Source organism: Lygodium microphyllum, chromosome 24, assembly GCF_053477565.2.
Source record: "Lygodium microphyllum isolate KBCC chromosome 24, Lygodium_microphyllum_v1.1.10, whole genome shotgun sequence".
NCBI lineage: Eukaryota > Viridiplantae > Streptophyta > Polypodiopsida > Schizaeales > Lygodiaceae > Lygodium > Lygodium microphyllum.
Genome location: NC_141158.1, coordinates 43,539,181 through 43,611,269, shown reverse-complemented (window position 1 = coordinate 43,611,269; position 72,089 = coordinate 43,539,181).

Below are 72,089 nucleotides of genomic sequence, written 5' to 3'. Positions count from 1 at the left end.
ATGAAGTAGCATAGATGCTTTGTATTCCTTAGTTAGAAGTTGTTTTGATAGTGTTTTGACCTTGATTAGGTATACAACCAAGGCATGAAAGGCTTGGAACGTACCAAGGAGTCAATACAAAATACAAAATCAAACAAGGTTTCAAAACTCAGAGATTCAACTAGTAGTAGAGAAGTTTGCTAAAGGAGAGACAATTGAAGCAATCATCACTTGGATTAAGAATCTATACAACCAGATAGCTGGCATTGGGATACTAGAGACTAGTGAGGAGCTAGCTCACAGGTATCTTTGTATTTGTCCACCAAAGTTTGATGGATTGGTAACTGCCTCAAATACTCAGGTGAGAGAGACTATAAGCTTTGATGTTTGAGGAATTTTTTGTACTACTGATAGAGGAGGAGTTGAGGCTTAAAGCCCGAGAAGGTAGCAGTAGTAGCAAAGATGCTGGATTCTACACCAATGTGAAAGGCAAAGGTTATTCCTCTACCAATGGTGACTAAAAAAAGAAGGGTGGAAAGAACAAGTTTCAACTTGATTGAGGATGGGATAGTTGAGTTGGTCTACCAACAGAGAAGAATGGATCAAATATCTTCACTAAATCTCTTATGAAGGATCTCCTTCGAATTCATCTCTAGAGACTCGGCATTGGGCCAAGGATGTAGTTCACCTATTGTAGACATTGAGGGGAGATGTTAGATATGCTCAATGTCCCACCCTCGTAAGCTACCATAAATGATACATGGTACTCTAAGTTTTAAGGCCTCCATTATGAGGATAAGCCATGTGTGAGCATGGTGATTGGGTCCTAACTTGTATGTCAAATGAGATCTATGTGATTGGATGGCAAAAAGGTGACTTTTGTGGATCTAACTTTTGATTTAGTAGATATAGTATTTATACTGGTAGTCACTCAAGGAACAATACATCGAGGTGCACGTTTGTGCGGGGTTTATTAGGGGCCCCTATTTTGGGGTCTCAGGGATGTGAAAGTAGCCTCCCTAGCTAGGGGGCTTAGGGGGTCTAGTGGCCTCCTTCACGGGGGTATCTGGCCAATTAGGGAAGGTTCATAATATGATGGGACAGGCCGACCAATCTACCCTCTCAGGATATAAAGTAAAACCCCCCTAAAGCCATCATAAAAATCTATATTTCACCTAGTTAGAGTTCTTCCAACATCTATCCTTTAGCTATTCACCTATCATTTGTTTGGATCGCTATCTAAGGTTCACAGTGGAAGCACACGGGTGGACAGAGCTATCTTTGTATCGGTTTGTTTGAAATTAAAGAACTTTCTATTCTTCTCATATTTGCTATGTGTTCTCTACTCGTTGCTTAGATTGTATCCACTGTGCCATGTAATTTCTACATTACACTCTCTGTCAGCATATCATCTATATCCCTAAACTCTGTAGCATCTGCATCCGCAACCTATGTATCATCTTGTTCTTTTGTATCCTACATATAAATAACCCCAATCAAAGTATAATTAGTATTCAAAGTAGCATGGACTTACTCTTCTTACTTTTCTTTTTTTTCCTTCATGTTCTTGTCTTAAATCTACCTCAACAATCTCAGTAGCCTCTTTAGGCGAAACATTAGTGGCTAGCATATGCCCCTCAAGCAGAACATCGTCCTCGATCACTAGATCTTTCATGTTTTCTGCTATTAGAGACAACTCTTTTTGCATTAAATAATCATCACTCAACTCTTTTGATTGCTATAAATTAGCTTTCTGTAACGTGTCCACTAGAATCATCCAGGACACGTCTTAGCAGTCCATCGGGAAGGATGTCTAGAAAACTCCGCCTGGCACTCCCATGGAATGTTACGGGTTTTGCAATCTAGGTCTTCCCGTGTCTGCCACGTAGCGGAAGTATCCTGGCCGTTCCCACTTAGGATCGACCGGAATTTGGGTTTTCCTGTTTGGTTATTAACTAACAGCAACTAGCGTCAGACCCAAGCGAACTATTTTACGCAGAAACGCCAGGTCCGAAGCGGATTCATGCTGCACTTGGTTCAAGGAGAATGGGAAATGAGAGGGATGAAAAACTCAACCTCTCTACCAATAGGCATAGTCCTATTCTGTAAATCGGGTAAGACGTAACTCTAGGTCATTGCTCTCATTATTCGTTTTGATAATGATGATCATCCCGCTGTTCTTCGAGATTTTTGAGAAAAGTTCCCGGCTAACCGGGACCACCCATCCGTAGGACAGACCCATGGTCCATCCTCCGCACTTTCCTCGGTTTGTTTTAGTTATGTAATTATCTAACACATTAATTTGACATATAACAATCAACTTCTTTAATTAACCCTGTTAAGCACTGGTTCCTTCACGTAATCTTATCACGTGACATAGAAAAACAATATCGAACTTCTTTATTATCATTTCATCATTTTATCTTTGAAATACAAGGAGTTCCGCCCGTAGGCTTGTCCATAATCCGCCCGAAGGCTTATCCAGTAATCCGCTAGGGATCACTATTCCAAGCTTCTGCCCGTAGACTAGTATGCGGGCCTCGAGATCCAATCCCGAGTCACGTTAGCCTCTTGTGCAGGACCCGAAAGGCGAGGGATTTACAGCCAGAGCCCCCCCTGGCACCCAAGCGTCCTCCTGCTCCAAGTAGAGCTCAACGGAAAGACCTCTCGCGGCGGGTTCGGTCCACGTTCCCGGCGCGGTCAACAACCTCCTTGGTTAGGGTCAGGCAGGCAGTCGGGGGTAACTGAAGCTGCCTCTCCCTTCAGGCCTTCAACCTGAAGCATTAGATATCATTTCATCCTTTAGTTCTTTGAGCAAACAATGCAAACAGTGCTTTCTAAACTGTTACAAGCACAATCAATTCCAATGGTCATTTATTTGGCCAACTGTCAAGGAGTGAATCCTTCTTTCCGAATGCATCCAGCGTTCGATCCGGGATTAATTGCGACTTGGCAAGATCCCCAAGGGTTTATTTGTTCACTCTTTTGTCCTTGGGTTAGGGCCATACCCTGTTAACCCAACTTAACCAATACCTTAGGTTTTATTAACAGTAAATCCTGGCGACCATGTCGCTTTAATTTATTGATTGATCATTTGCTTTCAAGCAAATACCTAACTTCCCTTTACTTGGCAATCTTTCCCCAAGACAGGTGATGTAACAGGATGACTACTCATTCTCTTGCAAGTTAAACTTGCGCAAGAACTTACCAACCTTATTTCAAGAAATGACAAAACTCTCTTGTGAACAAACAACAAGTCTACACAACGTTGCAACTTATTGCACAAGTGTCGCATCTATTCCATGGGATCGTTTCACCCATTGAATGGCGTTTTCTGGTATCGGAATTATCTTCAGACGAGAAGCAAGGTTTAGGGTGTCTTTTTACCCAACCCATTCCTAATTACACTAGTTCGACAACGTGTGGTCCTAGGGGTTCCAACTCAATTCGAGTTTCATCATTTTGAACGAGTGATCCTTAGGGTAGAAACCCTAGATCGTTTCTTGCAAGCCCGTCCAATTGACTCAACATTTCGTGAATGTGGTTATGATCTTTGGGTTTGAGGGTTTTTACTTGGCAACAAGTGTAAAACTAGGTCGAATCCTTAACGCGCTAAACCCTAGTTAGCACTTGGGATATTTATCATATCAACTGAATCATGCCTATATGAATCCCTTGTGGGTTAGGCGATTTAGACAATTCAATATACTTGTCTTGCGACAAGGATGAACCTTTCCTAGAGATAATAAACTAGATCTAAAGGGAAAAATAGTTGCAACTACCACAATACATGCGATTCATTGCTTCTACGCATCACATAGTTCACAATAACTCTATCTTTCCTTGGTAAAGTAAAAATACATGATAATCTGGATACTAACTTTCCTAGGACCTACTAGGACTTACATCAAATAATCATGCCTACTACCTTGTTATCTACACTTTAGAATCTCATGCTTTGTTAAACCATGCAACCTTTCCTAAATACGGCTCCTGATGAATGAGATTTTTGCATGACGACTATACAACACGCAACTTTCTCCTAGCTACAATGAAGTTAATGAAGTTCATACAAAACTAAAGCTAGTGTTAACGTTTTCCATTTTACATGCCACTTGCAAGTCCATAAGATTAATTTCGTGCTCTTCCATTTCTTTTCGGATAACATCTTATGGATGTTAACTTTTCCTCATGACTCATTACAAGGAAGATGTTGCCTAAAAAATGCAACATACGCTTAATCTTTCCATGTCTAGTCAACGGTGCACTTTAACAATTCCAACCTTATAATGATAGGCAACAAGTGTTCTAGGCTTGTCACTTTGAAAAGCACGACAAGGCAACATACTATTAAGGTCGTAAGATGGATAGACAATTTGCGTTTATCGCATTGAAAATACCAATTTTCCCAATTTCATTTAACTAGGCTAGGTGAATTTGAACATGCACGGGTGCTTCCTAATCCATGAAGTTATCATGCTTAATGCATTACTTTTGTATGGAATCACAATAGTAAAAACCTGGGTTTGCGGGCTCGGGGAGATGTCCACGTGAATGCTAGGAGAAGAACCTCCCACAGGCGCGCCCTGTGACTTCTTGGGAGCCATCGTTGAGGACTCGAGCTCCGCGGATTACCCTCGCTTCTATGCATTCTCCGAACAGCCTCAAGATGTGCGTTCTCCCTCGTACGTCGGTCACACCGAATGCGGATCTTTGAAAATATCGAGGCTTGTGGGATTTGGGCTTACGGGAGGGCTTGTGGGGTTGCTTGTGGGGATGGGGCTTCTATGAGGAAGCTATGGGAATGGAGCTTTACGAACCTCTTTTAAAACCCGAGGTGACCATGTGGAAATAGGGCTTAAGGAAGCTGGGACTTTCCCCTTGGGTCAATCCGTGTGCACAAGGCCTTAAACCTTGCCTTTAGAAGCTTCCAAGAAGCTCTAGGAAGCTTCTGCTTTCCCGAGGAGCCAAGTGGTTAAGAGTAAGGGTTGAGGAGAGGGAAAGTTAGCGTCGAGACAGGGGGGTTTGTGATGTGATGGTGGCAGTTTGATGGCTGGGCGTGGTAGAGGCTGTATTGGTAGCCTCGCGGCGGTTCCTGACAGCAGCGGCGACAGGTCTGGGCGTCCTCACGGCGGCTTCCCAGCATGACATCGTCGTCAATATGGCAGCCTATGCTCTCCCCAGCACGGCGATGGTAGCAGCCATTCGTCCTCTCCCCCCTCTCCCTTCACACCTTAGAGGTGTATTTATAGGACAAGGGGGGGGGGGAGGAGAGCTCCACCATGTGGCCACTGCATGGCTTCCCCCCTCCTCATGCAGCCCACGACTCCACCAAGCCCATCCCCCCACACTCCCTCTCCTCCAGCCGTGCATCGGCTGGGGGAAAGGAATAAATATAAATTTTTTTTTGCTTTAATAATATCCATTTTGCCCCTCCCAAGAGGGTGTTTACGTGTGAATTGCGGACTTGAACCCTCGGGCTTGCTTTGCCAATGCGGAGGTCTCGGTTTCTCGCGTGCAGGTTACAGATTACACTGCCGGTAATTCCACTATGAAAGATAACCTTTGCACGAGGTTTACGCAGTGTGCGGGAAATCAATATTCACGAGTGGGAATATTACACTTTCTTCCCTATTTGGTAAAATAAATTAGTAGACCACTCTTTTCATTGATCTAAATCAGTCTTCAACTCTTTTGGTTGAAAAAAATGAGCTCCTTATAATACATTTGGTTAAAATAACTCAGCCTTCTTCTCTTTTTACTTTATAAAAGAAACCGCCAATTTGTATTACTAAACTAAATCAGCTCTTAATTCTTTTTGCTGAAAGATATTAGCCCTCTCCATGCTATAAGTATGATTGTGAAGCCAGAAAGAATGAGTTTGAGATTGAAAACATGGTCTATGCCTATAGTTTCTATGAAAAGTTCTAAAATTTGAACAAATCCATCTGTATCTATGGTTGAACAACCGGTTATGCCTATTGATCAAACCCAAAAAAGAGATGTAATGGATGAATTTATGAAAAGCTTACGTAGCTTACACATGAATATGATAGATCTTCATTCAAAGGTTGTAAAATTGGATGTGAAAGTGGAAGAGAAGGGGTGGGCAATAGCTATAAGGCTTATTAGAGAAGGGTTTAAGAGAGATGTATATGGTGTGATAACTTGCAGCATAAAAAAGTGAGAATGTATGGCTTACCGTGATATTGTGATATGGCCAAACTAGATGCGGTCAAATCATCAATCCACTGACTAAATAATTATGTAACCAAATATTTCCTCTTGAAGAAGAGCCTTTTTTAAATATATATGGGTGCCCCTTTTATTAGGGCAACATAGAATGAAGAAGCCACGTCAAGTTGAGCTAAGATGTGTGTATAATACATTGGTGGAGACAATGGGCTCCTCTCCCATGCACTCTCCTATCAGATTCTCTAGTAGCCATACCCTTCCTTAGCATGAGCCGCATAGCCACCCCTAACTAGAACCCCATCTCCCATCAATACGATGATGCCAGGAGGCATATTTCACGGTGGATTCCGTGCTACGGTGGATTCCGTGAGGTTTTACGGTGGATTCCGTAAACTTTGCTGACCGGGGCTCATACACAAAGAGGATTCTTTGTGCGAGAAGTTGATGGGGACGCCTATCCTTTTCGGGCGTTTCATTAATTTAGTGTGTACATGGGTGATTCCATAGCGGGTGATTCCGCAAAATGCATATTAAATTAATAAACATTTATGAGTTTAGAGTGCGCACTCGTAATAAATTAAGGTTAGGATTGATTTCTAACCAGTTGATTTATTTATGTAGCTGAAGACTGCTAGGTATTCACTTTTGTCGATTTAATTGTATTATTTTACTAACGATTGTGAATGCTTCAGTTGATGTGTAGAGATAGCAGCAGTGGCGGAGGAAAGCATTGGAGGATAGCGAGTATTCGATTTATCATTTATATTTTGATGGGTGCATATCTTAGGCATGGCGCCTATATTTTGTCGCGCCTATTTATTGAGGCGTTGGATATTTATTTATTATTTTGTATGCGCATGGGCGTACGATTATGTTATTTGTACTTGGACATTGTATTGGGTATGCCTGACTCTTTGGGCACCGCCCATTAGCTTTATTTCTATTTTGTGCTAAAGCAAACTCAAAAGCTAAAAGCTTGCTATTTTGTAATTTTGGCTATTATTTGAGCTTGAAGATGATTAATACATAAAATACATGCTTTGTGGAGCGCTCACACAAGGCATGGGGGGAGATTGAACCCAATTGGTCTCTTGTTCATGTCGTGCATGCTTTTTACCTTGAGCTTTGTGTAAAAAGTAGAGTTCTTTTGTTCTTGGGGACCTTCCGGCATTCACTACGCAAGTGTACAGCATCCGATCTGCATACCAGTGGTATCAAAGCGAAGCTGAGATCAAGAGCTTCCAATCGCTACCCATCTTGTGCGAAGGCGGAGCTCCTGGAACGATCGAGCTCTACGGTCAATCTCATCGCAAACGGTCGATACGGCTGGATTCCTGGCGATCAAGAACCTTTGTTTCCATCCTCAGATCGCAAAGGACCGGCCTGCAGCAGCGGAGGACCATGTGGATATCTCCTACATCAAGTCGTCTTCAAACAGAGATAAGACTCCATAGCTTAAAATCTTAAAAGCTTTAATTCAAAGCTTAAAGAAGCTTTAAAATCTTCATGATTTTTATTTGGCATGTCAGAGTATGATTCTGAAATTTCTGCCGCGCTGAAAAAAACGCCCCCCCCTAAAATCGACGACGTTTGCTGCTCTTTACTCAAGGCTATTACACTAAGTCTCTTAAGCCACAAGTCACATAAAAGCTCCCAAGTTCTTCAAGTCTTCCAAGTCTAAATCCTGCAAGTCTGATAAATCAACCAAGTTCTGCAAGTCTTGGTACTTTGCAAGTCACATAAGTCTGCAACTCTGCAAGTCAGACAAGTCATCTGAAGTCAAAACTGACTTCTCTTCAAAACTCATAGAAGGGCTGTTCCTGCGCAGAAACTCCGAACTGCAAAGTTGTTCATTGGAAGGTACTCTTTGCATATGCAGGTTTGCTGAACCATTTTTAGCACACGCAAAAGGATAAAACGTAGATTTTTCAAAGATTACAAATCCCGCAAAAGCTAAAGACGAAGATTGTGAAAGCCACATACAAAAATATATAAGCCTTGTACACCCGATCTTGAGCTACGCTCATCCCGCTAATTGGATTTTGAGAGTGTGAGGTCTTTTGAAGTTTTGCAGGATAACGGAACCACATATGGATGATTTAATGGCTGAAGGCGATCTACCTGAACCTACGATGGAGCAAAAGCTGGATTTAATTATGATGCAGTTGGATGAAGAACGACGAGCTAGGCAAGCATTGCAAGTTCATTTGGCTAATTTACAAAGATCGACTACCGATAAAGAGGAACTTCAATCTGAAGACCTTATCCGATGTACCATCGACATGACTCTCGAAGCTCAATCCATCCGCAAGAAAACAAAGATAAGTAAAAGAAATTTCAAATTCCGTACTTTCAATGGCACTCGAGAGGTAAACACTATTCTTGCATTCATCAGTCAGTTTGATGACTACTTTCATGAGGAAACATATACAGAAAAAGATAAAATCAAGTGTGTCACTAATCATTTAGTGGATAGAGCATCTCTTTGGTGGACTGTGGTTCGTAAGAGTATAGATTGTCCCACTACCTGGGAGAATTTCAAGAAGAAGTTTATGCAAAATTTCCTTCCTCCACAATTCCATGAAAAAGGCATAAAGCAATGGGACCTTCTTCAGCAACGAGATCGTGAGCCCATTCCTCAATACACCGAATGCTTTTGGAACGCATTACTCCAGTTACACATGCTTGAAGACGTACCTGAAGCGACACACAAGCGCAAGTATATGTCTGGATTACTTGGGCATTACTATGCTGAAGTCAATATGTTCAAGCCTGCAACTCTTGAAGACGCAATTTCATTAGCTCATGACACTGAAGAAAAGCTTCGAGGAAGAGACAAGCGTCCACAGCAATTCCAACTCAAATTTTAGAAGATTTAATCAAGATCGTTTTCCTTCATCTTTCCGTAAAACTTGGGCAAAACCACCTGCTTCACCATCCAATACCAATCACAACCCCAAGCCTATTCCACAGCCAAATCCTAATATTCCTAGACTTCCCGCCATTGTAAACAATGTAACCAAAGCCAAAACCTATAGTATGTTATAAATGCCACCAACCTGGTCATCTAGCAGCAAATTGCCATTCGAAGAAGCCACCTGTCCATATCAACTACCTTGGAGCAATGGAAGATGACGAACATGAAGAAATGCCTGATTTCACGGAAGATGAAGACGACATTACTACTCCTTTGGATACTTTACCAGGTATGCCAACTCTACATTCTTTATTGACAATGAAGTGTTTAGTGCATGGAAAAGAAAAGATTATTTTGCATGATGATGGTAGTACTCATGATTTTATTTCTGCAAAGTTAGTGAAAGAATTGAAGTTACAAACTGTTCCTACGCATTATCGCATTAAAGCAGCATTCTTAGACACTAGGTATAATGGAACACAGGAAGTGCATGATTTAGAAATTCAAATTGGTCAATACACTGAAAGAAGGAATTTTCTAGTTGTACCATTACAGTCCAGTGATATTATTTTGGGTATGCCTTGGCGTCATCAGCATAACCCTGATATAGATTATTCCACGCATTCAATTAATATTTAATTTCAAGGAAAACATATTACATTGTATGGTATGCATGCATCTAATGCTTTTCCACTGCTTTCTCATACTCAAGCTAAACGTGCATTACGCAAAGTAGTAAATCCTATCTCATTTGGGTGAATGAACTGCAAGTTAAAGAAAACCATATGCACCCCAGGCATAAAGAATTTCTTGCACACTTTAAAGACTGTTTTGCAGAAGATCTACCACCTGGTTTACCTCCTTCACGTCCAGAAGACCATAAAATAGATTTGATTCCTGGTACACAACCACCTTGTAAAGCACCATATAGGCATAACCAGATAGAGCAAAAAGAAATTCAAAATCAAGTTGAGGAATTACTAAATAGAGGATTGATTAAACCTAGTAGTTCTCCATTTGGTGCACCTGTTTTGTTAGTAAAGAAGAAAAATAATACCTATCGTATGTGCATTGACTATCATGCTTTAAATAAGATCACAGTAAAGAATAGATATCCAATTCCTAGAGTCGATGACCTTATGGATAAACTGCAAGGTTCTGCCATATTTAGTAAAATAGACCTTAAATCTGGTTATCATCAGGTGAGACTAGATAAGTCTGACATATTCAAGATTGCATTTAGGACACAATTTGGTCATTATGAATTTTTAGTGATGCCTTTCGGATTGACTAATGCACCTGCTACATTTAGTAGAATGATGAACCGTATATTTCTGAAATATCAGCATTGTGTTATTGTATTCTTTGATGATATTTTAGTATTTAGTCAAAATGAGAAAGAACATTATGAACATTTGTCCTTGGTTTTCAAGTTATTAAAAGATAATCAACTGTATGCCAATCCGCAAAAGAGTGAGTTCTTTAAAACAGAAATTGAATATCTAGGTCATATTGTATCATCAGTTGGTATTAAGGTTGACCCTAAGAAAATAGAAGCAATAATGAATTGGCCTATACCTAAAAATGTGCATGAGTTACGATCTTTCCTAAGTCTTGCTAGTTTTTACAGGAAGTTTGTACGTAATTTTTCATTACTTGCTTTGCCTTTGACTAAACTTTTGAAGAAAGGTATTGTTTATCATTGGTCCGATAATCAACAGAAATCCTTTGACTTATTGAAACATGCATTAACCCATGCTCCTGTATTACAACTGCCTGATTTTAATAGACCATTCTTTTTAGTAGTGACTGATGCTAGCGGATCTGGCATAGGAGCCGTAATTATGCAGGACAATCATCCCATAGCCTATTCTAGTTGTAAACTGAAACCCTTCGAACTTAAATATTCCACATATGACAAAGAATTATTAGCTCTAGTACAAGCTCTAAGACAATGGAAACACTACTTAATGGGTTCTGAATTTATGATTAAGACCGATCAACAAAGTATTAGACATTTACTTAGCCAACCTCAAATATCTGACCGACATATCAAATGGACAGCCTTTATTCAGAGTTTTCATCCTATCATTCAATATCAACCCGGTAAAGAAAATGTAGTGGCCGATGCATTAAGTAGAAGACCTGCCATTCTTAATATTTCTATTATATTATTTGATTCTTTAAATCCTATGAAAGATACTTATCATCAGGACATTACTTTTCATGCTGATTGGAATAAATTAGTTAGAAATAACTGGATTCTTATTGATTCACTGTCTTATAATCATGGATTCATGTTTTATGAAAAGAGATTATGTGTTACAGTTCCATTCAGATATTTTGTTTTGAATGAGATTCATTGTCCTCCATATCAAGGTCATAGATGATGCCAGGAGGCATATTTCACGGTGGATTCCATGCCACGGTGGATTCCGTGAGGTTTTACGGTGGATTCCGTAAACTTTGATGACCGAGGCTCATACACAAAGTGGATTCTTTGTGCGAGAAGTTGATGGGGACGCCTATCCTTTTCAGGCATTTCATTAATTTAGTGTGTACATGGGTGATTCCATAGCGGGTGATTCCGCAAAATGCATATTAAATTAATAAACGTTTATGAGTTTAGAGTGCGCACTCGTAATAAATTAAGGTTAGGATTGATTTCTAACCAGTTGATTTATTTATGTAGCTGAAGACTGCTAGGTATTCACTTTTGTCGGTTTAATTGTATTATTTTACTAACGATTGTGAATGCTTCAGTTGATGTGTAGAGATAGCAGCAGTGGTGGAGGAAAGCATTGGAGAATAGCGAGTATTCGATTTATCACTTATGTTCTGATGGGTGCATACCTTAGGCATGGCGCCTATATTTTGTCGCGCCTATTTATTGAGGCATTGGATATTTATTATTATTTTGTATGCGCATGGGCGCATGATTATTTTATTTGTACTTGGACATTGTAATGGGCATGCTAGACTCTTTGGGCACCGTCCATTAGCTTTATTCCTATTTTGTGCTAAAGCAAAATCAAAAGCTAAAAGCTTGCTATTTTGTAATTTGGGCTATTATTTGAGCTTGAAGATGATTAATACATAAAATACATGCTTTGTGGAGCGCTCACACAAAGGCATGGGGGGAGATTGCACCCAATTGGTCTCTTGTTCATGCAGTTCATGCTTTTTACCTTGAATTTCGTGCAAAAAGTAGAGTTCTATTGTTCTTGGGGACCTTTCGGCATTCACTACGCGAGCGTACAGCATCCGATCTGTGCACCAGTGGTATCAGAGCGAAGCTGAGATCAAGAGCTTCCAATCGCTACCCACCTTGTGCGAAGGTGGAGCTCTTAGAACGATCGAGCTCTACGGTCAATCTCATCGCGAACGATCGATACGAGTGGATTCCTGGCAATCAAGAACCTCTGTTTCCATCATCAGACTGCGAAGGACTAGCCTGCAGCAGCGGAGGACCACTTCTACATCCTCACATAGAAGTTGTGGAGTTACAGAGATAAGTTTCAATCTTTATATCTTCCAAGCTTAAAAACTAAAGCTTTATAAGCTTAAAGAAGCTTAAGGCTTCTAAATTTCACCTCGACGTATCAGAATGTGCCGCGAAATTTGCGCCGCCTGAGAAAAAACGGCCTCCCTTCCCCATGATTTGCCGTTTTTAACTGATTAAGCCTAAAGCTTAATCACCTAAGCTCCAATCACATTAGTCCTCTCAATTCTGCAAGACACACATAAGCAATCAAGTTCTGCAAGTCTCTCAAGTCTAAATCCTGCAAGTCAGATAAATCGACTAAGTACTACAAGTCTGAAACTCTGCAAGTCACATAAGTCTGCAACTCTGCAAGTCAGACAAGTCATATGAAGTCAAACCTGACTTCTGTTCAAAACTCATAGAAGGGCTGTTCCTGCGCAGAAACTTCGAACTGCAAAGTTGTTCATTGAAAGGTATTCTTCGCATACGCAGGTTTGCTGAAGCATTTTCAACATAGGAAGAAGGATAAAACACAGATTTTTCAAAGAATACAAATCCCGCAATAGCCAAAGACGAAGATTGTGAAAGCCACACCCAAAAATATATAAGCCTTGTATTCCCAATCTTGAGCTACGCTCATCCCGCTAACTTGATTTTGAGAGTGAGAGAGGTCTTTTGAGTTTTGCAGGATGACGGAACCACATATGGATGATTTAATGGCTGAAGGCGACCTACCTGAACCTACGAGGGAGCAAAAGCTGGACTTAATTATGATGCAATTGGATGAAGAACGACGAGCTAGGCAAGCATTGCAAGTTCAATTGGCTAATTTACAAAGATCGACTACTGACAAAGAGGAACCTCAATCTGAAGACCTTATTCGACGTACCATCGATGCGATTCTCGAAGCTCAAACCATCCGTAAGGAAGCAAAGATAAGTAAAAGAAATTTCAAATTCCGTACTTTCAATGGCACTCGAGAGGGAAAAACTGTTCTTGCATTCATTAGTCAGTTTGATGACTACTTTCATGAGGAAACCTATGCAGAAAAAGATAAAATCAAGTGTGTCACTAATCATTTAGTGGATAGAGCATCTCTTTGGTGTACTGTGGTACGCAAGAGTATACATTGTCCCACTACTTGGGAGAATTTTAAGAAGAAGTTTATGCAGAATTTCCTTCCTCCACAATTTCATGAAAAAGCCATAAAGCAATGGGATCTTCTTCAGCAACGGGATCGTGAGCCTATTCCTCAGTACATAGAACGCTTTTGGAATACATTACTCCAGCTATGCATGCTTGAAGACGTACCTGAAGCGACACACAAGCACAAGTATATGTCTGGACTACTTGGGCATTACTACGCTGAAGTTAATATGTTCAAGCCTGCAACTCTTGAAGACACAATTTCATTAGCTCACAACACTGAAGACAAGCTTCAAGGAAGAGACAGACGTCCACAGCAATTCCAAGCCAATGGTAACTATGGATCTAAGCAATTTAACTTAAATTTTAGAAGATTTCATAAAGGTCGTTTTCTTCATCATCTTTCCGTAAAAATTGGGCAAAACCACCTACTTTACCATCCAATATCAATCAAAACCCCAAGCCTATTCCACAGCCAAATCCTAATGTCCCCAGACTTCTTGCCATTGCAAACAACGTAACCAAAGCCAAGCCTATAGTGTGTTATAAATGCCACCAGCTTGGACACTTAGCAGCAAATTGCCATTCGAAGAAGCCACCTGTCCATATCAACTACCTTAGAGCAATGGAAGAAGACGAACATGAAGAAATGCCTGATTTCACGGAAGATGAGGACGACATTACTACTCCTTCGGATACTTTACCAGGTATGCCAATTCCACATTCTTTATTGACTATGAAATGTTTAGTACATGGAAAGGAAAAGATTATTTTGCATGATGATGGTAGTACTCATGATTTTATTTCTGCAAAGATAGTAAAGGAATTGAAATTACAGAGTGTACCTATGCATTATCGCATTAAAGCAGCATTCTTAGGCACTAGGTATAATGGTACACAGAAAGTGCATGATTTAGAAATTCAAATTGGTCAATACACTGAAAGAAGAATTTTTCACTACAAGATATAGACCTTATAGCGACGTTTAAAGCGACGAAAATACAAACAACAAAATTTGCCCCCGTCGTCACAAAAAGCGTCGTTATTGACGATGCCATAGAATCGTCGCTATATGCGTCGCTATATACGTCGCAAATAGCGACGCATATAGCGACGGTTACAGAGAATTTGCGACGCTGATAGCGACGACAATAGCGACGCGTGCAGTAAATTTGCGACGCAAATAGCGACGGTAACAGAGAAATTTTTTTTTTGTGGCAGGGCAGCAAGCTGCCCTGCCACATATAGCACTGTGTGCTGTATGAGAGCCATACAAAATAGTTTCTGCACTGCTGCTTACAAAGCGTTTGCAAACAAAAAGAATGTATACTGAAATCATAAAACTGATAGATGAAATAAATACATGATATCGCATAAAATGCGATTGGTACAATCATAAAACAATATCACTAATACATAGAAAATGTCTACATAGATCGGGCGACTAAAAACTAAAGGTATGTGAGCTCTAAGGATCCAAGGGCGAGCTACAAATCGTCGTCCCCCGAAAGCTCCTCCCGCTGTAAAGGAGCATCAAACGGATTCTGCAGAAAAAGAAACAACATATCAATCTACCATACAATAATGCATTCAAATATCTCATGGTAACTACGGACAAGAAAGATGAGTGACTTACTGGGCCGCCGCTTCTATACAATCGGTCGATCAATGATCTGAGACCGTGCCTCTCTGCATATCGAGTCTCAAGGCCTTGCGGATCGCGATTTGTAATGGAGTGCTGCAAAGAAAACAAAATGCTAACTGTTAGAAACATGATTGTCAGTACAAAGAATATCTCAAAAAAACAAATAAGCAAAACAAAAGAGAAACTTACAAAGTCCTCCAAATATGTCCTGTGGCCGCCACTCCCAAGATGATGTACCGATCCGGCCTCAATTCGTGCCCTCGCCGCCTCCCGCTGCTGACTCCAACGTCCTGGCGAATTTGTAGCCTCCTCTCTCAGTCGGCGCCAGTCGTCTGCATCTAACCACTCGGGCTTTGGAGCCCCACTCTTGATTGCCTTGCGTGCGTCAGATCGTCTATGTGACATGTATGCACGCATGCAATCCATCATCCAGCCCGTAGAGAATCTATCCACTGCGGCTGGCACCGGGAACTCCTCGTGCAAGGATGCTACTATGTACTCCTTGCTCCCCTCCGGTATGTTCCTCCAATGATCCAGGACGTTGTGTGTTAGAAATGTGGGATCTAGAGCATGACATAACCGGAAGCTATGGAGGATGGAAGGAGAAGTGTAGACTCATGATGGAATGGACACTGTTTGTTACACAAGTGAATTAGGTTCCAAGATTGAGACTTGGACTCATAAACACAATCTTGTGTATGTGGACAATGACATTGACACTTTATTGAAATGAAAAGAGTACTATCATTGCATTAAGAAAGGAAGCAAGTACAATGCTTTATAGGAAAGTAGGAAACTGCAGTAAGCACCATTGTGCATATGGGATAAGTTAGCCTGCATGTCCTTGACCTTGAGGCTCCATACAAAGAGGCTGTTTGAGTGTGATTGCTGATTCTCAACACCCCTCCTCAATCACAACTAGGAAAGGCACAGAGTGTGTAGAGGCTGTAATGAGAACCACCTGCAAAGTGTGGGCATACCACAGACATGGCAAAACACCAGAGGCTGTCGCAGAAAAAGCTAAGTGTGGGTACCATAAACATGGTGGACATCCAGAGGCTGTAACAGGGGCCTCACAAAGTGTAGAGGGACTGTAATGCCAAGTTACATAAGGAGTTTACATAGCTTATGGCAGGAAGCATTAGGGCAAGGAAAAATACAAGGCTATTAAAACAGTCTATCAGAATTATGAGAGTACAAGGACTGATGAGTCTTGTCCTTCCGATCCTGGTGATCTTCATCTTCTTCTTCCTTTGCTTCATTTTCTTCTTCTTCTTTGACTGCGATTAGATAGGCCTTTTGGGATCTCTTTCTTGCGTGGCAGAACTTCTCGGTGTGTCCGGTCCTTTTGCAGAAGTCACAAAAGAGCTGATCTTTCTTGCCTTTGTACCTGTTGCCAACATATAATGCATGCTCATCTCTAGAGGTACTTGGTTCTTCTTTAGTTTTTAGCTTCTTTTCTTCTTCTAACAATGATGCCTGGATATCAACAAGTTCAGGATTTGGCATGTTGATTAAAGTTGTTGATACGTTATTATATTCAGTAGGCAAGCTCTTAAGTAGAACACCGATGCAAACATCTTCATCCATTTTAATGTTTATTCCTGCAAGTTGGGTTAGGAGTCCTTCCATGTAATTGAGATGTGTGGCAAGTGATGTGCTGGACTTCATTTCAAGCCTGAAGAATTCAATCAGGAGACCATACTTTGATGATTTAGATTGTGCACTGAACAGGGTGTCAAGTCTTTTCCATGTATCCTGTGAGGTCTCACAGTTATCCACATGATGGATATAACTGTCGTCTAGCTCCAATTTGATAATGGCCTGGGCTCTGTCATCATTCTTTTGCCAAGTAGTTGCAAGGTCCGTGTCCCGCGGTTTCTTCTCTTTGCCATTTGTGATGGCCCAGAGACCCTTCTTCATCAGGATGAGCTTGATGCGGGTTTGCCAAGTGTGGAATCCGACTCCTTTGAATCGAGCATCTGGCGAGTCTTTGCCCATGTTAGATTTACGGGAACAGTAGCAAATCAACTTCAGACTTTATTAGATTTGAGCAACAGAAGAATTGATTGAGAGACACAAGTGCTAAAAAGCACTAACTTAGTGTCAATGAATACCAAATCTGCAAAAGTCTTTTACTCCAAGTGATCTTCCCCTTCTTGATTTGATGCTGATGCCTTCAGATCTAAGTGACAGTACTTTTACGAACTTCAAAGAGTATTGCTTAGTGATTAAAATCACTGTTGATAACTTCAGTGAGAGAAACAGTGAAAAATGTCAAGATTTTGAAGCTTTTGGCTATGGTGGAATTAGGGTTTCTAAGACAGGGGCCTGGTTTTTTGCTGATTGCAGGAGCTACAGTGGATCATTTTCAAAACTTTTTACATATCTAGGAAGCTTATGTCATGGGCTACCAAAGCCCCATCATGATCATCAACATCGTGGTCAGTATACAGCGGGCAGGTGCCGCGAACAGAATCGGCGCAGATCTGGACAGCGAGGTCGAATTTGAGCAATGCTGGAGCTGTAGATCATCAATGTTGGTGTTTAAAGTGACAGGAAGCTGCGCCCTGAGCCAAGGAATATTTCTTCAGAAGAAATTGTGTTGAAATTCTGCCTGGTTGAAGAGTTATGGAAGCTCCAAGCAAGGTAGGTCCTGTCTGGCTATGGCAGACACAGAACAGAGATTGGGAATTTTCACAATGCTGAGCTCTAGATGGTCCAATGTCCTGGATAGATGTGATACAGGGAAGCTTTATGAGTTGGGGAATACTTTTCCAGAAGGAAGCTCCAAGATATTTGACCTGTGGAGTGAGATATAAGCAGTTCAATCTGACAGGGTGTTGCTGGCTATGGCTGCCATGGAAGCTTCAGTGAGAGTAGAGTTGAGAAAAGAAGTCATACACTGACACTGAGCTGGATGGAGTTTTAGAAGAATCAAGAGAGGCTGGAGAAGCAATGCCATGCCCAACTAGGCTCTGATACCATGTTAGAAATGCGGGATCTAGAGCATGACATAACCGGAAGCTATGGAGGATGGAAGGAGAAGTGTAGACTCATGATGGAATGGACACTGTTTGTTACACAAGTGAATTAGGTTCCAAGATTGAGACTTGGACTCATAAACACAATCTTGTGTATGTGGACAATGACATTGACACTTTACTGAAATGAAAAGAGTACTATCATTGCATTAAGAAAGGAAGCAAGTACAATGCTTTATAGGAAAGTAGGAAACTGCAGTAAGCACCATTGTGCATATGGGATAAGTTAGCCTGCATGTCCTTGACCCTGAGGCTCCATACAAAGAGGCTGTTTGAGTGTGATTGCTGATTCTCAACATTGTGCCGAAAAACTTGTTGGCACAACTCCCTCATGCGAGACATCACCCTCCTCCCCTCATCATTCATGATGATGGCTCCTGACCTGCCATCCACTAGGTATCCATAATCCCTAGGAGTGTGCCTTGTATGGGCCCTCTCCCATCTCCGTCCACGCTCCTGGGCATATCCAGGAGACCCCTGAACATCCGGTGTACCGACGGGGGTACCCTCTCCCGGAGTGCCACTCAAAGGGGTGCCACCAGAGGGGGTGCCACCAAAAGGAGTGCCACCAAAAGGCGTGACATCTGCCGACAGCTGCGCAAAAGCCGGAGTAACTGGAGTGGACGTCCCCACAGGTGTGACAAATCCTGGAGGTGACCGAGCTTCAGCTGAACGACGAGACGGAGACACCGCGTCCGTGTCTCCACAGCAGCACCCCCCTGATCCTCCTGCAGTCGCAGTCCCTCCCTCTGGGCCAAGTCGCGAGCGTCGAGATCGTCTGCTCGAAGCTGAAGCATCTGATCGCGCTGAAGCTGATCTAGCAGAGCGCCCTAACGAAGAACGAGATAGCTCCTGATCTGCAATCTCTCTGAATCTCGCGAGCTGATCTAGAGACATACGTGCCATCATCTCCTGAAACTCCTCATCGCTCATCCCTCGACTCATCCTGAAAATGTCGATACCTGCAGAGATAAAAAATAATGTTAGAATAATCAATTTAAACTATACAAAGCACATTAATATAAATCATTTTTGAAAAATCCCTCTTAAAATGCATATCTTATCTACTTTTATGGAATATCTAAACAACGAATTGAGTAATACAATTCTCCAAGAATGAAGTATTCTATGGTCCCATGTTAATCTCCTAACACAACTCTGCATACACTGGAAGGTCGATAGACATGTCACCACAAAAGAACGAGTCTGCCTCGTTCTCAAAAAATTCTACGACTTCTGTATTTCCATCATTGTTAGCCGATGCGGGCTCGAAGCTTGCGATGGCCTCCACCCCTTGTAATTTCGATCCCTCTATTTGCATATTTTCTTCATCTATGCCTGGAACATCGCTTTGATCGTATACTCTCGCACCTCAAGGAGTTGAAGGTATAACATACCACCATCGAGGTTGTCGGGGATTTGGATAGAAGATTACCTATTCACAAACACTTAGAAACCGTCTTCAAACCATTGTGACATAAACCATGTCGTATTACAATTAGCAAGCAAATGACTAGTTGTACCTATTCACAATGGGCCGGCAACACAAAGGTGTCGCGCAAATCCATCCATTTTTTTTCGGAATCTATTTCGAGAAATCCAGATGGACCTCGTCGAACTGTTGCGCCAGCTCCTCCAAGTACCACTTTGAACCACTGCACGTCGAATATTATCATGGAGAAGCTACGGTAATCCACCGTAATAATACTTTGCAAATTCCCAAAATACTCCATCTCATCCACAACCGTGTTCGGATCCGTTGCTCGTCGCCGGCTCTCTTGCTCAAACCTTGCCATGACACCACAGTCCATTGTGGAGCGCATTTTGTCAATACGCTCCACCCAAAAATGCCGTCCGCACGACCACGCTGTACTATATATTTTGTACTACACATTGAAACACTCAAATTAGATGTAGCAAGCAAATTTAGATACGACACATTCTAAACCCCTCATTACCTTCGCACTACATCCCCTCGAGAACTCCCACTCCTCCATTGAGACCTCTGTCCCTTCGCTGGATGCTGCGGTCAAGGCTCCATGCAACCATCGTGTTGACATAAACCGCGGCATCTCCTCCATGCCTTCGGGATATCGAATCGGTCGATGACGCGTACTGCGTCGGAATTCAGCTCGCGCTTCCTCTCGATCTTGCCTTGCAATCTGGTACTTGGCGAGCCACGTCTCCATGGAGGCATGGTGCAACATACAAAAGCGTTTTCTACATACAATCTCAGATTGAAACTCGCCAAATCGTCGTACGTGTTCTATAGACAATCGGCGTTTTCGTCTAATTGCCAACTTGCATTGAGAGCAAGGACATGGGACACGCTGATTAAGATACGACTCGCGGTCTTGAACAATAGGACCTTCTTCGTTTGCCATCTTATCTACATTATAACAAACGAGGCTTAAATGGATAGCTTTATGGAGATGTACGTCAAGTTGCAAGTTGACCATAAACCTTGCATTGTATATAGTAGTCGAGAGATTTTCCGATGTTATATCTCGGCCTTGTATCATGCTCAACGATTTGTTTGTCCCGGTAGATAATTTTTTGTTATATCTCGGCTTTGAGTATAAGTAATCCATTTTAAAATTAATGCGCGCCATCTATGAAATTTTATAACTATAGTAATAAAATTTATTTCAATCAATTCTACTCATAGTCATAAGACCTGAGAGAAATTATCCTATACTCAATTTAAGGGTTTCTTATTCTATAACAATAATTTTGGGTTCATTTTGATGAAGTACGTGGCCGTATGCAAAGCACATTGCATACCATTATCAATATGTATATTATCTTAAATTTCCTTCCCTTCCCTCTCCCTCTCTTTCTCTCCCTCTCCCTCTCTTCCTCTCTTTCTCTCACCCTCTCCCTCTCCCTCTCATTCTCTTTCTCTCCCTCTCTCATTTCCTCCCTCCCCCTCCCTCTCCCTCTCCCTCCCTCTTTCTCCCTCTCCCTCTCCCTCGCTCCCTCTCCCTCCCCCTCCCTCTTTCTCTCCCTCTCTCATTTCCTTCCCCTCCCCCTCCCTCTCCCTCTCCCTCTCCCTCTCCCTCTCTTTCTCTTTTTCTCCCTCTCCCTCTCTATCTCTCTTTCTCTCTCATTTCCTAAACAAGCAAAAAATAAAGTGATTTAAACATCCTCCAAGCAAAAGGGAGAGGGAGAGATACAATGCACTCTCCCTCTCTTTCTCTTTCTATCCCTCTCTCATTTCCTTCCCCTTCCTCTCCCTCTCACTCTCTTTCTCTCTCGTTTCCTCTCCTAAACAAGCAAAAAATAAAGTGATTCAAACATTAAACAAGCAAAAGGGAGAGGGAGGGAGAGAGAGAATGCACTCTCCCTCCTTCTCCCTCTCTTTCTCTTTCTCTCCCTCTCCTATTTCCTCCCCCTCCCTCTCCCTCTCCCTCTATTTCTCTTTCTCTTTCTTTCTCTTTCTCTTTCTTTCCCTCTCCCTCTCCCTCTCCCTCTCTTTCTCTCTTACTCTCTCGTTTCGTCTCCTAAACAAGCAAACAAGAAAGTAATTTAAACATTAAACAAGCAAAAGGGAGAGAGAGAGAGAGAATGCACTCTCCCTCTCTTTCTCTCCCTCTCCCTATCTTTCTCTCCCTCTCTCTCCCTCTCCCTCTCCTTCTCTTTCATTTCCTCTCCTAAACAAACAAAAGAGAACGATTTAAACCTTCAACAAGTAAAAGAAAGAGAGAGGGAGACTCACCATGAGATATGGCGAGCGTGGGCGGCTTCTCTTTGCAACGAGGGCTCCTCCTCTCCTTCGCGAACAACGACGGTGGCGGTGGCGGTGGCGGCGGTGGCAGCAAGTCTCTTCCTCCTCTTCTCTCACAAAGCCTTGGCTCTCTCCCTCGCTCTCTCCCTCGCTCTCGCTCTCAAAAGGCGAAGAAAAGAAAATGAAAACGGCGCTCTGGTTTCGGCCGCGCTTTTTTTCCCTGCGGCGTCGCAATTGGCGTCGCTATATGTGTCGCTATTTGCGTCGCAAGACGCCGATATCCGCCGTCGCTAATCGGCGACGCTATTGCCCCATTCCCTTGTAGTGTTTCTAGTTGTACCACTACAGTCCAGTGACATTATTTTAGGTATGCCTTGGTGTCATCAGCATAACCCAGATATAGATTATTCCACACATTCAATTAATATTCAATTTCAAGGAAAACATAGTACATTGTATGGTATGCATGCATCTAATGCCTTTCCACTGCTTTCTCATACTCAAGCTAAACGTGCATTACGCAAAAGTAGTAAATCTTATCTTATTTGGGTGAATGAACTGCAAGTTAAAGAAAATCATATGCACCCTAGGCATAAAGAATTTCTTGCACATTTTAAAGACTGTTTTGCCGAAGATCTACCACCTGGTTTACCTCCTTCACGTCCAGAAGACCATTAGATAGAATTGATTCCTGGTACACAACTACCTTGCAAAGCACCATATAGGCATAACCAGATAGAGCAAAAAGAAATTCAAAGTCAAGTTGAGGAATCACTAAATAGAGGATTGATTAGACCTAGTAGTTCTCCATTTGGTGCATATGTTCTATTAGTAAAGAAAAAGAATAATACCTATCATATGTGCATTGACTATCGAGCTTTAAATAAGATCACAGTAAAGAATAGGTATCCAATTCCTAGAGTCGATGACCTTATGGATAAACTGCAAGGTTCTGCCATATTTAGTAAAATAGACCTTAAATCTGGTTATCATCAGGTGAGACTAGATAAGTCTGACATATTCAAGACTGCATTTAGGACATAGTTTGGTCATTATGAATTTTTAGTGATGCCTTTCGGATTGACTAATGCACCTGCTACATTTAGTAGAATGATGAACCGTATATTTTTGAAATATCAGTATTGTGTTATTGTCTTCTTTGATGATATTCTGGTGTTTAGTCAAAATGAGAAAGAACATTATGAGCATTTGTCCTTGGTTTTTCAGTTATTAAAAGATAATCAACTGTATGCAAATCCGAAAAATAGTAAGTTATTTAAAACAGAAATTGAGTATTTAGGTCATATTGTATCATCTGATGGAATTAAAGTTGACCCTAAGAAAATAGATGCAATATTGAATTGGCCTGTACCTAAAAATGTGCATGTGTTACGATCTTTCCTAGGTCTTACTAGTTTCTATAGGACGTTTGTGCGTAATTTTTCATTACTTGCTTTACCATTGACTAAACTTCTGAAGAAAGGTATTGTTTATCATTGGTTGGATAATCAATAGAAATCCTTTGACTTATTGAAACATGCATTAACCCATGCTCTTGCACTACAGTTGCTTGATTTTAATAGACCATTCTTTCTAGTAGTGACTGATGCTAGTGGATCAGGAATAGGAGCCGTACTTATGTAGGATAATCATCCTATAGCCTATTCTAGTTGTAAACTGAAATCCTCTGAACTAAAATATTCCACATATGATAAAGAATTATAAGCTGTTGTACAAGCCTTAAGATAGTGGAAACACTACTTAATGGGTTCAGAATTTATGATTAAGACCGATTAGCAAACTATTAGACATTTACTTAGCCAACCTCAAATATCTGACCGACATATCAAATGGGCATCCTTTATTCAAAGTTTTCATCCTATCATTCAATATCAACCTGGTAAAGAAAATGTAGTGGCCGATGCATTAAGTAGAAGACATACCATTCATAATATTTCTGTTATATCATTTGATTCTTTGATTGCTATGAAAGATACTTATCATTAGGACATTACTTTTCATGCTGATTGGAATAAATTAGTTCAAAATAACTTGATTCCTATTGATTCACTATCTTATAATGATGGATTTATGTTTTAGGAAAAGAGATTATGTGTTACAGTTCCATTCAGATCTTTTGTTTTGAATGAGATTCATTGTCCTCCATATCAAGGTCATAGAGGTATCATATCTACTTTACGTACATTAACTGAAGATTTTTATTGGCCGCATATGGACACTGATGTATCTAACTTTGTTTTCTGAATGTTTGATTTGTCAAAGAGTTAAGAGACATCATGGTAAAGAGTATGGATTACTTATGCCTTTGTCTATTCCGTCAAGACCATGGGAACAAATTTCTATGGATTTTATTACTGGTTTACCTAATACTAAATCTAACCATGATATGATTTGGACAGTAGTAGATAGGTTTAGTAAACAAGCATATTTCATTCCATGTAAAAAAAACTTTAACAACATCACAAGCAGCACAATTGTTTTTGAAAACTGTTTTCACTAACCATGGATTACCAAAAGTTATTATTTCTGATCGTGATTCTAGATTTTGTAACAACTTTTGGATCACTTTGTTTGCTAACCTAGGCACAAAAATTGATTTCTCATCTGCATTTCATCTTGAAACTAATGGACAAATAGAAGCTACTAATAGTACTATACTAGATCTTTTACGTGCTTATACTATTTCTAAACCTCAGACATGGGACACACATTTGCATTTATTACAGTTTGCATATAACAATACACCACACACATCTACAAAGAAAGCACCGTTTGAAGTGATTTATGGTTATAGATTGTCTACACCTGTTGCATCTTTGTCAAATAGAATTCAGAGTGCTGATGATATTGCTAGTATGCACAATACTATTTTTGATGAGGTTAAAGACATGATTGCCAAAGCCCAGCAATCATATACCAAACAAGCCAATAAGAAAAGACAAGCAATGAATTTCAAAGTTGATGACTATGTTTGGTTGAGAATAGAAAAACGTAGACTACAAAGTGTAGATAGACACCCAGTTGTCAAATTAGCCCCTAGATTCGATGGACCATTTAGGATCATTCATAAAATTAATGACAATGCATTCAAGTTAGAATTACCACCTCACTGGAAAATTCACAACACATTTCATATTAGTTTATTACGACTATTTAGAGGCCAATTATCTATACACCCTGTTTATGAAAACCCACCTTTGTTAGAGGAAGAGACTGAAATACTTGAACCTGAAGCTATCATAGATACTGACTTTATGACCACTAGAACTGGCCGAAGATATTCTAGATATCTAGTTAAGTTTAAGAACCATCCTGTAGAAGAAGCACAATGGATGCACGCTAGAGACTTAAACGCTTTCCCCACTCTGTTAGCTCCACATTGAGCTAATAGCAATTGAGGTCAATTGCTATCCCACCCCGAGGGTATGATGCCAAGAGGCATATTTCACGGTGGATTCCGTGCCATGGTGGATTCCGTGCCACGGTGGATTCCGTGAGGTTTTATGGTGGATTCCGTAAACTTTGATGACCGGGGCTCATACACAAAGTGGATTCTTTGTGCGAGAAGTTGATGGGGATGCCTATCCTTTTCGGGCGTTTCATTAATTTAGTGTGTACATGGATGATTCCATAGCGGGTGATTCTGCAAAATGCATATTAAATTAATAAATGTTTATGAGTTTAGAGTGCGCACTCGTAATAAATTAAGGTTAGGATTGATTTCTAACCAGTTGATTTATTTATGTAGCTAAAGACTGCTAGGTATTCACTTTTGTCGGTTTAATTGTATTATTTTACTAACGATTGTGAATGCTTCAGTTGATGTGTAGAGATAGCAGCAGTGGTAGAGGAAAGCATTGGAGGATAGCGAGTATTCGATTTATCACTTATGTTCTAATGGGCGCATACCTTAGGCATGGCGCCTATATTTTGTCGCGCCTATTTATTGAGGCGTTGGATATTTATTATTATTTTGTATGCGCATGGGCGCACGATTATGCTATTTGTAGTTGGACATTGTATTGGGTATGCCAGACTCTTTGGGCACCGTCCATTAGCTTTATTCCTATTTTGTGCTAAAACAAACTCAAAAGCTAAAAGCTTGTTATTTTGTAATTTGGGCTATTGTTTGAGCTTGAAGATGATTAATACATAAAATACATGCTTTGTGGAGCGCTTACACAAAGGCATGGGGGAAGATTGCACCCAATTGGTCTCTTGTTCATGTCGTTCATGCTTTTTACCTTGAATTCTGTGCAAAAGTAGAGTTCTATTGTTCTTGGGGACCTTCCGGCATTCACTACGCGAGCGAACAACATGCGATCTGCGCACCAATAGAGGTATCATATCTACTTTACGTATATTAACTGAAGCTTTTTATTGACCGCATATGGACACTGATGTATCTAACTTTGTTTCTGAATGTTTGATTTGTCAAAGAGTTAAGAGACATCATGGTAAACAGTATGGATTACTTATGCCTTTATCTATTCCGTCGAGACCATGGGAACAAATTTCTATGGATTTTATTACTAGTTTACCTAATACTAAAGCTAACCATGATATGATCTGGACAGTAGTAGATAGGTTTAGTAAACAAGCATATTTCATTCCATGTAAGAAAACTTTAACAGCATCACAGGCAGCACAATTGTTTTTGAAAACTGTTTTTACTAACCATGGATTACCAAAAGTTATTATTTCTGATCGTGATTCTAGATTTTGTAACAACTTTTGGATTACTTTGTTTGCTAACCTAGGAACAAAAATTGATTTCTCATCTGCATTTCATCCTAAAACTAATGGACAAACAGAAGCCACTAACAGTACTATTCTAGATCATTTAGGTGCTTACACTATTTCTATACCACAGACATGGGACACACATTTGCATTTATTACAGTTTGCATATAACAATATAGATCATGTTTAAGTACACTCTAAGCACATATTCAAAATATCTTCTATCACTAAACTTGTGATCTTACGACAATGGAAGACCTCATTGAATGGTGTGAATTCCAAGCCATCACAAATTGTACAGCCTTCACAATAGTGGGTACGCTCCTACACAACATTATATTTAGGCATGGTTGTCCACACTAGCTACTGTCAGAACAATGAAGTCAATTCAAAGGGGAGGTCATACATATTCTCATGCACAGCCTCGGCATAACAAAACTCTTCACCTCACCCTACCACCCCTAGAGGAATGGCTTGACGGAGTGCCTCAATAAAATGATCAAGCGGACCTTGGCTATGTACATTGACCTTTGTATCATACATGGGACCAAATCCTACCATATGTAGCTCATGCATACAATAAAATTTTCCATGCTTCTAGTAAGATAAACCCATTTCAAGCTGTGTATGGGCATGACCCAAAGTTCCCCCTTGACCCACCAATCACCATAAGAAATCAAGCTAGTAAACAAGATGCACGTGACATCTTGTCATACCTCTCATCCAACCTTCCCATCATTCATAGTGTCTTACTAACCAATGTCAAGAATGCAAAAGCACAAAAAAGGGCTAATATGATGGAGGTTGACACTATTGGGAGTATACCGAAGATTCCAATGTTAGCGTGTGTGAATATATTGAAGATTCCAAAAAAAGGGCTAATATGATGGAGGTTGAAACTATTGGGAATATGCATAGTACAAAGCTAAGCATGCTAACGATTGTCATGAAACAGACGTACAATGTTATCATGGTAGTTAATTGAGGTTGGTGAAGGCGAATTTAGACATATACCAAAGATAATTAAATTGATGCAAGGTTAAAAATCAGAGTTGAGTTCATGCGAGATGATACACGGCAAGAGAGACTCATGGGAAACACGTATGTCTCACAATTACGCGACGGTAGCTGATGTAAAGTGTGCAAATAATACGTCGAGCATTGTGCATGCCCCAATTACCATAAGAAGGTGAAGATCCTACAAACTAGCGGCAAAGAGCGCCGCGTTTCTCGTAACAAAACTCAGGTGGAACGTCGCCATGCCATGTTGAGGAAGATTTCACCACGCGTAGAACGGGCAACCCGGGTGACCTGAATGGAAAGGAGGTCGAGGGTCAGCAGACGTCCAACCCGAGAGAGAGAGAGAGAGGGAGAGAGAGAGAGAGAGACTCTTACTCGGGTCATGGGTGGTGATGATCGCCGCGCCTTCGAAGTCGCACTTGCCGCCGCCGGCTTTGGTGGCCTGCCAGTACAAGTTGAACAGGAAGGAGGCGTGAGATGCATAATCAGTGTTGGGGTACGTGCAGGCGCTGGGGGCCTGGAGATGGTCGCAGAAAGCGCCGTAGGTGTAGCATTCTATATCCAGGCCTCGCTCGAGGGTGTTCTGGGGGGCGTGGGGGTTAGCCACACACCAGGTGGGACTCGTTGTTGGAGATGAGTAAGGAGAAGGAGCTGGAGCTGAATTAGCAGCAGCAGGAGAACGACCCGCCAAACACGCGGCCATAATCAGGAAACCAAACGCAGTCCATGCTGAGTACGCCATCTTCGCACTGATTGCAGCGTAATTTGTCCTTCGTGGTCTTATTCACCTTGACGCGCTAGGAATGCACTCGACTGTCAATGCCATCTTTAATGTGATGCGCAGAACTAATTTGTTTTCCCCCTGCAATATGTGACATATTGATTGTCCGACTAGTTAATAAACCGACTGTGAATCCAATACAGGACTTGAGATGTCAGGCTGACGCACCTTCGCATCTCTTTGAAGGGTACAGTCGTCACATGCACGTTAGACATGGTCAGGTCTAATCGGTGTGCACCATGTATGGCTTGTTTATATACATATGTGTCTCACACCAAGCATCGTTTTGTGCCCTTCTTTCAATGCAATGCGACCCAAAATCTACACTATGTTTCCGTTGTCCCTTGAGCATCCCATACCCTCTCTCTCCTATCCGTATCTCTTGCCCCCACTAGTAACACATGACAAGAGAAATCAGGATATCGCATACATACTGCAACAATACAGAGACTTGTTTCAAACAAAATAGATCACCAATATATTAAATCTTCTAATCTCCCATGAAATCAGAATAGGTACAACACAACTAATCAAAATGGCAATGTGCAAGAAAAAACAAAGAGAAAGCTGTCAAGTAGATGCTTGGTCACAAACTATTGGAACAACTAAGGAAAAGATACTATTGGCCACACGAGATCAACAATATCTCAATATATTAGAGAATGTGCAATATGTGAGGCATACAAGGGTCCACCACAAAAGCATGGAAAACCACAACCAATTACAACATCCATTCGATTTGAGCTAGTAGGATAGGACATGATAGGCCCCTTCCTAGAATTATTCAAGGGCAACAAGCACATTGTTATACTCACAAATTACTTGACAAGATGGTGTGAGATAAAAGCTATTTCAAATAGTTCAACTACAACAACATCATACTTCATGTTGCAAAAGGTCATCCTACAGTAGTCATGCCCAAGAAAAATACTATTAGACTAGGGACAACAGTTCAAAAGTGAAGTGATGGCCATCCAATCTCAGAGCATGGGAATTCAACAACTCTATACCTCACCTCGTCCTTAGACAAAACATCCTAGAAAGCCTAAACAAGATAATGAAGAAGATGATAGGAGCATATATAGATTGTTTACACCAAATTTGGGATGAGATACTCCCATTTGTCACATAAGCCTATCAAATATTAATCCAAGCATCCACAAAAATCATCCCATTTAGGGACTTGTATGTTCCGGATCCCATTTTCCCACTTGGGGTAGTAACAATAGAACTGAAGACAAAGCATATAGATGCTCTGGATTGGTACACATATTTGTCCACCAAATAATTGCTCCTTAGATCAACAATACACAGGAACCTACATCAAGCATAGGAAAAGCAAAAAAGACAATATGATCAAAATCATCATCATCATGATTATAGCAAAGGAGACTTAGTAAGTATCTATTTTCCTATAACAAAGAAGGGATTAACTGAATCATTCATTCATCAGTGGCTCAACCCATATTAGATCATAGAAAGGATTAGGACCTACACACATAGAGTCAAACATGACGATAGAGGGACAATCACTATAGCGCATGTCACAATAATGAAACTTTATTTTTGGGTATTCAACTCCAACTTTGAAGCCCAACATCAACACCTGCAATAGTAAGCAAACAGAGAAAGGCTTGCAAGCCAATGACAAGAAATTGAATCAAACACAATAGAAGAAACAACAACTCATGCAAACAACGATAATAGAGGACAAGCCATGGCCTATCAAATAGAGAAAACAAAGCACCAACATCCAACTATGACCATGCCCATCTATGCTAAAAATGAAACCCCATGCCATAGGACAACCTCTCATAATAACAAGCAAAGATCCCTTATCACCTTAGCAAGGATGTGAGAGCACCAACACAAAAGGATAAGCCTTCCACAAATAAAGTTGGACCAACCAAAAAGCATCTTTGACCCAACAAAGTTTGCCCACCAAACACAAGCACAAACTAGTCACACATATATCTCATCCAACAACATGCCAATTAAATCTCCCACACCACTTTCACACTAGTCTACTTTTGCAAAAGGGGGAGGTGTCACAGCCCACTTGCAACAAGGCATGATGACATGGATATTTCTAAGAAAAGAAGTTATAGATAACAATTGGAAAACTGGGGGAATATTCTTGAAAGGAACATGTGGGAAAAGCAAGAGATGAGGAGGATTCATTTTTTGAGGATGAATTCTAGAGCTTGAATTTTGAACTCTATCTCTCTCATTCTTATGCTCTCTTGCACCATTGCATTCATTTATCTATTTCCTTAAATCATCACAACACATTGAAAGCATTCTTTTGAGTTCTTGCTTTCCGTTTTCTTGGACGACTTGCTTTTGTGCAAATCAATCAAGTATACCCTATTCTAAATAGCTTTACAAAAAAATAGTAATATTTTTATCTATTCTAATAAATACATTCAAAATAAATCCATTACACATGTGCACACTCAAAATCCTTGTGCTTATGGGTGCATAGAAAATACAATATCTCTAATAATATGTTTCCATGCTATAAAGCATATAATTTCCATGCATTACAATGTGCACTCCAAATATAACTCCCTTAATAATCTCCTCACCACAACATAAAACACAATAGTATCATTCCCTCTATCTACTAGGAGTAATAGACCAATATCACTTGCACACCTTTGTGCAATAAGTCATAGATCATATTGCAAATAGATAAAACCCATAATAATAATAATAATCTAATATTTCATAATAAATTCTAGTAAAATATCGTGGTCATAACAAACATATCCTCTCTCTTGTTGTCTCTCAATTGCTTCTTTCATTCACATACTCTTCCCATCTCCACACACACACACACACACACACACACATATCATATACTAGACATACATACATACACCGTATGTGGACCTTCCATGCCATTACTTTCTTTATGTGTCTCTTACTTGGTTCTTTTTCCCACACACAATTTATAGTCAATGATTGAATCTTGATCTTTTGAATTCATATATATGTTCCTTACATAATAATACTCCTACATTTGAATCTATCGAGAGTGATCAAACACCCAGTTTTCTAATACTTTTTCTTAGATTCACATGCTTAATCACAACTAGGATGCATAATCTTTCCTATTTCTTTTTTGTATAAATAAATACTTTTCCTTCCCCCATCGCATACATACACATATAGAAAACTTATCAAGTTCTATTGCACCATGGATATTGGACCAACTTGTTAGGGGTCAAAATTTGGAAAATATTTTACCAACTTTGTCTAGCAATTTTGGTAATTGGCAAGTTCTTTTTGCTAGAAACAATATTACTTAGCTAATTCTTAAGCCATGATTCAAGTCAATTTTATAGAATTAAATATTTCCTATGATTGCGCTAACAATGTCAATAATACTTACACCTTGGATTCCTCAATATAAGAGATTAGAATGCACTTATGAAGCTTACTTGCAAGGTATGTTGACTCTTCCTATTTCAGGTGTTTGATAGGTTGAGTTCTTTTTATGTAGCTTAATAGATGGAGGCTAGCACTTACTAAACCATCTTAATACTCTCCATAGACAATTGATTTAGAGGAAGATGCCTCAAAGTTTGATTGTATAATGTCCAAGAATAATTTATTATTTTCAAGCAAGAGGCATTTCCAAATTAGCCATATTCTCGATTGCAAGTAAACCCTATCTTTCCCCTCATTAAATGCATACATATAAGACAACCCTGCAAGTCTGGTATTGAGAGCTGTAGAGCTAGATGGGGAACTTCTGCATCATAGATAACTCCATATTCTGCTTCTTGCAAGCTCTTAAAATGATAATGAAAGTTCTAGCAGTACAATATCTAATGAGTAAAGGATGTTGAGCATTGTTATCTCCTACTTCATGTTCAAGGTCTAATTCCTCAGTATCAAACACTTAGGTTCTCCTATTTAATTTGTTCTATACTCAAGAGTTAATGTTGTGATCCTATTGTGGTTGTACTGGTTGTGCTTTATCTTTAGAATCTTTATGAAATGTTTCTCAATAGGCTGAGTTCTAGTCATACCAAGTGTATATGGCATGCATAGGGTAAAGGGGCCAATAGAGCATTGTCTAACAATCCTCCATTATAACTTCTTTTTCCAAGTGAGTTTCATAAATACTTTTGAATGGTCAAACTATTTATATCGTATGGATCTCAGAAAAAAACATTGGGATATTTTGATATGTTGATCAAGTAGCCTAGTTTTAAACGAAGGTTCATAAAAGAGTGACAATGAGGGGTCAATAATGTGACACCAAGGATACATTGCTTAAAGGTCTTACAAAATCTAAAATATAAACAATATTGCATGGCTCAATTGTTTGACTCACATTAAGCCCGTATGCAATTTTTAAAAGAATTGTATCCTAATGTTAAATAGCTAAAGAAGCCTATGGAGTAATTAAAAACCTTAAGCCTAATGTTGTTGCCTTGCAGGAGACTAAGATGGGGATGAGGATGCATGCAAAGCATTTAGCATCCTGGGTTTTGTAACCTTCTTTGATGTGCAGTCTCGAGAGAGGGGAGGGACCCTCCTATTAATCTGTGAACCACTTAAGCCTGAAGTCCTCTGTAGTGCAGGGGATGGCAGCTTTGTATGTGCATAGCATAGACATGCATTGTGCTTTAAAGGCCGAGGAGCCTAAACCTGCACCTCCGAAGCTCCTGTCCTTTGTTACGATGTCCCATCCTACCAAAGGCATGCGTCCTCTATATTGCTTAGCCCAAAGAAAGCTCCTCCAAGACCTCTCCACCTTATAATTCGCGTTGCCTCAGAAAATGGCAAAATAGATCCAATATACGCTTTAGCATAATATAGGGTATTTTTAACTGCAGTTAGCTTACCCACAAAAGAAAATCCAACAAAAAAAGAGAGAGCTAAAAATACAATCTTTTTCACTCTCAGCATATCCCCACACTCAAACTAGGGAGGGTTCCCTTGGAAAAAGAAGAATATAATGCTACAAAACTAATAATCCTGTATTCAACTAAGATTCAATTCAAACATAATCACGATCACTTCCAATCTTCATGAAAACTTGGATCTTAAATGATAAATGGAAGAAAAACCACAAACTCTATAAACCACTCCTTTAATTAATAAGATAAATGAGATAAACTTGAAAAGGATATAAGATTTTTCTATAGCTACATATCCATCTTCCAATTGGCAAAAATAAGTTTAACTTGAACCATCATCAATTCGAAATAGCTTCAACACCATCATCTTCAATATAGCCTCTTCATACATGTGACAAGGATAACACACACACACACACACACACACACACACACACACACACACACACACACACACACACACACACACACACACACACACAAAACACTCACAAAAACAAGAGAATACTATAGTTTGAATGGAAAGAATCCCCAAAAATGGAGAGAAAAAGATAATATGTGTCATTAAAAATTAAAATACAACAAGGCTAGTCCACCGACTTGTGAGGATGCAAACATTTATTTTTAAATCTAATACTAAGCTTGGACTTCTCCATGGCCCTACTCTCATACACAAAATAACTAGGAGCATTTTGAAGAAACTACGAACACCACATCCTCTCCATCAGGATTATAAATCTGGTAGGAAATGTTTGTGCAAAACAATACAAGACATCCATTCGGGCTACATCCACATCCTCATTAGGATTAATAATAAGAGGAGGGATAGACTTCCTTGTATTCAAGTGCTAATGCTTGTGCATGAAATCCAAGTACCAATGGAAATGTGCAACAAGGTGCATAGGGACATCTTTTGATTGAGCATATATTCGAGAAAAGTGGAGATAAGAATTCAAACATGTGTACGAAGTCTCCCCCATGATCCTAAAATGACATGCTAATTAAAAACTTGTCTTGTTAATGAATCTTTTAAGGTCCACTATTGAGATGACAAAGTATATCATTATTGAACCCATTAGTATCCATGACTAATGGGGGAGGAAGGTTTATATAATCACTAGGCTAGGGTACTGGAATGTGAGTCCAACAATGGAGAGGGTGATATGGTTAGCTAAGGGTATTCTATAGAAAAAGTGTATAGAACAAGTTGAGCAATAGGAGGATTAGTAGGAGTAGGCGTAACATTAGGTTTAGTAATGAATGGGCATTGTAAATATAGGGACATAAGTAGATCTTATAGGGTTAAATGTTAACATATGAATTGTATCAGTATTATAGGCCGGTTAAATGTTAACTTATTAATTGTATCAGTAGTATTAAGTAGGTGGGTATAAACAAGGAGGCACTAATAAATCTTTTAATAGGAAAGAAGATCCATAGGATCATATGGATAAACAAAAGATCAATAGTGAAATGCCTGAAAGAAGTCATCAATGAATAAGGAATTCTCAGCAATATCAAACTTGTAGAATAATGCCCATCAATAGTGGACCATCATATCCTCCTCCAAAGGTGGATGCCAATCAAGACCTTTACACGGGGAAGTCTTCTAGACATATGTCTATGAACCATTAGAAAGGCTAAGCTCCATAGAGCAAACATAAAGGGTTTCCTTTAAAATAACATCTTCCACATAAAGGTTCATATTCTTCTCATTTAGGAATCTACAAGTCTCCTTTAATATATAGGAATGATTGTAAGTGTGCCTCATGAAAAACTTGATCATCCATAGCATGATCAAATATTGATTTAAGTAAATCAATTAATCAAAGTTTGTACCATCCATCTTCTAGTGGGTCCAAGTCAATAGTGCTCATGGACATATACAAGTCCAACCTTTGTTGATGGTATTTGATCTAGAAGGTAGGGGGAGGAGACACTAGATTAGCATAGTGACTTAAGTCTTTGTGCAAATAGTCCATTCACTATTAAAGGCATTCAACCTTGGCAAAAAAAGCATCACACAATTTTGTTTATTGCTTTAGGCTTCAAGATCCTCTATGGAAGATGTAACAAAAGCAGCCACATGAGTAGGGGGAGGGACAAGATCTTTAGACACTTTGCATTGTAACTCCTCAATTGCCTTTTGTCGTGGCTCCATAGTTTTCTTAGAATCATGCTCTTTTGTAAGTGAGTCTTAAACATCCTCTATAACAACTAACTTACATGTCTTAGTAGAAGAATAATGCTCCTCTTGGAATCCATTCAAGACATAGCATTGTCATCTATTTGTGAATATCACTAATGGAAAATCTTTCTAAGGCTAAGTTCTCCAAGCCTTTACTTAGTTGTCTCGTTAAAGAATCCACTTTATCCTCTAGGGATGTGTAGACTCCTATATAAATAGATTGGAGAGAGAAAGTGATTATTGTTTCTAATATAGACTTGACATTGATAACCATTTGTGGAAGCATAGGTCCAGCTAGCAGTGTTTGTAATGGAGGGATTTCTGAGTCTAGATGACCTTCCCTCTGTGCAACAAACAAATTTGGATAGGAGAGGAAAGAGTGAAGGGAACTAACTAAACATTAGGTGCAAGAGCCCATTAGGGGAGTTTTGAGGTCTCGAAAATGCCTTGTAAGTGATCCTAGAGAGAGAAAATATTTTAGGAAATAATATCATTTTTTATTTTTAAAAATTTTTATATTTTGGTAAGTAAATATATAAAAAATTGTTAATAAGTCATTGTCGTGATATTCTCGTGGGTGGTCACATCAAACCCAGAAATCTAGGCTGCCATAAAGGTAACAAAGATTGTCATAATCAAGATCTTACTCATCCTCATTAAAGTGAAAACTAATATTCAATTTGAATTTTGTTCAATGTTTGATTACTTCCCTCCATTCTCACTCTCTTATTTCTTTCCCATCCTTACTAGTTTCTTCTTCGTTTTCCTTCTTATTTCTAATTCGCATACTTTTTTAATGCAATCTTCTAATCACATCCTTAGCTATGGATCAATCATCTAATGATCTCTGTAGCTCTATTAAAAGGCCCCTCTATCATCTTCATATTGAGTTGGATAGTGAGTATGTAATATTTTCGCACACTCCGTACCGTAAATATTAATTGTCCGCACGCGGTGTAAACCCTGTGCAAAGGTATTCCCTACTTCGCAAGTTATTAGTAACTTAAACCATACCATTCACGAGGTCTCCACGTCGATAATTAAAAGCCGGGGTTGAAGACCGTATAACCGCAAGGGAACGACCGCTTGGGAAGGGCAATAGGATAAATTAAGGTAATTTTTTTTACTATTATTGCTTCCCCTAGCCGATGCATGGCTGGAGGAGAGGGAGTGTGGAGGGGGGATGGCCAAGTGAGGGACTGCATGAGGGGAGTCCTCCACGTGTGTGGAGGCCCTCTTCCCCACCCCCATGCCTATATAAACACCCCCATCAAGGGGGTGTGCAAAAGGGAGAGAGAGGGAGAAGCTGTGGGAGGGAGAGAGCTAGAGGAGGAAGAGGTCGCCGTGCCGACGTGAAGGGAGGAAGGGCCGCCATCGTTCAGGAGCCGCCGCGCTGCCGCCAGCTGCCATAGCCACCGCCAGTCCAGTCCGCCAGTCGCTGCCGCCCTGTCCGCCAGCCAGCTCAGGCTGCCCCGCCACGTGGATCACGACCCCCCCCCCCCCCCCACGTGTTTCTGTTGAAGCTACAGAAGCTTCTTAGAAGCTTCTTTAGAAGCTTCTAAGGAGGGGGCCTCCTTAGGGTCCTTTCCCACCACATTACTAAGAAGACCTCTTCATACCCTTCCCGGGACTTTGAAGAGGGGACGGTGAAGCCATAAAGACCCCGCAAGAACCATCGAAAAGGCTCTCGCAAAAAGATTTTTAAACCGCAAGCCGTCCGAGATTAATTTCCGTGCTGATTCGAGTTTTCTTGAGAGACTCCTAAAGCCTTTGCCGTAAGTACCATCCCGAAAAGGAATCCTCCGCATACAAGGATAAAGGCAAAGGTCGGAAGGCCGCATTCCGAGGCCAGTCACTTCGTAGACCGCAAGGGCAAATCATAAGTCGAATCCACGTCTACAATGGCCCCAAAAAGATCACAAGGAGCGACCGTGGGAGACTCATCTCCGAATATACAAGTGGACATCTCCCCGAGCCCTCAAGTCCAGGTTCCTTCGAGTTATTCTCGCATGATTAGGCGCGCTTAGCTCATAAAAGGAATTGCATTTTTACGCTTAATTTTAATGCATACGGAAATTGGAAAGAAATACATGTGATAAAGCATCTCTTGATCATTAGGCAAGGTTGAGTTATGTCAAGAATTTGAACGAGTAGAAGGCTAGTTGCATGTAGTTTTGGTACATTATCAAAGTAATGAGTCTAATCCTAGGCAAGGAAATGGGATTTATAAGTGCATTATTTTTCGTCCTAGACATGGTAGAAATAAGCGTGTGCCGCATGTTAGGCAACATCCTTCTCGTAATGATTTCATGAGGCAAGGTTAACCCCATAAGGTATTATCCGAAAAGGAATAATAGAGTACAAAGATGATTTTATGAACTTGCAAATAGCATGTAAGATGGAATAAGTTAACACTAGCTTTGGATGAGTTTCATTGACTACCTCGTAACTAGGAGAATGCTGTGTATTGCGTAATCGTCATGCGAAAAATGACATTCATTAAGAGCCGCATTTAGGAGTCAAAGCATAAGATGCCAAAGTATAGACAACAAGGTTGTAGGTACGACTATTGATGTAAGACCTAGTAGGTCCTAAGCAAAGTTAGTAGCCAGATTATCGTGCACCAAAGAAAGATAAAGTTATCATGGGCCATGTGATGCGTAAAGGCAATAAATCGCATGTTTACGCGTGTTGGTGTAGTTGTAAGTATTGTTACCCGTTAGATTTAGATTATTACCCTCGAGAAGGATCATCCTTGTCGCAAGACAAGCATAATTGAATTGACTAAGTAATCTAAACCACAAGGATTCGTATGGACATGATTGAGTCGATATGATAGGAATCCTAAGTGTTAACTAGGGTTTAGTGCAATTTGACCTAGCTTTAATCAAAAACCGTGATTCTAAAGATCCTACACACGTTCACAAAATGTCGAAGCAATGGGATGTTCATGCATGAAATGATCTAAGGTTTTATCCTAAGGATCATGACGAAACTCCGACGGAGTGCATATTTCTAGAACCATGGGCCAACCTAATTAGGAATGATTTGGAGGATACCCTAAAACCCTGTTACTCGGCTGGGGTAAATTCCGTGAACGGAAAACACTAAGCAATGGAATGATCCCGTGGAATTAGATGAAATACATGTGCAAAAAGCTGCAACATTGTATAGACTTGAGATTTGTCCACAAGAGAGTTTTGTCATCTCTCGAAATGAGGTTGGCAAGTTAATTTACAAGAGGATGAGTAATCATCCTGTTACTCACTTTTCTTGGGAAATAATTACCAAGGAAAAGGAAAGTTAGGTATTTGCGAATGACCCGACAGTAAACTAAAGCGACATGGTCGCTGGATCCTGCCACAACAAAACCTTAAGCATTGGTAGGGTATGACCCTAACCCAAGAATGATAGGAATCTTGACAAGTTGCAATTGATTCCGGATCGAATGCGGGTTGCATTCGGAGGAAAGGAGTCACTCCTTAACAGTTTGCCAGCCAAACGACCATTGGAATTTGATTGTGCTTGTAACAGTTTAGAAAGCACTGTTTGCATTGTTTGCTCAATGAACTAAAGGAGGAAAACATATCTAAATACTTCAGGTTGAAGCCTGAAGGGAGAGGCAGCTTCAGTTACCCCCGACTGCCTGCCTAACCCTAACCAAGGGGGTTGTTAACCGCGCCGGGAACGTGGACCGAACCCGCCGTGAGAGGTCTCTCCGTTGAGTTCTACTTGGAGCAGGAGGATGCTTGGGTGCCAGAGGGGGCTCTGGCCGTAAATCCCTCGCCTTCCGGGCCGTGCACAAGAGGCTAACGTGACTCGGGATTGGATCTCGAGGCCCGCATACTAGTCTACGGGCGGAAACTTGGATTAGTGATCCCTGGTGGATTACTGGATAGCCTTCGGGCGGATTATGAATACGCCTACGGGCGGGAACTCCTTGTATTTCAAAGATAAAAGGATAAAATGATAATAAAGAAGTTGTTTGGCATTGTTTTCTTTATGTCCTGTGATAAGATTACGTGAAGGAACCAGTGCATAACAGGGTTAATCAAAGAAGCTGTTTGTATATGTCAAACTAATATGGTAGGTAATTACATAACTAAAACAAACCGAGGAAAGTGCGGAGGATGGACCATGGGTCTGTCCTATGGAAGGCTGGTCCCGGTTAGCCGGGAACTTTTCTCAAAGTCTTCGACGAGTAGTAGGTTAATCTTCAGCATCAAAGCGAATAACGAGGATGATGACCTAGACTTACATCCTACCCGATTTACGCTGTTTTAGGGGAATGGAATGGGACTATGCCTTATGGCAGAGAGGTCGAGCCTTGCATCCCTCTCGTTTCCCATTCTCCTTGAACCAAGTGCAGCGTGAATCCGCTTCGGGCCTGGCGCTAGTTGTTGCTAGCTAATGACCAAACAGGGAAACCCAAATTCAGGTCGATCCTAAGTGGGAACGGCCAGGATACTTCCGCTACGTGGCAGACTCAGAAAGACCTAGATTGCAAAACCCGTAACATTCCATGGGAGTGCCGGGTGGAGTTTTCTAGACATCCTTTCCGATGGACTGCTAAGACGTGTCCTGAATGGTTCTAGTGGAGACGTTACAGTTGGTATCAGAGCCGACTTACAATGGAATTGTTTTCATAAAGATTTCATTGAAAAATGAAGTAAAGAATTTGTTCCTGTCCAAATATTTTCTCATCTTCAATACTGTCTTGCAGAATTACGAGGCGTGGAACAAGTTTTTGGTGTTCCGGATCATGTTCATGACTGCAATGCATTCTCCGCATTATAGGCAAAGAATTGAAATGATGAACATCTTGGAGCAGATTTATAACCCATCACCGCTATATATAGAACGAAGATGGACTGGGTCTTCAGGAATCTACTACATAGCTGCCCACCGGTTCGCTTATCTACAGACCAACCTGAAGAGGATCAAGTGGTTGGAAGATTTGAAAGTCGTGAAGCTATTCATTTTTGTGGAAGCTCACGTGAATTCGACTTTGCATATTCGAGGTTGTAGAGTTGAATTAAACTCATATGTATATGAGGAAGTAACCCGAGTAATTCCAGCTGATAGAATTAAGGTATTGGGCCGCCATGGGAAGTATGGTTTCCAGCGGAAAGGATATCCTGAACTTCCGATGAATTATCGATTCCTAAAGATACATGACCCAAAACCCTACTATTACACAGTTCCTGTAGACAAATCCAATACAATGTTGTTCTCCCCAAACTAAATGTAATGATTGGATTATCATCACTCGAGATGTTGTATGAGGCTACGCCATATAAATATAAATAAGGACTCCTTTTTATCACTATCCGATTGTGCATCAGGGTTGTTGCAAAAGGTTAAGTTGCTTCATGAGTTACGAAATAGTTGAACTAAAGATAAGCTAATGTCAATTATCATATAATAAGAAAAATTTTTCTCAGGCGCAACCCCAGGTACAAGTTCCAAATTCACCCCCTACGGCAAGTACGACTGTGATCCAGGAGAAGAAGTTCCTCCTCAAACAGATAAAGCCACCCGAGTTTGACGGGAGAGGCAGATTCGTCCAGTCAGACGCTGAGATTTGGATTGAATCTATGGAGGACTACTTCGAAGCCGCTGGCACTGCACCTACTAATCAGGCCATGCTCACCAAATTAAAACTCACTGGTGAAGCCAGACTATGGTGGAAGCAATGGTGCAGGGATCAAGGGATTTCAGAGGGGTCCGTTACCTGGGAGAAGTTAAAGCAAGCCGTGCAAGGGAGATATTTGCCACCCGCATATCATACTCAGAAAATGAATGAGTTCTATGAGCTAAAACAGTTAGGACTCACTCTTGACGCATACTACTCTAAGTTTGTCTCACTGTTGAAGTATGCGCCACAAATGGACACGACACAGCAGGTGTCCAAGTTTTGCGCAGGCTTAAATCCACCTGTAAATACCCGTCTCGAATCTATGCGTCCCTCAGATCTTCAGGATGCACTCATTCGAGCGGCACCTATAATTCAGGAAGTGCAAGCTAAACCAAGGAGTATTAAGAATTGGTCTTATAGCGACCCAAGCAGAGGAGCATTCAGACCCCAGGTTAAGAGAGTTCAAGGCCACAATCAGGGACAAAGAAAGAAGGCAAGGACAAATAACGTCAACAACTTTGTTCCTACTCACGGTAATGGCCGAAACATCCGATGTTTCCACTGCAATGAACTCGATCACTTCAAAAAGCAATGCCCCAAGCTCAGCGAGGGACACCGTCAAGGTACTGGCCGCGGTCAGGGAGCCGCCGCCCGTGGAAGGGGAAGAGCTGCCTGCATTACCAATAGGCAAAGATGTGAAGCAGAGGAAGAGGAAGATCTGAATATGGAAGCGGACTTCGAAAGAGCGACGGTCCATGCCGCTCTACACAAGAAGGGGCCGAATCGCCAGTTCTCGGTAATTCAAACACCGTCGGACTATCAAGGTAAAGGTTTCAAAACCTTGATTGATTGTGGCAGTACACATTCCTTTATCTCACCAGCATGTGCTAAGAGATTAGGAATAGCCACAGTAGAAGCACCTACCCTACTTGTGGAATTGGCAAACGGTCGTGAGGTAACTTGTGCTAGGCAAACTGCTAAGGAGGAGTTCTATCTGGGAGGAAAGAAAACCTCAGTCAAATTCAGAGTCATGAACTTAGGCATCCATGAGTGTCTACTCGGGATGGATTGGCTTAAGCCCAATGACGCCCACATCCACTGTGGAAAAGGTCAAGTTTCCTTTCGAAACTCTGACAAAGAGTTTGTTACGACTCAAGGTGAGGCAGGAGTGCCGAGAATCCAATTAGCCAAGGTATCGCGGATCATAAAAGGGGTTAGGAAAGGATTACCCGTTTATTTGATCAAACTTAACAAGTTGGATCAAAAGCAAGAGTCTCATGAGGGACCCTCTTGGCTAAAAGAATATGATGACGTATTCCCTGAGGAATTAACTGAACTTCCACCTCCAAGAGAAGTTGATCATGAAATAAGGCTAATACCTGGAGCTGCGCCAATTGCAAAGAGACCTTATAGAATGTCTATTTCGGAAGCTATTGAGTTGAAGGAACAACTCAAGCAACTGTTAGATCAGGGCTACATCCGGCCTAGCAACTCACCATGGGGAGCTCCAGTCCTATTCCAGAAAAAGAAAGATGGGACACTTCGACTATGTATTGATTACCGTGGGTTGAATCAATCAACAGTCAAGAACAAGTATCCTATTCCTAGAATAGATGAGCTTCTTGATCGCCTTCAAGGTGCAAAGATCTTCTCCAAAATTGATCTCAGGTCAGGCTACTATCAAATCAGGATCAAGGATGAGGACATTCCAAAAATGGCCTTCAATACAAGATATGGGCACTTTGAATTCTTGGTTATGTCATGCGGACTTACAAATGCACTTGCCACTTTCAATAGATTAATGCAGGATATTTTTAGGCCATATCTTGATGATTTCGTGCTTGTCTTCTTCGACGACATTTTAGTCTATTCTAAACAGGAAGAAGATCATGAACCTCAACTACGGATTGTTTTGGAGACAATGAGGTCTCATAAGCTGTATGCAAAAATGAAGAAGTGTGCATTCTTCAAACGTCAGATTGAATATCTAGGATTCATAGTATCATCAGAAGGAATATCAGTAGATCCAGCCAAAGTCAGAGATGTGCTTGAATGGCCAATACCATTATCCGTCAAAGAGATACGCAGTTTTCTTGGCTTGACAGGATGGTATAGGGTCTTTATCAAAAACTATGCTTTGATTGCAGCACCTCTTACCGACTTACTAAAGAAGCAGACTTCCATTACATGGTCAACTCCCGAGCAAAACAGCTTCGATCAATTGAAGCAATGTTTGGTATCAGCACCTATTCTGAGACTTCCTGATCTCAATAAGGAGTTCGAGGTAGTAACTGATGCTAGCATTCTTGCATTGGGGTGTGTTCTTATGCAGGAAGGTCATCCAGTAGCATATTCTTCAAGGAAATTGAAGAGTCACGAAAAGAATTATGCCACTCATGATCTAGAGTTATTAGCTGTCATCCATGCTCTAAAGCTTTGGAGACACTATCTGTTGGGAAATAAGTTCACTTTAGTAACCGATCATAAGAGTCTCAAATGGATTTTTACCCAGAACGAGCTCAACATGCGGCAACGTCGATGGATTGAAGTATTGGAGGAATATGATTTTGAAATCAAGTATCGACCAGGGAAAGAGAATGTAGTTGTCGATGCACTCAGTCGCAAGGCATTCCTAAATTCCCTAATCTTGCAGAATCCATCAACGGCCAGATCTCTGGCTACAAAGGTATCCATGCCAAGCAACCCTATACTCGAACTAGCTAGAGAGGAAGCATGCCATGACTTAACTTACCAAGCAATGATAAAAGAAATATCTATCAAGGATCAGAATCCGAAGTTACAGGCCAAGTATCATGAATTTTCTATTGACAATGGACTTGTTTATTACAGAACAAGGCTATGTATACCAGCAAGCCAGTCACTTAAGCAGAAGATATTGTGGGAAGCTCATGACTCCCCTTTCGCAGGACATCCTGGCTATGCAAAAACTCTTAATGCAGTTAGGAAAAGCTACCATTGGGAGAGGCTCAAAGGTGACGTCCTCAAATATGTCACTGAATGTTTGTCTTGCCAACGTATCAAGGCTGAACATGTCATGATGCCAGGAAAATTACAACCACTTGACATTCCACAAATGAAATGGGAATTCATCAGTATGGATTTTGTGGTGGGCTTACCTCAAGTCCAAGGAGGGTACAACTCCATTATGGTTGTAGTTGACATGCTTACTAAGGTTGCACACCTGATTCCAGTAAAGACAAACTATAAAGCTTCCGATATTGCAAGAGTGTTTATCAAAGAAATATTCAAGCTACATGGGTTACCTAGAAGGATCATTAGCGATCGAGATTCTCTTTTCACTTCTCACTTCTGGAGAGCTATCTTTGAAGCTATTGGGACTCAACTCTGTTTTAGCACTGCCTACCATCCCCAAACAGATGGACAAACAGAGCGAGTAAATCAAATCATTGAGGATATTCTTAGGGCTTACTGCTGTCGAGAGCCAAAGAGATGGATTCAATATTTGCCATTAGTAGAATTTGCTTACAATGCTTCTTATCAGCAGAGCATTCAAATGACTCCTTTTCAGGCATTGTATGGTCATGATTGTCGAAGTCCTCTAAATTTTTCAGATCCTACCCTAAGAGTGGAAGCTTCAAGACAAATGTTGGAGGACATGGATGACCAAATAAGGTCAATAAGACAAGACATACAAGCAGCCAAAGATAGACAAAAGGCATATGCAGATTTGAAGCGCCAAGAGCGGATCTTCGGAGAAGGAGACATGGTCTTCATTCGTGTACGGCCGAAAAAGAGTTCTTTATCTCTAGGTAAATGCAAGAAGCTAAGTCCAAGGTATTGTGGACCATATAAAATCCTCAAATGCCTAGGAACCAATGCTTATAAATTGCAACTTCCTGATAACCTAAAAGTTCACAATGTATTCCATATTAGTCTCTTGAAAAAGTATGTACCCAACCCAAATCATGTACTTGATGACCAACAAATTGTAATGCCTAGTCAAGGAATCCTTGAACTACGGCCGGAAAAGATTTTAGATGTCAGGGAGAGACAGTTGAGATCTAGAACCTTGAGAGAATGCCTCGTCCAGTGGAAAGATTACCCCGAAGAGGATGCTACCTGGATGGATGAAAGCTCTCTCAATCTTCAATATCCCTAGTTTATCTCGAGATGAGGACATCTCGATTCTTCTAAGGGGGAGAGAATGTAATATTTCCGCACACTCCGTACCGTAAATATTAACTGTCCCCACGCGGTGTAAACCCTGTGCAAAGGTATTCCCTACTTCGCAAGTTATTAGTAACTTAAACCATACCATTCACGAGGTCTCCACGTCGATAATTAAAAGCCGGGGTTGAAGACCGTATAACCGCAAGGGAACGACCGCTTGGGAAGGGCAATAGGATAAATTAAGGCAATTTTTTTTACTATTATTCCTTCCCCCAGCCGATGCATGGCTGGAGGAGAGGGAGTGTGGAGGGGGGATGGCCAAGTGAGGGACTGCATGAGGGGAGTCCTCCACGTGTGTGGAGGCCCTCTTCCCCACCCCCATGCCTATATAAACACCCCCATCAAGGGGGTGTGCAAAAGGGAGAGAGAGGGAGAAGCTGTGGGAGGGAGAGAGCTAGACGTGCCGACGTGAAGGGAGGAAGGGCCGCCATCGTTCAGGAGCCGCCGCGCTGCCGCCAGCTGCCATAGCCACCGCCAGTCCAGTCCGCCAGTCGCTGCCGCCCTGTTCGCCGGCCAGCTCAGGCTGCCCCGCCACGTGGATCACGACCCCCCCCCCACGTGTTTCTGTTGAAGCTACAGAAGCTTCTTAGAAGCTTCTTTAGAAGCTTCTAAGGAGGGGGCCTCCTTAGGGTCCTTTCCCACCACATTACTAAGAAGACCTCTTCATACCCTTCCCAGGACTTTGAAGAGGGGACGGTGAAGCCATAAAGACCCCGCAAGAACCATCGAAAAGGCTCTCGCAAAAAGATTTTTAAACCGCAAGCCGTCCGAGATTAATTTCCGTGCCGATTCGAGTTTTCTTGAGAGACTCCTAAAGCCTTTGCTGCAAGTACCATCCCGAAAAGGAATCCTCCGCATACAAGGATAAAGGCAAAGGTCGGAAGGCCGCATTCCGAGGCCAGTCACTTCGTAGACCGCAAGGGCAAATCATAAGTCGAATCCACGTCTACAATGGCCCCAAAAAGATCACAAGGAGCGACCGCGGGAGACTCATCTCCGAATATACAAGTGGACATCTCCCCGAGCCCTCAAGTCCAGGTTCCTTCGAGTTATTCTCGCATGATTAGGCGCGCTTAGCTCATAAAAGGAATTGCATTTTTACGCTTAATTTTAATGCATACGGAAATTGGAAAGAAATACATGTGATAAAGCATCTCTTGATCATTAGGCAAGGTTGAGTTATGTCAAGAATTTGAACGAGTAGAAGGCTAGTTGCATGTAGTTTTGGTACATTATCAAAGTAATGAGTCTAATCCTAGGCAAGGAAATGGGATTTATAAGTGCATTATTTTTCGTCCTAGACATGGTAGAAATAAGCGTGTGCCGCATGTTAGGCAACATCCTTCTCGTAATGATTTCATGAGGCAAGGTTAACCCCATAAGGTATTATCCGAAAAGGAATAATAGAGTACAAAGATGATTTTATGAACTTGCAAATAGCATGTAAGATGGAATAAGTTAACACTAGCTTTGGATGAGTCTCATTGACTACTTCTTAACTAGGAGAATGTTGTGTATTGCGTAATCGTCATGCGAAAAATGACATTCATTAAGAGCCGCATTTAGGAGTCAAAGCATAAGATGCCAAAGTATAGACAACAAGGTTGTAGGTACGACTATTGATGTAAGACCTAGTAGGTCCTAGGCAAAGTTAGTAGCCAGATTATCGTGCACCAAAGAAAGATAAAGTTATCATGGGCCATGTGATGCGTAAAGGCAATAAATCGCATGTTTACGCGTGTTGGTGTAGTTGTAAGTATTGTTACCCGTTAGATTTAGATTATTACCCTCGAGAAGGATCATCCTTGTCGCAAGACAAGCATAATTGAATTGACTAAGTAATCTAAACCACAAGGATTCGTATGGACATGATTGAGTCGATATGATAGGAATCCTAAGTGTTAACTAGGGTTTAGTGCAATTTGACCTAGCTTTAATAAAAAACCGTGATTCTAAAGATCCTACACACGTTCACAAAATGTCGAAGCAATGGGATGTTCATGCATGAAATGATCTAAGGTTTTATCCTAAGGATCATGACGAAACTCCGACGGAGTGCATATTTCTAGAACCATGGGCCAACCTAATTAGGAATGATTTGGAGGATACCCTAAAACCCTGTTACTCGGCTGGGGTAAATTCCGTGAACGGAAAACACTAAGCAATGGAATGATCCCGTGGAATTAGATGCAATACATGTGCAAAAAGCTGCAACATTGTATAGACTTGAGATTTGTCCACAAGAGAGTTTTGTCATCTCTCGAAATGAGGTTGGCAAGTTAATTTACAAGAGGATGAGTAATCATCCTGTTACTCACTTTTCTTGGGAAATAATTACCAAGGAAAAGGAAAGTTAGGTATTTGCGAATGACCCGACAGTAAACTAAAGCGACATGGTCGCTGGATCCTGCCACAACAAAACCTTAAGCATTGGTAGGGTATGACCCTAACCCAAGAATGATAGGAATCTTGACAAGTTGCAATTGATTCCGGATCGAATGCGGGTTGCATTCGGAGGAAAGGAGTCACTCCTTAACAGTTTGCCAGCCAAACGACCATTGGAATTTGATTGTGCTTGTAACAGTTTAGAAAGCACTGTTTGCATTGTTTGCTCAATGAACTAAAGGAGGAAAACATATCTAAATACTTCAGGTTGAAGCCTGAAGGGAGAGGCAGCTTCAGTTACCCCCGACTGCCTGCCTAACCCTAACCAAGGGGGTTGTTAACCGCGCCAGGAACGTGGACCGAACCCACCATGAGAGGTCTCTCCGTTGAGTTCTACTTGGAGCAGGAGGACGCTTGGGTGCCAGAGGGGGCTCTGGCCGTAAATCCCTCGCCTTCCGGGCCCTGCACAAGAGGCTAACGTGACTTGGGATTGGATCTCGAGGCCCGCATACTAGTCTACGGGCGGAAACTTGGATTAGTGATCCCTGGTGGATTACTGGATAGCCTTCGGGCGGATTATGAATACGCCTACGGGCGGGAACTCCTTGTATTTCAAAGATAAAAGGATAAAATGATAATAAAGAAGTTGTTTGGCATTGTTTTCTTTATGTCCTGTGATAAGATTACGTGAAGGAACCAGTGCATAACAGGGTTAATCAAAGAAGCTGTTTGTATATGTCAAACTAATGTGGTAGGTAATTACATAACTAAAACAAACCGAGGAAAGTGCGGAGGATGGACCATGGGTCTGTCCTATGGAAGGCTGGTCCCGGTTAGCCGGGAACTTTTCTCAAAGTCTTCGACGAGCAGTAGGTTAATCTTCAGCATCAAAGTGAATAACGAGGATGATGACCTAGACTTACATCCTACCCGATTTACACTGTTTTAGGGGAACGGAATGGGACTATGCCTTATGGCAGAGAGGTCGAGCCTTGCATCCCTCTCGTTTCCCATTCTCCTTGAACCAAGTGCAGCGTGAATCCGCTTTGGGCCTGGCGCTAGTTGTTGCTAGCTAATGACCAAACAGGGAAACCCAAATTCAGGTCGATCCTAAGTGGGAACGGCCAGGATACTTCCGCTACGTGGCAGACTCGGAAAGACCTAGATTGCAAAACCCGTAACATTCCATGGGAGTGCCGGGCGGAGTTTTCTAGACATCCTTTCCGATGGACTGCTAAGACGTGTCCTGAATGGTTCTAGTGGAGACGTTACAGAGTATAAACCAATAAGGAAGAGAACAAAACCCATTACGGTTATAGAGTCTACGAAACTTGAAGGAAAGAAGAATCTTGATCTTTGGTCAGATGGCAGGCTATATCCCAAAGATTCTAGCAAAAATAGCACTCTACTTTTCTATAATAGCTCTTCATTGTTGAGGTTCATTGGTGATGGCTATAATGGGTTTCTAGGCTATACACTTAACTTGGTTGGAGAAAAGGATGTCCTCAAATTGGAGAACCATCTTTTATCAAAACATAACAACGAGTTACTATAGATGCTAGAAGGCTATCAACAGAGGATTCATTTATTGGAGAAATGCATCAAATCTTATCAATAAAAGCAAACTATTTTAGGACTTCGAAATCGACAAAAGGCTCTTAGAAATATTGAGAGTCTCAAACTAGGAGGAGGTGGTTGTAGTAAAAGAATCCAAGCAGCAAGGTACATTTTTGTTCCACCTTAAAAATATGAAATATGGCTTTGTTTATATTCTTTCAAAGCATCACAGTTTTATTATCATCTTCTTCCTTTAATAATTTCAAAAGATATTTTGGAAAAGAAAATTTTTTAAAAAGGCAAAGAAACAATGCTTGGAGTCATTTATAAAGAATCTCTCTTTGGATACTGAGTGTAATATTTCTGCTACAAAATATTGAAGACCCGTAATCCGTGCAAAGAACAAACTAAAATAATCTCCCACATCGGTAAATGTTGGTGGTTAAGTACTTACTCCGCGTGCATCAATGAACTCTAGCCCGCATGGAGCACCAAAGGCGAGGCTTCAAACCCGTAGTTCCACGCGGGAACACCCTTCACAGGAAAAGGCAAAAGGATACTGGTTAAATTTTGTGCAAATTTTTTTATTGACAACCCCCTCCCCCTCAGCCGATGCATAGCGGGGAGAGGGAGTGTGGGAAGAGCAGGAGTTATGTGGAGAAGAGAGGGGAGCGTGCCACTAGCCACGTGTGTGGTTATCTCCCCCCCCCCCCCCCCTCAAGCTTGAGGGAGGGAGGGAAGAGACGAAGAAGCTGTCGTGCTGCCCGTCGCCTGCTGCCACCATAGCTGCCGCCATCGTGCAGGCCATGCCACCGGACTGCCACGCCTCCTCCATCATCATCATCATCAGCATCATTATCATCATCATCTTCGTATTTGTCGTCATCTTCCTCCTTTCCAATCATTCTTCCCCCCCCCCTCCACGACATTCTGTCGTGAACAAGAAGCAAAGAAGCTTCTAAATAGGATCTTCCAAATAAGGCTCCCATAAGCCTTGTTTCCCCGTGTTTCCCCGATTTTCTTAAAAACCACGTCTTGAAAAGGCAATTTCTACGTGAGGGGGAGTAGACAGTTTTTGGGCCTAATTTGCCAAAGCCTGGAGGGAGTTCGGAGATCGAATAAAGGCAAGGACAAGTTTTCGAAGTCAAGGATCTACATCATCGATGGCTCCAAAGCTAAAGACGCGAGGAGCACACGCGGGAGCTTCCAACCCGAGTTCATGCATGGACAACACTACGAGTCCTCATGCCCAGGTTCCAATTGTATTCTTGCATGAGAGGGGATGCATTAAGCATAATGGTTTTTAGGAAAATTTAAATGCATTTATCCATTCGTTTTACAAAGTTTAGTGCATGCCAATTAATTAAAATTGCTCGCACTCCCATCAACAAGGGTAGTTGCAATCTTCTTGAATGTATAATGCATAAATTGGAAGAGGATATCGTGCTAAGAAGGATAGAGCTTATGTTGCATGTAGCAATTATGATTTAAATTCATGGACGTGATTCATATATAGGATAGTCTTAAATGCCCATTGAATGTTGTCCAAAGTAGTCGTAAGGTATGGAAAGAAAACTATGACCTTTGCCAGTTGCATGCGAGGATGCTTGCATTTCTAGTCGAGTTAAGTGCTAAAGGAGGGATTAATTAAATGACGGACTCATGGTATTCACTCATGCATGGAGTTCTTTCATCGAAATTTGTATTTAGAAAAGGATGCCTTTCATATTAAAGCTTGAATTCAATGCATTAGACGAAGGGTTTATAGGCATAGTTCTTGATGTAAATCAACATAAGGTTTATACGAGTAGCCCTAAATTGTCAATCATTATAACTTAGGCAAGGAAAAGAAATGGTCATTGTAAATCTTATAGTTGCATAGAATCAAAATGTCTATGAATCGCATATTTGCATGGAATGTTGTATCTTGAATTTATTTACATCTCTTAGGAAAATTATTTGCATGTCTTCTAAGGAAAGATCACCTTTTGTCACAAGAAAATTAGGTCAATTAGGTAAATCACTTATAATGGTGTAACTCAAATGATGATCACCTCAATGTGCTAGGTAGAGCTAAGCCGCGATAAAATTCTGTCTAGTATCGCACTCGGGAAATTGACTTAGTATTTCCAACCTCAAAGGTCCTACCCACATTCACAGAATGTTAGAGTTAGCTAAACACCCAGGCAAGAACGATCTAGGGTTCTCACCCTAAGGATTAATTGGTCAAATAATAGAATTCCGTTTGAATTTAGAAACCCTAGGGCCAAACATTATCGGCCTAGCAGGGTTAGGGTCGGATTGGGTCAACAGAACTCGCAAACCCTACATCTTGACCAAAGGTATTCTTGACCAAGGAATACCGTGCGATGGGAGAAATGATCCCACAAGATAGGTGCCACACTTGTCTCGTGTAACAAGTTGCAACGTCGCATGGCTTTGTGTTTAAATCACAAGATCTATTTGCCACTCCTTGGAACAAGACTGGCAAGTTCTAAGTACAAGTATAATTTTCTAAAGGATGAGCAGACATCCTGATACATCACCCTTCTTTGAGGGTGATTTTCCAAGTTAGGGTAATTATGAATTGCCTAGGAAGCAATTGACCAATCAAGTTAGGGCGACGAGGTTGCCCAGGAATTATTGTCTTTAATTTAAGGAAACGTAAGGTGGAAACAATTTGGGTTAACTGGGTATAAACCCTAACCCAAGGATAAAAGGGTAAATAAGCAACGAAACCCTTGGGGATCTTGCCAAGTCGCAATTGATCCCAGATCGAATGCTAGATGCATTCGAAGGAAGGATTCACACCTTAGCAATTGGCCGAACAAACGACCGCTGGATTGATTGTGTTTGTACAGCTAGGAGCACTATTTGTACTTCTTTGCTCAAGGAACTAAAGCTGGAAAAATAATTAATGCTTCAGGTTGAAGGCCTGGAGGGAGAGGCAGCATCAGTTATCCCCAACTATCTGCCTGACCCTATCCAAGAAGGTTGTTAGCCGTGCCAGGTACGTGGATCGAACCCGCCACGAGAGGTCTCTCCGTGGGTGCTACTTGGAGTAGAAGGACGCTTGGGTGCCAGGGGGGGCTCTGGCCGTAAATCCCTTACTTTCCGGTCCTGCACAAGAGGTCGACATGACTCGAGATTGGATCTCGAGGCCCGCATACTAGTCTACGGGTGGAAACTTGGAATAGTGATCCCTGAGGATTGCTGGAATTGCCTTCTGGCGGATTATGGATTAGCCTTCATACAGATTATGGAATAGCCTTCGGGCTGGATTATATGATGTATTCCAAAGCCTGATAAATAAGATCAGTTGTTGAAAAGGAACTTGTTTGACATTGTTTTTCTATGTCAGTGCTTAAGTTACGTGAAGGAACCAGTAAATAATTGGCTAATTAAGGAAGCTGTTTTTGCTTGTCACACTAAATGTGGTAGGCAATTAGATAACTAAAGCAACCTGAGGAAAGTGCGGTGGATGTGACCATGGGTCCGTCCTACGAAAGGGTGGTCCCAGTCGGTCGGGAACTTTTCTCAATGGATTTGACAATAAAGTAACGATGACCTAGAATCTAGAAAGCTAGAGACCCGATTTATACTGTTTTAGGGGAACCGAATGGAACTATGCCTTATGGGCAGAGAGGTCGAGCTTCGCATCCCTCTCGTTTCCCATTCGCCTTGAAGCAAGTGCAGTATAAATCTGCTTCGTCCCTGATGTTTCTACGTAAAGTAATTCGTCTGGGGCTCGACGCTAGTTACCTCCGAGGAACTTGACCATTATGAAAACCCTGATTCAGGTCGATCCTAAGTGGGAATGGCTGGAATGCTTCCGCTACGTGGCAAACTCGGGAAGACCTAGATCGCAAACCCCGTGACATTCCATGGGAGTGTCGGGTGACACTTTCTGGACTCTCTTCCCGATGGGCTGCTAAGACATGTCCTACAAGTAGATAGGTGGACACGCTACAGTTGGTATCAGAGCGAACCAACAAGGATCTAATATTTTCAAGGGAACTTAATGAGGAGAAGAGAGCAAATGTTGCTATTAAAAAAAAAACATCTCCTTACTTATCGATACTGACTTGCAGAGTCACAAAGCATGGAACAAATTCTTGGTGTTCCAGGTTATGTTTATGACCACGATGCGTGCTTCGGATTATCGATGAAGGCTAGGTATGATGAATATCCTAGACTGCATCTACAAATCCTTCACCCTTGTACGTGGAATGGAGATGGACGGGTGATTCAAGAATTTATTACATAGCTTCCCACCGACTTGCATACCTTCGGACTAACTTGAAGAGAATAAAGTGGATGGAGGACTTAAAGATGGTGAAGCTGTTCATCTTTGTTGAGGCTCACGCAAACACAACCCTACATGTCGGTGGTCGAAAGGTCAAGCAAAACAAGCATGTGTACGAGGATGTGTGCTTATGCAAGAAGGTCATCCTATAGCATACTCTTCAAGGAAACTGAAGAGCCATGAACGGAACTATGCTACCCACAATCTAGAACTATTGGTTGTCATCCATGCTCTCAAGCTTTGGAGACACTACTTACTGGGTACCAAGTTTACCCTAGTGACGGATCATAAAAGTCTTAAATGGATTTTTACCCATAATAAGCTCAACATGAGGCAACATTAATGGATTGGAGTACTAGAGGAATATGATTTTGAAATCAAATACCATCCTGGAAAGGAGAATGTAGTTGACGATGCACTCAGTCGCAAGGCATTTCTGCATTCTTTGATTTTACAAGATCCATCAATAACTAGATCTCTAGGCACAAAGGTATCCATGCCAAACAACACAATTCTTGAGCTAGCTAGAGAAGAGGCATGCCATGATCCAACCTATTAGAAGTTGCTAAGGGAGATCCCTATCAAGGATCAAGTCCCAAAGCTACAAACAAAGTATCAAGAATTCTCTATCAATAATAGGCTTGTCTACTATAGAACGAGATTATGTATACCGGCAAGCCAATCACTTAAGCAGAAGATACTTTGGGAAGCCCATGACTCCCCTTTCTCAGGACATCCTGGCTATGCCAAGACCCTCAATGCAATCAGAAAGAGCTATTATTGGGAGAGGCTTAAAGGTGACATTCTCAAATATGTCACGGAATGTTTGTCTTGTCAACGCATTAAGGCCGAACATGTCAAAATACCAGGGAAGTTGCAACCACTTGACATTCCCCAAATGAAATGGGAATTCATTAGTATGGATTTTGTTGTTGGCCTGTCCCAAGTTCAGGGAGGATACAACTCCATTATGGTCGTGGTGGATATGCTCACCAAGGTTGCACATCTTATTCCTGTTAAGACAAACTATAAAGCCTTAGACATTGTGCATTGGTTACCCACAGAAGAATCATCAGTGATCATGACTCTCTCTTCACATCACATTTTTGGAGGGCTATCTTCGAGGCCATTGGGACTCAACTATGTTTCAATATAACTTACCATCCCTAAACCGATGGTCAAACGGAGTGAGTCAACCAAGTCATTGAGGATATGCACTGTAACGTGTCCACCTATGCCCTTCAGGACACGTCTTAGGAGTCCATCAGAAAGAAGGTCTAGAAAGCTCCGCCCGGCACTCCCATGGAATGTCACAGGGTTTGCGATCTAGGAGTTTCCACGTCTGCCATGTAGCGAAAGTATTCTGGCTGTTCCCACTTAGGACCGACCTGAATCAGGGTTTTCCCTAATGGTCATTTTCTAAACGGCAACTAGCGTCAAACCCCGAGTGAACTACTTTACGTAGAAATGCCAGGGCCAAAGCGGATTCACACAGAATGGGAAATGAGAGGGATGCAAGGCTCGACGTCTTTGCCATAAGGCATATTCCCTTTCTGTTCCCCTAAAACATGGTAAATCGAGATTATTCTAACCTAGACTCTAGGTCAGTGCCCTTGCTATTCATTTCCTTTGAACGATCTTCTTGCCACCCATTATGATTGAGAAAAGTTCCCGACCAACCGGGACCACCCATCCGTAGGACGGACCCATGGCCACATCCACTGCACTTTCCTCAAGTTGTTTTAGTTGTCTAATTACCTACCACATTTTTAATTGGACATGCATCAAAAGCAACTTCCTTAATTAGCCCGTTAGGCACTGGTTCCTTCACGTAATCATAGCACTTGACATAGAAAAAGTAGTGTCAAACAAGTTCCTTTTCAATAGGTTTCATATTTATCTTTGGAATATATTTATAAATTCTAGCCTGTAGGCTTATCCATAATCCTCCCGAAGGCTATCCAGCAATCCATAGGGATTACTAATCCAAGATTCCACCCTTAGACTAGTATGTAGGCCTCAAGATCCAATCCTGCGTCACGTTGGCCTCTTGTGCAGGGCCCGGAAGGCGAGGGATTTACGGCCTGAGTCCCCCTTGGCACCCAAGCGTCCTCTTGCTCCAAGTAGTGCTCAACGGAGAGATCTCTTGCGGCGGGTTCGGTCCACCTTCCCGGCGCGGTTAATAACCCCCTTCGTTAGGGTCAGGCAGACAATCGAGGGTAACTCAGGCTGCCTCTCTCTTCAGGCCTTCAACCTGAAGCATTAGATATATTTTCATCCTTTAATTCTTTGAGCAAACAAAGCAAACAGTGCTCTCTAAACTGTTACAAGCACAATCATTTCCAATGGTCGTTATTTTGGCCAACTGCTAAGGAGTGAATTCTTCTTTCCGAATGCATCCAGCATTTGATCCGGGATCAATTGCGACTTGGTAAGATCCCCAAGGGTTTTCTTGTTAACCCTTATGTCCTTGGGTTAGGACCGTACCCTATTCACCCAATTTAATCAATACCTTAAGTTTTATTAACAAAAAATATGTTGCTCCAAATTATTGATTGGTCCTTTACTTCCAAGAAAATATCTAATCTCCTTATCTTGGTCATTTTTCCCAAGAAAGGTACTATATCAGGACGACTACTCATCCTCTTGCAAGATAAACTTGCGCAAGAATCTGCCAATCTCATTCCGAGGAATTTGACCATTTCCTTGTGATCAAACCACAAGATCATGCGACTCTGCAATTTGTAGTACAAGTGTCACATCTAATCCATGGGACTATTTTACCCATCGAACGGCATCTTCGAATCACGGAATCATGACTGGATAAGAATAGGGTTTAGGATGTTTTCATATCCAATTCATTTTCGATTGCATTAGTCCGATTGCGTCGGTCCTAGGGTTCCAACTCAATTTGAGTTTCATCTTTTTAATCTAGCGATCCTTAGGGTAGAACCCTAGATCGTTTCTTGCAAGTATGTCCTATTGTCCCTACATTCCGTGAATGTGGGCAGGTCTTTAGGGTATGAGAGTTTCAGCTTGGCAATAAGAGCGACTAGGTCACGTCCTCAACGTGCTAAACCCTAGCTAGCACTTGGGGTATGTTGCATCAATTTAACCATTCCTAAGCGATTCCTTTGTGGTTTTAGGTGTTTAGGGTAAACCAATTTACTTGTCTACTCATGAAGATGATTACGATACCATTCTCGTAATCACATGATTCATTGCCTACGTATGATTAGATTTACAAACCCTAACTTTTCTGGTTAAGATCAAAGCGTAGGTTAAGTTATGGCATAATTTCCATTGATTCTTCTAAAACATGCATTCAAGATTAAGCTTTTAGGGTTTTATGTTTAAAATGAACCATGAAGCCTTTTCCTAAATTCATTGTTGAATGAATTATTCGTATGCTGAATGAGCATTACATAACCTTTCGTAACTACTTACGTAATTGATTTGAGTTTTATGCCAACTGACTAGAGTTTAATCTACTTCATGCAGCCCTAGAATCATTTCCATGCCTTGCAAATTCCTATGGTTGTTAGCAATCTTCTTTAATGAATCCTTGCGAAGAAAGAGATGTCTAATAATGCAACATGCGATTTTTTTCTTTTCATGCATGGTCGAAGTGTACAACAATAGTTTCAACTTTGTAATGATGATTATTAGTTGATCTAAATTCATTACTTTGCAATGCATAAAAGCAATTTGCTAAGAATGCCTAGACGTCTTATGTTCTTCTTTCGTTCGTTTCTTTGAGAAATACAAATGACTAATTCTTCAATTTTGAGTTATTTCCTTTAAGATAGCCAATGTCCATCCTAATTCCATAAATTATCCATGCACAATTGCAATATTTCGACATAAACCAAAATTTGGAAGAAAACCTGGACTTGTGGATTCGGTGAGATGTCCACATGAATGTTAGGAGATGATCCTCCTGCGGTTGCGCCTTGTGCCTTTTTAGGGGCCATCGAGACTTCGACCTTCTTGCCTTGTCCGTAGACTTATGATCTTGGCCCGTCTCCCTCGCATGCGCAATTCCCTTTTAGATTCAACTTCCTTGACCGATGCACCGTCTTGTGGAATTGGGCTTTGGAAGACCTTATAGGCTTCCTTCTCGAAGCTTGGAGGAAAGAGAAGTTATCTTTAGGAGGGTTCAATGGGAAAGCCCTTAAATCCGACAAGGAGATTGGCCTTGTGACGGATGCAATGAAGAAGGTTTTTAAATTCTGTATTACAATGGACTTACTAGGGACTTCAAAGTTAGGACTTTACAACCGGCAAAATGACTTTTGGGGAATGTAAGGGAAAGGGGACTTGGAAATTCCGGATATAATATGGCCTTCACGAAAAGGGATATAATGGATTTAAAAGACTTGTGTGGGAAGGGTTTTAAAAGAAAACCTGGGGATAATATAAACTTGAGTGGGGATTTCCACGGTGAAGGGTTTAAAAATGGCTTTGTGGAATGCAAGGGGGGGAAAGGGGGCTTAAACCCGGGGTTGTAAAAACCCGCTTTGTAGGGCTGAAGGGAAAGGGTTTAAAAACTGGCTAGTGCGAATCCACGATAAGGGGGTTTAAAAACCTGGCCTAATATGGGCTTTATGGGGGATGCAAGGGGGGAAAGGCTTAGTTCCGGGATTGAAAAAAAACCACTTGAGAAGGGCAATAGAAAAAGGGGGCTTAGAGAGCCCCTCCCTTAGAAGCTTCGAAGAAGCTTCTTGGAAGCTTCTGTGGCCGACTGTAGTCCACGTGGAGGAAGAGGAGACGATTTTTAATAACGGTTTGTTGGCGACAGGAATCTCAACGATGGCAGCGCGGGTCTTGTGCAACAACTCTTCCTCACGGCGCAGCACATGGCAGCTTCTTCCTCCCTCTTCTCACGACACACTTATAGTGACGTTGCTCTCGCCTCTCTCTCTCTCGGCCTGGCAGCGTCCGACCCTCAGCTCCTTCTCTCCCCACACTCACATAGGGGTTTTATATAGTTCTAAGAGAGGGGGACCTCCTCTACCCCCACGTGGCCTATTGCATGCCCATATCCCCCCCCACGGCCTCCAGCACTGTACTTACTCATCTGCGCTTCACTCCCTCCCCTCCAGCACGGCCTTCGGTTGGGGGAAAGAAGGGGTAATGTAATATTTTTGCAATTAAATCTAACCTTATCCTCTTGACCTCCTCCCAAGAGGAGGTTCACATGAAGATATGCGGTTTCTTTAAACCTTAGTCTCAGTTTTTGCCAGTGGAGAGTCATTCGATTTTTTCCAGTGGAGGGTCATGTTGTGTACAACATAAAGATCGCACTGTTCGTATCTTCAATGTCAGCATTGTCATTTGCATGAGACTCACATGGCTCGTAATATTTTTCAACAGAAATATTACATATACTTAGGGCACACTGCTATCGCGAACCCAAAAAGTGGATTCAATATTTGCCACTCGTTGAGTTTGCTACAATGCTTCCTACCAACAAAGCATTCAGATGACCCCTTTTCAAGCATTGTATAGGCACGACTGTCGTAGTCCTTTAAACTTCTCGGATCCAACCTTGAGGGTTGAAGCTTCAAAGCAGATGCTGGAAGATATGGATGACCAAATCAAGTAAATAAGATAGGACATCCAAGCTGCCAAGGATAGACAAAAGGCTTACGCGGACTTGAAATGGCAGGACAGATCCTTCATTCAAGGTGATATGGTCTTCATTCGCGTACGTCCAAAGAAGAGTTCCCTATCTTTGGGTGAATGCAAAAAGCTAAGTCCAAGGTATTGTGGACCCTACAAGATCTTCAAGTGCCTAGGGTATAATGCTTACAGACTTCAACTCCTTGAGAACCTAAAAGTTCATAATGTATTCCATATCAGTCTACTCAAAAAGTATGTACTTAACCCTATTCACATGCTTGATGATCAACAAGTTGTAATGCCTAGCCAAGGATTCCCGCATAGATATTCCTTGGCTAGGTGTTCTCGCGTGGAATTACGGGTTTCAAGCCTCGGCTCTGGTGCTCCATGCGGGCTAGAGTTCATTGATGCATGCAGAGCAAGTACTTAACCACCAACATTTACCGATGCGGGAGATTATTTTAGTTTGCTTTTTGCACGGATTACGGGTCTTCAATATTTGGTAGCAAAAATATTACATTCTCTCCCCCTTAGAGGAATCAAGATGTCCTCATCTTGAGAAGAGCTGGGGGTATTGTTGGTTGAGAGTACTTTCATCCATCCAAGTGGCATCCTCTTCCGGATAATCTTTCCACTGGACGAGGTATTCTCTCAAGGTCCTGGATCTCAAATGCCTCTCCCTAACATGCTTGAAACCCATAATTCCACGTGGGAACACCCTTCACGGAAAAAGGAATAAGGATAATGGTTAAATTTTGTGCAATTTTTTTAATTGATAATCCCCTCCCCCTCAACCAATGCATGATGGGGAGAGGGAGTGTGGGAACAACAGGAGTTATGTGGAGAAGATAGGGGAGCATGCCACTAGCCACGTGTGTGGCTATCTCCCCCCCCCTTTCTACCTATAAAAACTCCCCCCTCTCAAGCTTTAGGGAGGGAGAGAAGAGAGGAAGAAGCTGCCATGCTGCCCGTCGCCTACTACCGCCATCGTGCAGGCCACGCATTGCCACGCCTCCTCCATCATCATCATTGTTAGCATCATTATCATCATCATCTTCGTATTCATCGTCATCTTCCTCCTTTCCAATCATTCTTCCCCCCCCCCCCCCCCCACGTCAGTCTGTCCTGAATAAGAAGCATAGAAGCTTCTAAATAGAAGCTTCCAAGTAAGGCTCCCATAAGCCTTGTTTTCCCGTGTTTTCTCAGTTTTTTTTTTTTTAAAAAGGCAATTTCTGCACGAGGGGGAGTAGGCAATTTTTGGGGCTGATTTTCCAAAGCCTGGAGGGAGTTCGGAGATTGGATAAAGGCAAGGACAAGTTTGCGGAGTCAAGTATCTACGTCATCGATGGCTCCAAAGCTAAAGATGAGAGGCGCACACATGGGAGCTTCCAACCCGAGTTCACGCGTGGACAACACTACGAGTCCTCATGCCGAAGTTCCAATTGTATTCTTGCATGAGACGGGATGAGTTAAGCATGATGGTTTTTAGGAAAATTTAAATGCATTTATCCATTCATTTTACAAATTTTAATGCATGCCAATTAATTGAAATTGCTCGCACTCCCGTTAACAAGGGTAGTTGCAATCTTCTTGAATGTATAATGCATAAAGTAGAAGAGGATATCATGCTAAGAAGGATAGATCTTATGTCACATGTAGCACTTATGATTTAAATTCATGGACGTGATTTGTATAGAGGATAGTCTTAGACGCCCATTGAGTGTTGTCCAAAGTAGTCGCAAGGCATGGAAAGGAAACTATGAAGTTTTCCAGTTGTATGCGAGGATTCTTGCATTTCAAGTCGGGTTAAGTACTAAAGGAGGGATTAATTAAATGACAGACTCATGGTATTCGCTCATGCATGGAGTTCTTTCATCGAAGTTTGTATTTAGAAAAGGATGCCTTTCATATTAAAGCTTGAATTCAATGCATTAGACAAAGGGTTTATAGGCATAGTTCTTGATGTAAATCAACATAGGGTTTATACGAGTAGCCCTAAATTATCAATCATTATAGCTTAGGCAAGGAAAATAAATGTTCATTGTAAATCTTATAGTTGCATAGAAGGATAAAGTCTATGAATCGCATATTTGCATGGAATGTTGTATCTTGAATTTATTTACATCTCTTAGGAAAAGTATTTGCATATCTTCTAAGGAAAGATCACCTTTTGTCGCAATACAATTAGATCAATTAGGTAAATCACTTATAATGGTGTAACTCAAATGATGATCACCTCAATGCGCTAGGTAGAGCTAAGCCGTGATAAATTTCTGCCTAGTACCGCACTCAGGAAACTGACTTAGTATTTCCGACCTCAAAGGTCCTACCCACATTCACGGAATGTTAGGGTTAGCTAAACACCCAGGCAAGAACGATCTAGGGTTCTCACCCTAAGGATCAATCGGCCAAATACTAGACTTTCGTTTGAATTTAGAAACCCTAGGGCCAAACGTTGTCGTAGAGTTTCTGTAAGAGCTGTTGAACACAGGGTTCAAGATTCAACAAGGAAAGAGGCTAACAAGAAGAAATCGAATTTTTGATGTCAAAGTTCACTATATTCCTTGTCAAGTAAATTACATGATTCACAAAAATCTGTAGTATCTCATAACCAGCTTTGCATTTAGGTATTCGAGGACAGCTCTGCCATTGACTCAAAGGCTTGATGAGTTCTGTTGAACAGAAAGGAAGAGCCAGCTTTCTAGGTTTGGGACATATGTCTTCACCATCTCAAGTAGTAGCCTGAAACCCTGATCTATTCATCTCTTATCTATTGTCTTTCATAGTGAAAGCAGCAATGTGCTGCATAAAATTTAGGTTTCTCACACAAGTATCCAGCTTAACAGTATTGTGTCATCCAACAAAGGAATCTATACAAGATTTGGAATTTTTGAATGTATCATATTCAGAAGTTCAGCAGCATCCACTCTACCAGTCTGTTCTTAAAAAGCGCCTTATTCAGTCAAATTACAACTATTAATCGAGGCTTAACGTCCACCAAGGAGTACCAATGGATCTGTAGAGAGCTTGATTGCCTTTCTTGAATGACAAAATTCACACCTCTTCTCCAAGGACTATTTTCTTCACACGGTTTTCAGAATCTAAGAGATTCGCTGTGTCACACACTGACCGATCTGCAGAGATGGGTCAATTTTATGGGCCTTGAAGAGGATTATGAACTCGACATTGAACGGGATGCAATCGACAGAGGGGCGCATGCACATGAAGATTTAGATTGACCAACCCTTCCATCAAACCTGGTCGCAATGATATCGCCCTCTAGTTCTTGTCATCTTAGTCTACTGTCCGAGCTTGAACTGTAGAGATGACAGTCTCGGATCCTTTTTTACAAATGCCTGTGTTACTTGCCTCCTTTGACTTCACAGCTTCTTTTTCAAAATCCTTGCTTCTGATGTCGTTCATTTTTTTCGATAGTCCTCTTCCACTTCTCCTCTGTAGCTCCCACTTTCCTCCTCTAGCGCTGGCAACAGATTCTGGAAAAGAGATAGCGACCCCAAAACGAAGACATCACACCTGTCCCTTGGCATCCAAAAGCCTCCATCTTTCCCCCCCTTGATCATCTCTCATTCTCATCATCTCGATCATCTATAGTTTACTTGATACTTGATAGCGTCATTTCACTGCACTTCAATCAATTCCTTGGTTTCTTCAATCCCTTCTGCGAAGATCATTGTGTGAATTAATGTTTTCCTTGTCCTGAATATCCAAGAGTTCTTTTAGCTTGCTTGTTGGCTTTTCTGTTTTTCGCCCATGTCTGGGGAAGCCCTGTTCTCCTCAGAGACATCAACAACGGCCTCCATAGAGGTTGTACCTCTCGAAGACAGCAAGCCCCTGTAGACGTCCTTCCTTTGCTGATGATCGCCTCTTCCCCTTAACCAGTTAATTCTGGCCATAGGTAGATGTCGTAGTCCTCCTCCCCCATATGCCGGGTTTCCTCCACCTCTCTCCTCACCACCTCTTTTCTTAGCTTCCCCCTAAATTCCATAGCAATGCGCCCCTTTTGAATTTTGAGCGCCCCCAATCTCAACTTAGCATTAATAAGGCTATTTTGAGGATACAAACCTTTTGATCTTTCCCTCTAAATTTCGAAACAGAATGCCTTCTCTCAAAACAATAGGCTCTATAGGCTTTTCTCCTAGATCCATCCGGATAATCGAAAGATTCTCTGTAAGTGTCATTACCATCACAACCCCAAATTTATAAAAACTTTCTACGAGTCTTCTTGTAGATATCCAAGAGTCCATTGAATTGACATTCCCCTCCTTTCTTTGCAGTCTTGACTTCATTGGCATGGCAAATTCTAGCATAATCAAGGGAATACACAAGAAGGAGGGAAGAAGCAATCTTTGAGATAGCCGCAAAGACTCCTCCATTCAAAAAATCTTTGGCAAAGGCATATGAACCCTTCTCCTCCATGGCAGATAGTGCTAATGTATCTTCTTCAAAAATGTTTTATCCCGCATAGTACGTTGACCTTGTTCACGTGCAACCTTTATCTTCATAGATTAAATGTCGGCTTCTATAATTCCACGATTTTCTGCACTTTTCTTGGAGATCATCATTGAAATTAACAGCTTGATAATGTCCTTTGGCATCAGTTTTTCATATTTTTCTGACACACACACAACATGCATACAAACTAAAACACACACAAACACAAACACACAAGTGGAGTATGTACATTGGATGCAGGTAGTGAAAAGGACGGAAAGATAATGCATCAATCACACACAATGAAACACACGCGAAAAGATAACACAGATGCACAACAAAAATGGAGGTGTTTACGGCTCGGATGCGCAGCAACAGGACATCCACCCCCTCTAAACCTGCGCATCCTCTAGATGAGCCAACTATCCAGGATCTTCCAAGTCCACAAACAGGTCCAGTCCTTCATCAGTTTCTGGTAGACCTGTTTCTCCATCAGCTTCATCATCCATATTCTCTGCTTCTTCTGCTAGACTTTCTTCTACCTTCTCTTCTTCTGCCAATGCTTCAAGTGCATACTCTTCATCTTCTCTTCTCTTGAAAATCTTGACTCGTTTTCCAGCAATGGGCACCCTCAATACCGTCCCATCCAATTCAGCCAACTCATAGGTAGCATTGTCAAAAACCTGTTTCACCTCATACGGTCCAAACCATCTTTGAACCATTTTTCTCATGCTACTATGCTGATTCTTTAGACTACTGTCGTAGACTAGAACCCAATCTCCTTCTTTTATGGCTCTAGCCTCAAGCGATGCCTCAAATCAAACCTATCCTTGTTTCTAAGTCAGGCTGCCTTCAAAAGATCAACTGCTAGCTGCACATCTTCTGTCCTTCTCTCTAGTTGACGAATCCGAAGAGCTAGTAGCTCCTCCCTTGATAAATTCTCATGCCATGGAAGAGCACTCCACGTGAGAGCACAGATTTCTGTAGGCATGACAGGTTTTTGCCCATACATCAACTCTGCAGGCATATATCCAGTAGTCACGCTATGTATAGAGCGGTCTGCCCACAATGCAAAAGGTAATAATCTCAGCCAATCTCCAATCCGACCTCTATAAGATTTTACCAATGCCTTAACTATCGGCGGATGTCCTCTTTTGCTCTTGCCATTTCCCTCTGGATTGTAAGCAGTAGTAAGAGCCAACTTAATTCCAAGCCATGAGAAAAATTCTCTAGCTTCGTCTGCATCTAGCTGTCCACGATCAGCAGTAATCTTGCCTATACATCCATATCTGCAAAATATTTCTTCCAACAAAAATTTACATACTGTAGTGGTGGTCTTCGTCCGCAAAGATCTGCCTTCAACATAGTTTGTAAGATCCTCCCTAGCCAAGACAAGATATCTAATCTGCCAAAGTCCCACTGGCAAAGTAACCAAGTCTACCACCCACTTATAATGCATACATAGTGGATAAGTCGGATGCAACTCATCACGATGCCGCTCTAAAGAGTAAAGCTGACAGTCCCTACAAGTCTCCACAAAGTGGTAAACATCTTTATACATCCCTTTCCACCAGTATCTTTCTTTGATTTTCTCATAGGTAGCCCACAAACCTCTATGACCAGCCCAAGAACTCTCATGAAACTCTCACATAATCTGTATCTGCATCGCTACCTCACAAACTAGTCTCAAGGGTAGGTCGCCTCTCTTCTTTGGATGCTTCCAAAGAAAACCATCTTTCAAGAAATACCCATAAGACTTTCTTCTGATTTTCTTGAATTCATCATCTGTCCAATCAGCTCTTCGAGTCAATGAACTTAGATACTGTCCAATTTGCAGCCACTCGTCAACATAGAGTTCTTCAGTAAAGGATTCAACAGTAAATACATGACAATCATGAACAAGGACAGAAGCTGCAAACTCTGTCTCATCATCTTCTGCAATCATTGACTCCTCATCCTCATATCTCGCTCTAGAAAGCATGTTAGCAACTGGATTATCTTTTCCTGCTATGTGTCGAAATTCTAGATTTAATGATTTGATGTAGGCAATCCATCGAAGCATCGCTATATCTGGAGTCGAACAGCTAGTAATCATGCCAAGCAAAGAAAAACAATCTGTTTCCACAACAACTGAAGCACCAATAAAATACCCTTTATCACACTTCAGTGCAGTGACTACTCCCCACAACTCTCTTTTAATCTGCGGATATCTCCTCTGTCGCTCATTAAGAACTTTAGCTCCAAAGCGGATTGCATATCTGTTTCCATCAGCATCATCCTGTCCCACTGCCCAACCGATGCCAATAGGGCTGGTATCAACTGTCAACATGATTGGCCGTCCACACTGATAATCCGCCTTGCGAAGAGTAGGAGCTGACTGCAACAGCTTCTTGAGTTTACGCATGGCTTTTGAATGCTTCTCATCCCAATGAAATTTTTGCCCCTTTCGAAGCAGCTGATAGAGAACATCTGCTATGTGAGCAAAATGAGGAATCCAAATCATGTAAAATACACAAACTCCCACAAATCTCCGCACCTCTGAAGTAGTCGAGCAATATTCTGCAATCCTGCTTATGGCATCCACCTTTGCAGGTGAAGGCTTCCTGCCATAATAACCAACCATATGCCCAACTATGATGACTTCATTAACACCAAAGACAGATTTTAGCCCTAAAAGAGTCAAATTCACCTCCTCTAATTGTGTCAATATTTGCTCACAAGCAACCAAGTGTTCAGCCACAAACTGTCTACATCCTCGCAAATCAAGACTCTCATTCTTTTCTTCTTATGCACAACCCTTAATAGGCACTTCATCTAGGAAAGGCATGGTATACCGCGGAATATAGTCCCGTAGAACTCTATGCATAGCATTCATCATATGAGCAACTGAGTTGGTGGCACCTTGAGGCAAGTACACATCCTCACAAGACCAATAGGTGTCCGCATAGTAGTAATATCCCTACTTTCCAAGGCAAGCTGAAACTGATCATAACCTGAATACAAGTCACCTAGGGAATAGATGGCTCGTCCTGCAAAAGCCTCAGCAAACTCATCCACAACTGGACCTGTTCCCACATTCCTGATTGTCACTCTGTTCACGGCCTACATATCTTGAATAAATCTCAAGGTACCATTCTTCTTTGGTACAATAAACCACCTGTTAGAATAGGGCGCAGAAGAGGGTTCCAAAATCCCCATCTTAATCTTCTCATTCAGCAACTCTATTAGCTTTGGCAAGTGTGCTCTAGGCACAGGTATAGGACGTATATTCCATGGCACATGAGGGACAGTGAAGATGACCATAGGCGCAACCAATTCGAGACTAATGCAGCCAATTTCATGAGGAAAGAAAGCAAATGCCTTACCATGACGACCAAGCATCTCTCTAAAACATTCTTTTTCCACTGGAAGCAAGAAATCATCATTTCCAATCTTCAATTCTGCAAGAGTTTCAGCTGTAAATTTATGTCCAATATTTGCAGGATCTCTCAACATAGGCTGCTTCATAACTTTTTCTATCTGCTCATCACTATTAGGAGAAAGTGGCTCAACAACCGGCTTAACCTTCTTAGCAACTGTTTTATACTTCGTGTCAACCTTGACATCAGTCAGACACTCTTTTCTTTGCTGCAATTTTTGCAATTTTTCAGCAACTCTCAACTCTGTTGGCTGAAAGATCTCAACCCTTTGCTCTATGGACTGCATGGGTGCAGCGTGAAACTCTGTATGCTGAAATTTTTCAGCATTAAACTCTGTTGGCTGAATGGCTTCAGCCCTCTGCTCTATGGACTGCCATGATGTAGCCTCATACTCCATATGCTGAATTTTTCCAGCATTTAACTCTGCTGGCTGAAAGGTTTCAGCCCTTTGCAACTCTGAAAGCTGATCAAGATCAGCCATAGATTCAGTTTGCTGAGTTTTCTCAGCCTCTAACTCTGTTTTCAGCATAAAATCAGAAATTTCTTGAAACATATCCAAGGTTTGCACAGGTATGATATTTGAACCCTTACATACATCAGTTTTCAGCATAGTTCTCGTCTCAGACAATGTATCCGCAAAAGACATCCCTTCATACAGCCCATCTACATGCTCTTCTGCTTGCAAAATACCTGCAACCTTCAACTCTTTCTCCTTATGACCAATGTACTGCCTGGCAGCTCTAGACAAATCTGAAATTTTTTGATAACTCACTGAACTATCTGAAGAAAAACCAACAAAATTAGTGGAGAAAGACTAGCTGCCAGGAGGCGAGAGCTTCTCTTTTCTCTGCACTGTACCATTGGCGTCTCGCAAGACAACAGTACCTAATGAAAATCCAACTCCTTCGCAGGTAAGTGGTGCCTCACACAAGGAGTCCTTGTTTCTCGGATGATTTACTCCAACAATCATAAACTGAACAGCTCGCATACCATCCTTACTGCGTATCCATCCATAGGCTGAGCCATCATCCATCACTTTCGTCTCCATTCTTGCTTCTGTAATGAAAGGCTGTCCAAGAATAATCGGATAAGAGCAAGAATACTGAACAAAGCAATGATAATCCTCTTCAACATTACCAATAGAAATTCTGATGCTCGGACAAGCAGCATACATATCACCAGAAGTATTATTGGCCGCTCTCATGCGCCAGCCATGCTCCGCATCCATAGGCCACTTTCCACTCTCATAAACACCTCGAGCAATAAGATTAATCTCGGAACCATGATCAACTAATGCGACCAAAGGAATCTATTTCTCTCCAATCCTTACCACTGTCTCAGTGGTTGCTCTAGCCCAATGACTGCGTGAAAAATGACTGCGAGGAATGAGGATAGGGGTATCATCATCTTCATAGTACATAGGCTGAACTATTTTCTCCAACTGCGGATTGACAGAAGCATTCTCAACCATCACTGCATCATCATGCTCTTCTCCAAGAGCTCCATGCCATAATCCCTGTAAAGCAGGTCCTTCCATCGCATGTCATTTCCTCCGCAAAAGATCCTGCATATGATCCTGTATTTCTCTTCTAGCAATCCCAAGAGCTTCTCCAACAGTAAAAGTGACTTCACTATTCAAAATTCTTTCATGAAAAATATTACTCATATCCGTCTACATATCAAGGTCTGGCAAGAGCTTGAATCCTGGCTCCTTTCTTGGTTGCCTCTTCTCTTTCATCTGCTTGTCTCCCATAGGTTGTTTAGGACCTGCTTGAGCTGGAGAACTCGTCATAGGTGGAGCTGTAACAGGTGGCGAAACAAAGTCACCCCCTCTAGTCTTTTTAGAGGTGCTGAGACCCTCCTCATCTCTTCTTCTCTTTTCCTCAACCATGGCATCTAAACCCTGTGTTTTTGCCATATAAGCAAAAATAGAATACCTGTCAACAGGAGAATCCCATCCCGTCTCTCCTCGGATGCTAGAGCCCACACAAGTCATAGTGGATGCCTGAACTTTCCCTCTTCTCGCTATCTCCAAGGCAGAGGACCATAAGGCTGAGTCTCCATCTGATTTCTGCTCAAGCTGGACTCCATAAGCTGAAGCATCTCCTCTAACACTCACATAAGTTGATCGCGCAGCCATATCATCAACGAGCTTCTTCATGCCTCCCTTACCAAAGTTCGTGTCAAGAGGAGCACCAGTCTCTGTCAGCCATATCTTCCCATCTTGTCCCCAGAACACTACATTCTTCTTACGTGCTTCCTAAAAAGCATCACAATCTCTACAGTATTGGTGCTTTGTACTATCGCACCAAATACATCGTCTCCCTTTTCTTTGGCCAGTTGGAAAAGCAGTCGCTAGAGCAGGTGCTATAGCAGGTACTGACATAAGTTGCTCTTTTAACTTTCCAACTTCAGCTTTGACTGCCTCTATCGTCAAATCTACCAAGCATTTAATAACATCATCTACGGATAAGGGCACTGGAGTAGCAGGAACTGGTGGATTTACAACAGGAGGAGTAGGCTTAGGCATAGAACTTGCAGCAGGGGTAGAAGTAGAGGTCTCCAAGGATTTTTCAGAAGTAGATCGTGTACTACGATGCAATCGTACCCTCCTGCACTGCTTCTTAACAAGAGCATTCACAGCATCAATGACATGTCTCCACTCGGTCTTTAAACCTGAATCGGTAGCTTGATCTTCCAAAACATCATCCAACTTTTCCTGTAAATCAGCATCAGCAGCTTATAAAAATAATTCCACTTTTTGCATCTCCAAAGCTTGCTGCTCAGTTCCATCCAATTGATCATAGCGGCTCTCAAACTCTCGCAGAAGGGTGGTAACTGAAAGTCCCTTATTAGGCATAGAAACCCATGCTAAGAAATTCCTGCGGTTCATAAGACCTATATCCTCCAGGAAATATTCATCTTTTAATGACTTCTTAAACTCTGCCCAATCAGCATGTGTTTCTTGAATTTCTAAAATTCGGACTTTAAGAGCGTGAACCACGATCCGCAAGAAGTACCGGCTCCAAACATCTTGAGAAACCCCAAAAAACTTCATCTTTTCTTCATAAAAATGTAGGTAAGTTGAAACTTGTTGGCCGTTGAACTGCTTCATCTCCTGTTGGACAACTTTCAAGGCATCCACGGCATCTCTTCTTGCGAGTCTCTTCTTAACAGTATCCCATCTATACAAGAAGAGACTCGCAAGAAGAGATCACTATCACGTATCCAGCTTAACAGTATTGTGTCATCCAACAAAGGAATCTATACAAGATTTGGAATTTTTGAATGTATCATATTCAAAAGTTCAGCAGCATCCGCTCTACCAGTCTGTTCTTAAAAAGCGCCTTATTCAGTCAAATTACAACTATTAATCGAGGCTTAACGTCCACCAAGGAGTACCAATGGATCTGTAGAGAGCTTGATTGCATTTCTTGAATGACAAAATTCACACCTCTTCTCCAAGGACTATTTTCTTCACACGGTTTTCAGAATCTGAGAGATTCACTGTGTCACACACTGACCGATTTGTAGAGACGGGTCAATTTTGTGGGCCTTGAAGAGGATTATGAACTCGACATTGAACGGGATGCAATCGACAGAGAGGCACCTACACACGAAGATTTAGACTGACCAACCCTTCCATCAAACCTGGTCGCGATGATATCGCCCTCTAGTTCTTGTCGTCTTAGTCTACTGTCCGAGCGTGAATCGTAGAGATGACAGACTCGGATCCTTTTTTACAAACACCTGTGTTACTTGCCTCCTTTGACTTCACAGCTTCTTTTTCAAAATCCTTGCTTCTGATGCCGTTCGTTTTTTTCGATAGTCCTCTTCTAGTTCTCCTCTGTAGCTCCCACTTTCCTCCTCTAGCGCTGGCACCAGATTCTGGAAAAGAGATAGCGACCCCAAAACGAAGACCTCACACCTGTCCCTTGGCATCCAAAAGCGTCCATCTTTCCCCCCCCTAATCAGCTCTCATTCTCATCATCTCGATCATCTGCAGTTTACTTGATACTTGATAGCGTCGTTTCACTGCACTTCAATCAATTCCTTGGTTTCTTCAATCCCTTCTACGAAGATCATTGTGTGAATTAATGTTTTCCTTGTCCTGAATATCCAAGAGTTCTTTTAGCTTGCTCATTGGCTTTTCTCTTTTTCGCCCATGTCTCGGGAAGCCCTGTTCTCCTCAGAGACATCAACAACGGCCTCCATAGAGGTTGTACCTCTCGAAGACAGCAAGCCCCTGTAGACGTCCTTCCTTTGCTGATGATCGCCTCTTCCCCTTAACCAGTTAATTCTGGCCATAGGTAGATGTCGTAGTCCTCCTCCCCCATATGCCGGGTTTCCTCCACCTCTCTCCTCACCACCTCTTTTCTTAGCTTCCCCCTAAATTCCATAGCAATGCGCCCCTTTTGAATTTTGAGCGCCCCCAATCTCAACTTAGCATTAATAAGGCTATTTTGAGGATACAAACCTTTTGATCTTTCCCTCCAAATTTCGAAACAGAATGCCTTCTCTCAAAACAGTAGGCTCTATAGGCTTTTCTCCTAGATCCATCCGGATAATCGAAAGATTCTCTGTAAGTGTCATTACCATCACAACCCCAAATTTATAAAAACTTTCTACGAGTCTTCTTGTACACATCCAAGAGTCCATTGAATTGATGTTCCCCTCCTTTCTTTGCAGCCTTGACTTCATTGGCATGGCGAATTCTAGCATAATCAA